General features: G+C 38.2%; 1 long non-coding RNA gene across 1 annotated transcript; it reads right to left on the bottom strand.

The window, feature by feature from the left end:
* Nucleotides 1–25,061: 25,061 nt before the first annotated feature.
* LOC121142343 lies at nucleotides 25,062–51,234 on the bottom strand. Its single transcript, XR_005879335.1, has 4 exons — nucleotides 51,015–51,234; nucleotides 31,252–31,304; nucleotides 30,261–30,370; nucleotides 25,062–29,112 (listed from the first exon to the last, which is right to left on the bottom strand). It is a non-coding gene; the product is annotated as an uncharacterized LOC121142343 (long non-coding RNA).
* Between the last annotated feature and the right edge of the window lie 20,855 nt (nucleotides 51,235–72,089).

The raw sequence follows: 72,089 nt of genomic DNA, 5'->3' as shown, positions 1-72,089 counted from the left end.
GAACCATTGTCCTAAAACTACTAACCTTTTCCAGGAGGATGGAACAGGAATGGTCTCAATTCTTTCCAAAGTTTTTATCTGCTAATGTCATTGTCATAGTGTCTAGGATTCAATTAATATATACATTTGTGGAAAACATAGCAAGTCACTCTGACCATGATAGGTAGACTTTCTGCAATAATATTCATATATTCAGAAGAATTCATGGGATTTATTTAAGAAACACAGACACTATACTGTAATATATCAGTATTTAAAATATTTAACTATTCAAGGGTAATTAGGAGAGTCTTCAGGATTTTGAAAGACAAGAAGTAGGTTACTTAATTTAAATACTTCATTTTCCTATTCTACTCCTTCTTAATTAGTCTAAAATTATGATATCACAAGAAGAGAGAAAATATTTGGTTAAAAGCTTAAGAGTGACAAGTCTGTATTAAAAGAAGGAATATTAGAGATTACTATTTCCTAAGACAAAGACTTCACAGCCATGGCAGAAATTATGATGGCAATAAACAATTCACCACACTGTCCTTCAATATCTGAAGAATCTTTTCCTTAAGTATTTGAAGGTAAAAAAAAATGGGAAATGAACACCAGGATTCCCTTCAGGGAACCTTCATAGTCTTCCTGCTTTATTTAATTCCTTGGGTTTCTTACATGTCATAGTACAATTATATTTCTATCATTCTTTATGTTTATGAATAGCAAACACCCAACTGCTTTATCCATAAGGTCACCACCTTACACTGGATCTCATTCTTATTGTGTTACAGTGATTTTAAGATACTGAGTGAATAAAGACCAAGCAACAGCACAAGTTTTCATTCCTGTCTCTCCTTTCACAGAAAATCCCCTGGCTCTGGCTTAGGACTGCTCAAAGAGAATGAAGATAGTCTTGGGGTCACATCTGCCTCCAAATCTGTCCTGTTGCTAAATAAAGGGCTAAAGAGCATGTTCTTGAAGTCACCAATAGATCTGTCCTTTCTTTGCTCGTAGGAGGAGATTACAGTGCAATCTGTCTTCACAGAACATTCTTGGAGGAAGGGCCCCCTCGAAGCACTTGCTCTCCACCCTCCCCCCAGCTTCTACAACCCTGCAATCTCCTTTACAATCTGGTCAAGGATTGTAAGGTCAAGCTCTGAATCTTACCATTCTCACTTTTCCATCTGAAAGTGTATGCCTCTGAGAGTCGGCCTTTTAGCCCATGCACCATTTTCTATAAATCGGATTCCCAAATTATATTTTCTTAGAATAATTCTGAATTTGTTTTTAAAATTCTATCTCTAGTTTGTGCATAGGCTTTAGAAAGTACTTCACAATGGCTCTGTATTCAAGTATCAGGGTTTAAAGCCAGAAGTTCATCCTTTCTTAAATGAGTTTAATCTAAGGAAATATTGGAGACAGGGGTGTGCTTTTAGTTAAAAATGAAAGACTAGTCAGAGGGAGTGGGGAAATAAGGTAAAGTCAGGAGCCCAGAATAGAGGAGGGAGAGGAGAAGGAAAATGAAGAGGAAGAGGGGAAAGAAGGAGGAGTATAAGGCAAAAGACAGTTATATTCAGATTGCAGCTCAAGAGAATCTAAGAGAAATACTCCCTGAGGGGCTCCTCTCCACTCCCTTGGTTTTACTACTTGTTTGCCTTGACTAAGGAACTTTTAAAACCCCAATTTTGGAGTTTTCTCCTTTCAGGTTTTTCATTTTATGCCAGTGAAAACTGTAGACCATTTCCTTCAGATAGACCACTCGAATGATTCTGCTTAAATTAAGAACATTCTCAACCAGCCCTCTTATTCTAGATTATCACTTTTGAAATTATGTCACTTGTGAGGATAACAATATGAGCTGAAGTTAAAGAGACAGGATAGAAGCAAATACTTCACAATCTTCTGAGGCCCGAGGGCTCAAATGTGAAATGGCATTCTGCCTTTAGTTCCTATAAATATGTCAGTTTGTGGTCCCTCTAATTGTGATGAGGAGTGGACTTGAACTGAAGCTCCCATATGAAAACAATGCTATCCCAAGTCATTTCTTGTGCTCATTGTGATTTAGGATAGATGGCTAGGGTAAATATAGTGGTAAGAGGCTAGATAGGTAGATTAGATGATAAGATAGATAGATGATGGCGATGGTAGACAGGTAGGTAGATAGGTATATGATAACAAAAAGTAAAAGATTGATAAGGGTGATGATAAAGTTGAGAAATCCAATACTTTATGATATGCAAAGCAGAAGCCCAAGGAAATGGGTAGTATAGTTCAAATTAATATTCAAAGTCCTGGAAAACAGAGGAGCTGATGGTATAAGAGCAATCTTGAGTCTGAAGTCCTGAGACCAATAGTATTATGTTTGAGAACAGAAGATGGATGTCCAAACTCATCAAGGGAAAGGCAATTTGTCCTTCTGCTACATTTGTTCTGTTAAGTCTCTCAATGAATTGGATGAGGCTCATTCATTATCGGGTTGTCTCTTCTGTACTCAGTTTACCAATCCAAATGCCAATTCCTTCCATAAATACTCTATAAAGACACATCCAGATACAGTTCTTATCAGTTATCCTTTGCCTAGTTGGGTTAACATAAAAAAACAAACTAAAATTACCATCTCAGATTTCAGGTAAAATATTTGGAGCAGATCTTGTCTTGACTCTGGCTATACTGAATTAAACAGTAGTAACAGAGGGTAAAGTTTGTCTATTAAGAAGATGTCAATAAGTTTTTCTGAACTCATCAAGAATCTTACCAAACTTATCTCTCTGGTGATCTTAATTAAATTCATCATCAAGTATAGAGCACAGGGGCAATGTCTTTAGTCACATAACAGCTTTACTTGACTAGATCATCATATTTCTATACAAGTGTTTCTTATTCCTAGGAGACATTCAGTAGTTGAATAAAATAAATTATAACTCTAACTCTTGGAAGTGTTTTTTTCAATCCATCACAGCCAGAAAGTCTGTAGATAGGAAGCCCCAAGGATCTGTATCTGCAGCATATTCTGAGAATCTAGACAGGAAATACTAGGGTCAGCATCAGTACCAGTTCCTGAGACTCTAGACAAGAAGCACCCAAGAGAGCATCAGCACCAGCTCCTGAGTTTCTATGGGATTTTCCACTTGTTATACCCTCAAAATATCACCACCATAAATACTGACCCAGGAAAGCTAAGTTTCTTAGAACCTTGTGAAGACAAGCATTACCTCAGTAGAGACTTGGTTGTGTCTCAGCATAGATGATGAGGGGCGAATATTTATTAGGTTCACAGGAGGGCTTAAAGCAGTCTTGCAAGGGAGAGCGCAGTTAAGATTGTGTGGATCTGATGAGACACTAAACTTCAACTGGTGGCACAGTGAGATGGAGCCTTGAAAGAGGTCTTGATGCCCGGACTATCAATGTGGATAAATAATTTCTGCCAGATTCAAGTCTTATCTCCCAGGAGCAGGTATTTCCTGAAGCAAGGTGCTAACTTACTGTGTCACGTAAGTATTGTTTAACACTGAAGTTGAAAAGCAAGAATTGTTTGGCACAGAAGACTGAAGTTTTGTCTCAAAATTCATTTGCATGGAAAAGAGTTTTAAAGAACTCACATTTCAAGATTAGTAATAAATGTCTTTGGCTACGTAGAACCCAAACTGAAATCTGTTCTTTTTGCATTCTTATTATAAAGGGTTAGGAATCTGGGATGTGACAAAAACAATTGCTGAAGCTCTTTAATAATATTAGCAAATGTAGAGGGGAGGGGAACTATGCTCAAAAACCACATTTGTATTGGTGGCTCAAAGATAAGGAAGAAAAAGTTTACATTCAACTGACAAAAGAAGTATGGGTGTGATTTTAAGAAGTCATGTTGCTCAAACATAGTTTTTGGAATGTGGGCTCGAAAAACTCTGCTTATGTGGGATCATGCATGTACACCTGGGTGTGTGCTATGCCCATCATGTCGGAACAGATTCAGTACAGAATCCCAAACACATCTCTGAAGGTGGGCATGGGGTGAGTGATCATTAGACAGGTCCTAGGACAAACCTTAGTAATGTTGATATGAATGGAAATTACTTAGTCTCAGAAATTCATGGTAGAAGAGAAGACATATCCCCATGTCAATGAGTAATCATAAGGGAAAAAGCATATTGGTATCCCAGAGGAAAAGGTGAGCATATTTATATCCAAGGTAATGGGAACACTGGTATTTAGAGGAATCCTTAAAGAACACATAACAATCAAATATCCTCACACAATACAGTCTGTAGGAATATTAATTTTATACTTAACACACTGAGAAAAGACAGTGTAAAAATATTGAGTGTCTTCATATCCTTTAATGAAACATTCAGTTTCTGTAAGAGAAGAATACTTTGCACGTATAAGAAAAAACCTACAACTGATGATGTCCACAGTCTAAATTCTGAACTGAGGGATTTCAGGCAATGTTTGTCATGCCATACACAGTTCAAAGCCTTCAGATCCATCATTAGTTTGATTTTTAATTAATTTTTCTTTGTTGTACATTCAGCAATCATTCCTTGTTGTCAAACTTTTCATGAGCCCTATATGTAGCATGGAGTGGTACCTTATAAGTTGAGAAGCTATGATCAATAGAGTGTTGATGTCTCATTTAGTGTCTGCTTGGTGTTTCTCTTCTCTATAGCACAGGAAACTTTGTGCTTTGCTCAGTTACACCTAAAGCTTTTGGTGCCAAGATAATGATGTTGTGGGGTGGCTTAGACAAGGTTTCTATTGCTGCACTAAAAGATCATGACTTTTTCCTCATGGCTTGCTCAGCCTGCTTTTTTATGAAAATCCAGAACCACCGTCTCAGGGATGACACCACTCAAAATGGGCTGGACTCTCTCTCATTGATCACTAATTAAGAAAATGCCCCACAGGCTGCCTACAACCTGATCATTTTGTTAATTGATGGTCTCTCCTCTCAGATGACTTTTGATTATTTCAGGTTGACATAAATCTATCCAGCATATTGGGTATCCACTAGAAAAGATGTCTGGGACATACGTTTAAGACTATTGAAAATCTTTAGTAGCAGGCCAGCAACTATACTGGGTATTGAGGATTCTAGGGTACTCAGAGTCTTTCTCCAGGTGAGCTTCTAAGCACAAAATCCATATCCTGGGTTAACACACTTCGGTTAACAAGAACAGTTAGTAAGAAGCAGAACTACAGAAGTCAAAAAGCAAGGTTGGTACTTTTAGAGACTTCTCCAGAAATATAGACTTTGATAGAATAGGTCTTTGTTTTCATTTTGGCAGGTGGTACTTATCTACAAGCTGAGTTTTAGGGCCTCAGTGGTTCTTTCATCATAGCATCAGCTGTGCTAAGATTTGAGGGATCTATAGAGGTCTTGGAGTCTGTTACAATAAGAGGTACTGAAATGTGTGCTAACTGGCTACCTCACTAGGTTTGCTGACTCTATCCACACTTTGCAGTGTTCGTACTGCTGCACTTGAGAGTACTCCCAAAGCTCTGAGGGAATAGCCAAGACCACTGTATAATTGGATCCCTCAAGGCTTCATATCTAGGATCCTGAGCTTAATATACTTCCCTTCTGTTTCCATAGAGCCTTCTGCCTTCCCCACAGTAGCTACTTTGGTTTGTTCGTGCATCTTTTTAAGTGGAAGCACCCTACTTTATTTATCTTTCCTCTCTGCAAGTTGATCGCAGTGACTAGCCTATTGAATGTGTTCAGTAAATAAATTGACCAAAGGATTTCTCTGCTTCTAACCAGATGCCAGTATAAAAGTATGTCTCTATAAAAGGCCACGGCCAGCTGTTTAGGATGGACTCGCCACGGTACCCCCTTACTCACTAAATTATCTTGTGAAAGTCATTTGAACTTGTCAAGCCTCAACTTCTTGTACATAAAATGGGGGTGAACACATCAAGGATCTTACAAGTTGTTGTGAAGATTGAATCATTGAGTATAAATCCAGTGTTTAAGGGTGTTAAATGCCTGGACACTATCCAATAAGTGGTTGTTCTACCTACGTGAAATGTTTCCTGAAATTCTCTTCCTTATTTGGGAGAAACTAGAACAAATGTAAACAGTTCTATTCAATATTTCTTGTCATGAAACAGTAATGAACTTTAGTTTATGGCAAATTTGTGATTAACTTGGCACTAGACTCGTTTCTAATTGAGCACACATACATAAATCGTGATGTTAGCTGCTTGTCTGTTGTGTAACTAGGGAGTATGTATATATTGCCAGTCTGTGCCACTTGGCAGCTAAAAATTTTAATTTAATTTATTTAAAATGGGAGAGAGGCAGTACATGTGAGAGGAGTACTATGTAAATATGCTTAAATCGCTTCCCATATGTTTTGTTCAAAATGTTTTACACTGCTAAGCAGAAAGAGAAAACGTAGTTGATTATCTATCACTCCTCGGCTCAAAATATTTCTAGTTAGGTCCCCAAAGAGAGGAAAAGGTTTAAAGTAACAGAATATGCCCTCATGAAAAAGCAAATGAGCAAAGGGCAATAAACAATATTTTTGAGATTCATCAAAAGAACAAATAATCATAAAATGTATCTTATTAAGAGTCTTTGAAAAGCAAAGCAAATTCATGGAACTTCTACTAAAATTGAACTTTTGAAAAGTGAATATTCCGTGCTGGCAGGAATGCTAAGGAATACAAACTCCTACAGAGTACCTCTGTGAATGCAATTTTATTTAAGCTCTGAGAAATGGAAATAGGTACTAAGAGCCTTTGAAACTATGCAATTGAAATTTATTTCTCAGAAATAATATGAAGAAATAACTAAAAGTTACAATATGCTTTTGTACATATTTTTGTTTGTTTCTCACAGGAAAATACTAGAAAGAGACTAATGTTTAGCTACATCAACTCACGCTAAAAGTGTACAATGATATATTTGCAACTAAAGCATATATAATAAAATATTGTGTCTGTGTTCATCCTGTTATGTAAAAGGTGGTGTGAGAGTCAGTATCCATCAGTATTCTTAAAATATAGATATTAGTGCCACACTGGATATACAAATCAATGTAAGGGTGAAATAATTTTGTTGTTGTTTTGATGTTTCTTCAACATTTATAGATATCCTGCCATGGGCATATTGGAGTTCCTAATCAGAAAAATTACCAAATTAAATTTAACAAGAACATATTAAAGACAGCACGTAATAAAATTCCCAGACTCAATACAAGGTAGCCCACTAGAACACGAGTCATTAGTCAGCATGGAAATTGTGAGAACCACAATACAGAGTTTAATAAAAGTTACTGCTTTCCAAGAGGGCAAAAGCTTTAGTGATATTAAAGAACAAATGATCGTGATTTTGGACTAGGACTCTGTTCTGTTCATCTCGTGTAATGATTTGGAATGAGTGAAGTTCTAGCTCTAGTACCCAACCAACCCAGTTAGACACAACAAATACTTATTAAACGAGTAACAGATTTAATAAGGGAAGTTCTAGTTAATTAAATTAGGACCCCGTTTTCCTTGGAATGTCATCTACAATTAAACAGTGTGACTGTTGGTTCCATGGCCAGGCAAATCACTCAAGTGAAGTTGTTAAGAGAAGGAAGGCAATCCCATTTCAAACACTAGAGAAGATATAAGATACTTGCCATAAACTCCATTTTGCTCAGATTCTAAGGATGAATTATGTAAATCATTGATGATGTTGGACATTTATGTAGGAAGAATAAAATGAAAAATATTAAGTACTTACAGGAGTAGAGGTCCAATCTGGGCATTCCATTTTGTCTATGTGTTGACAGAACAGAATATCAAAAGTTGGCTTCAGTTTGATTCACAATTATTTTCTGAAGAATCTACGCCAAGAATTTGTTTCTTAGTGTACTTGATTATTACTCTCAACAAGAATGTATTCCATTTATTTAGCACAACCTCGTGTGTCAAAACACTTTACTTACAATATCTTAGCTGATTCTAACAACCACCCAGGGAGATGCCACAAGCATCCAAGGCAATGGTGTCCCACACAGTATGTTAGAACTAGCTCATACCAACCAGCGAAAGGAAACTGTAAATTTTCCTCAATTTTTAAGCTGGCTGTTGACTGGAGACAATATTTAATATTAACTTATGAAAACTGTGCATAACCACACACCAATGGAACTCCTATTGACCAGGCAGCTCCTGCTCTGCTGACCATCTTTTAACACCTCATGACGACCACCAGGTCTCTACCTACACCTGAAGGGGAGAGTGAAAACCATAGCCATGGGCCTCAAGGACCAACTGAGAGAGCTACAGGCCCCACCTGTACTGACTGGAGGAAGAGATGGGTAGACATCAGTGTAAGAATACATTCAACAGCACAAAGAGCAATATGCCACCACCAGAAACCAGTGGTCCTACATCACCAAGACATGAACAGCCAAACACAGATGAACCAGAAGGAAACTATCTTAAAAATAATTTTATAAAGATGATAGAGACCCTTAAAGAATAAATGAAAATTTCACTAAAAGAAATAGAGGAAAAGACAAAAAAGTTGGAAGAAATCAATAAATCTCTAAAAGAAATTCAAGAAAAACTGCACATAATAAGCTAGGCATTTCTTAATGAACTTACATTAAAATGGTCACCACAACACTCAAAATTTATCACTTCCTCATTATTTTATTACATACATGTTCTTGACTTTATATCCATTGAGTCTTCACAGTGGAAAAAATTAAAATACCTTACTAACAACTGCATATGTGATGACATTGCCCTGGTAGCTTGAAATCAGCCATGATGGAAGTATTCATAGTGCTAAAATTAGCAAACATCAGAAATCAAGATTTGATTTATTTTTCTGTTGGTTGTATGAAGTTAAGAAAATGCTAAAACAATGTTACCAATGATGATTAAACTTCAATTTGTGACATGCCTTTGCCATTACAGTACGAATGACCAAAAAAGAAAGAAAGAAAGAGAAAGGAAGGTAGGAAGGAAGAAAGGAAGGAAAGAAGGAAGACAAAGAAAGAAAATATTCTTCTGTTATTACATTTGTGAAAGTGTTCATGTCGTTGATGAAGTGAAACAATTTTATTGTTTTATTTTGTCATAAGCATTGGAATAAACAAAACTCATGGGTTTTTTAAATTTTTCTTTCATTAAAAGTAGATTATTCTCTCACACAATGCATCCTAACCACAGTCTCCCCTCCCTCCACTCCTCCCAGCCATCCCCTCCCACTTCACCTCTCCCTGCGATATACTCTCCCTTCATTGCCTCTGAAGAAAAGAGCAGGCTACCAAGAGATGATAACCAAACAGGAAAAAAAAGATATGGTAAAACAAGGCATAATGCCCTCAAAATTGAAAATAGGCAACAGGAAGAAAAAAGTTCCAAGAACAGATAAAAGAATCAGAGACATCCCTGCTCTCACTGTGAGGAGTTTCACAAAAACACCAAGCTTACAACCATAATGTAAATGTAAGAATCGGGTGTCAACCCATAAAGTCCCTGTTTGTTCCAGTCTCTGTGAGTCCATGTGAGTTCTGCCTAGCTGATTTAGTGTTCTATTTGGTCTCTGTACTATTCATTCTCTTGTTCCTAGACATCCAGACAATATAGGGCATGGGCTTTCTCTCATGGCATGAGCCTCAAGTTAAACAAAAACATTGGTAGCTTACAAGTCTGTGCTCATTCCCCAAACAACTCTTACAAGCTAGACAAATCGTATGTTGAGGGTTTTGTGGCTGGATTGATGTCCATGTTTCTCTTTCCATCACCTGCAGAGTACCTTCCTGCAACAAAGACACTAGGTGAAGGCCACATACAACCACCAGCTTGACCTCTCTATGTTCAATAAACAATGTGAAGTTTGTCTTAGCAGTAAGGCCCTTCATTAGTTTTCAGAGGGCAACATTATGTCCTAACATCGGCCTGGGTTGTTTAGGGATCTCCCTTCAGCCAACAACTCAACCAAATGCAACTTATCACTGGAAGCCTTGCCTAGCTACAAAAGATGGGGTGTTCATATTTCATTAATAGGAGTCCTCACTAGGGTCACCCCCATAGAATCCAGGAAGATTCCACTGCGCTAGATTTTCGCACTGCCCCCTTTATATCGCCCAACCCCTAGTGTCACTTCCTGTGCTGTCTCCCTCCATTCCTTCCCCCAACATGACCCATCCTGCCCCTATCCTCCCCCATGTCCACCCACAAAATCTATTTTATTTCTCCTTCCTAAGGAGGTCATGCATTCCCCTAGAACCCTCCTCTTTACCTAATCTCTCTGGGTCTATGAATTGCAACTTAATTATCAATTATTTAGCAGCTAACAACCACTTATAAGTGAATACATACCATATTTGTCATTCTTTGTCTGGGTTAACTCACTTATGGTTATTTTTTGTAGTTTTATCTATCTACCTGCAAACTTCATGTTGTCATTTTTAATAGCTGAATAATACTCCATTTCCATATGTAAATGCACTACATTTTCTTTATCCATTATTCAGTTGAGGGACATCTAATTTGTTTCTAGTTTCTGGCTATTACTAATAAAACTGCAGTGAACATAGTTGAGCTAATTCCCTTCTGCTTCCTTTTACTGGCAGACTAGAGAAATATTTTTATATGATATCTAAAAGATGTTCAAAGTATTTAACCAAGATGTGGAGTAATTCAAGAAATTTTGTAGAAGCAAAATGGAAACACTACTAATAAAGAAAGTTTAGTAACATCTAAAATGATATCAGAAGGAAATGCTTCAGCTAATAATATAACTGAAATGAGAAATTTGATGAAAGAACTCAAAGACATATTTGAGTAGACTGAAGAAAAAAATCACTGAACTTGGAAACAGGATAATGGAAATTTTCATGTCCAAGAAACACAGACAAAATATTTTAAAGAAAGTGAACAGACTAAGGAACCTTGGGCAAACCAACAAGGACTAACATTGGGAATGTGGAATTTTAAGAAGAGTAAGAAACTGGATCATAGAGAACATCTTAAAAATTATGGCTGGGCAGGAATAAGAGAGGGGGATAAGAAGAGTGGAGAAGAAGATATGTGGGAACAGGATGGTTGAGTCGAGGTAAGAATAGAGGAGAGCAGGATGAGAAATACCATAATAGATCGAGTCATTATAGGCTTGAGGAGAGAGCTGACACTAGTGAGATATCCAGAGATCTACAAGGATAACACCAACTGGCAAACTAAACAATAGTGGAGAGACTACATTAAATGTCCCTCCTTGATGGTAAGGTTGATGACTACCTTATATGCCATCCTAGAACCTTCATCCAGTGACTTATGGAAGCACAGACAGATACCCACAGCTAAACACTGAACTTAACTCCTGAAACCTAGTGACAGAGATGGAGGAGTGATGAGCAAAGGGGTCAAGACCATGATGGTGAAACCCACAAAGATAGCTGACTGGACAAGGGGGAGCTCTTGAATCCCAGACTGATGCCAGAGAGGCCAAGAGGGGACTGATCTAGACTCCATGAATGTAGTCTCAGTGGGGAGGCCACAGAAATCACTGGGGTCTTGGGTAGTAGATCAGTGTTTACCATGGTTTATGAATAATCTTTGGGAGCCCATTCCAAATAGAGTGATGCTCTCTCAGCCTGGATACATTGGGAAGGGCCTAGATCCTGCCTTGGATGAAATGACAGACTTTAGAGATTCCCCCAAGGAGGGCCTCACCCTCCCTTGGGAATGATGTGGGGATTGGGTAGGGGGCTGGTGGGGCTGGTGGAGGGACAAGGGAGGAGGTGTGGGAGAGGGAGCTGGGATTGACATGTGAAGCATTCATGTTTCTAATTTAAATAAAAACATTACAAAAATTATGTCTGGGAACTTTCAAAACCTGGTGGATGAATGAATATATATATATATATATATATTCAACAAACTCAACAAATTCTACTTAATAAAGGTAAATACATACACACACACTAAGCCACACAAATATCTTACAAATTCATAAAGATGTAAATTGCTAGAAGTATATTCTCTACTTGTGGACTAAGATTTAATATGGTGTAAATGAGAATTCCTGGACAGTCCGGTAGGTCTATGAAGATTTATTGACTGATTCAAATTTCAGTGATATGTAGAGGTTGAAATGTTGCATGTTCAAAGTCTAATAACCATATTCCAGTTGGCTTTAGACCTCTGAATGACCACTCCTTGGTCTGCCCTATGTCAAAACTAAAGTTTCCTACCTATTACATAAAAATGTTGTGGAATGTGCAAACTTAGGAAACCACCACCTTTCATCAGCCCAAAGGCTATGAATGACATCAGATAGAATCTTTAGCCTATTGAAAATGCTTCCTCTGTTGTTGTAACTACCCTTCTATTATACCCACCACTATGTTTTATTTTAAACTTCACTTGATTTGTGACTTCTTTTGTTATGTAGAACTACAGTGTCATGAATCTGCTTCTACAGTAGAACATGAAATTTGGGGTAACCTATATTTATGTTCCTTGGCTGCTATCATTCCAATTTGGCTCTAGAATAAGATATCTTTCATTCCCTTTAAGGAGAGAGCTGTGCTTTCTGCATCGACAATGAGATGCCTAAGTTCCCAATGTGATGTGCAAATTCAGTGCCATCAACTACAATCCTTGTATGACTGTAGAAACAGAAAAAGGACGCTTAAAATTCATCTGGAATCTCAGGGGATCCTAAGTAGCTGAAATGACAATGAAAATGAACATAGCTGGGGTAGACACGTGATGTTCCTTAACTCTTCATGAAGATACAGTAATCAAGACAGACTAGAGCTGGTAAGGGTGGAGGGAAGTCACATACAGACCAATGGAATATAATAAGCACCTCAGAAATAAATATTTGCAAATAATCAAGACAGACTAGAGCTGGTGGGGGTGGAGGGAAGTCACATACAGACCAATGGAATATAATAAGCACCTCAGAAATAAATATTTGCAAATAATCAAGACAGACTAGTGCTGGTGGGGTGGAGGGAAGTCACGTACAGACCAATGGAATATAATAAGCACCTTGAAATAAATATTTGCAAATGTGATTTGGAAAAAATCGCACCAAGTCCATTTGTTATCATTTATCTTCATTGTCAACTTGAGTGGATTACTTCCTATAGGAAACTGATAATTTACATAGTTTGTGAGGGTCTTTTCAGAAAGGTTTGGCTGAGGAAGAAGACATGTTCTGTACACTGTAGATGAATTCAACGTCTTGGACCTGTATTGGTAAGAAGTTATGTTTTATGTCATACCTGTGGTAATGCCATCTCATAGGCTTGGAGATAGGCAGAGTAAAGGCAGTGAAGGGAAATGCCAGTGGATTTCCATTGTTCCATTTGTTTTTCTGTGACGTGGGAAACTGCTGCACTGTGTGCGCCCCACCATTATAGACAGATACCACTGCAAACAGGAACCGACATAAAGTCTTCTTCTCTCACATCAGAATTTTGTTCACAGTGAAGAAAAGTAACTAATACACAGCTTCTTCAAACAATGATACTGGCAAAATCACACTCATGTGCCAGAGAATGAATTAGTCCAAAGACAAAAAGTAACTCAAATGAACCAAAGACCTAAATTTAAAGCCTGAAGGTAACCAAAACAGAAAACTCTCTTAAAAGAAGACAGAGAAAATCTTCACAAAATAAATGCAATGATAATTTATTGACTATAATACAAAAGTACAAGAAACAAGTGGCAAAGCAAATTGCACTTCACAAAGATCTAAACTGCTTTCATCAAAAGACCATACCAAGTGTAACAGGCAAGCCACACACTGGGAGAAAGTAGCTGAAAACCAAGGGATTAACATCAATAACATAAAGAGAATGCATAAAACTCAACAACATAATTGGCATTTGAAAAGATACTTTGCCAAAGATGCAAAAATCACTATTAAGAACCTGAAAAGATGCTCGACTTGAATGATCATCAGAGGAAACCAGATCTACTCTACAGTGAGACACAAGCTCCCCTGTTACAGTGCTTCCTACAAAAAATAATAACAAGTTTGGGTGTGTAAAGAAAGCAGACCCCTCTAGCTAAAGTCAAGAACAAGAAAGAATGCAATCATTCTGGAAAAACAATTTGACAGTAACTCAAAAATGTATCATTACATGACCCAGTACTTCCATTCCTGCATATACACCCAATGAAGCTGAAAAACAGTATTTCAAAGAGGTATTTGCTCATTTGTGTCTAGAGAAACATTAGCACATACAAAGTGAAAATGTTTTGGATGAATAGATAACCACATACACACAATGGAATATTATTTTACATTGAAAGGAGCAAAGCTGCTATGTGCTGTCACCTGAGATACCCATGGAAAAGTTACTATAGATGGCATCATTTCACTGTAAAAAGACAAATTCTAAGATTCCACCTGTATAAAGTATTGAAAGAGTTAAATTACAGAGTCAGAAAGAGAAACAAGGATGACTGCTTGCCAGGTAAAGGACAAGGGTACAGAGAGGAGTCATTGTGTAATAGAACTGACTCCGGTTTATATGTTGAGATGTTATTCATCTCTCACAGACTACCCTTACCCATACCAGCTTCTCACTCCAAGCTTGTTCCTTTCTTTCCCCCGTTAGTCACAAGTTCTGTTTTCATATTGTTTGTTTTCCCTTCTCTATACCCCACCTCCTGTAAGAATTCTTCCTCTCCTCTCATGAGCCACTTTCTAGTTTCATGGCCACCCCCCCTACAATAATGACAATATTATAATATGAAAACACTAAGGGGGCTAGATAGTAACAAACTAAATAATGCAATTTAAAAATGGGGTACAGAACTAAACTGAGAATTCACAACAAAAGAATATCAAATGGCTGAAAACACCTAATGAGATGTTCAACATTCTTAACCAACAGGAAATTGCAAATCAAAATGAGTCTGAAATTCCATCTTATGCCAGTCAGAATAGCTAAGACAAAAAACACAAGTGACAGGTCATGCTGAAGAGGATATGGAGCAAGAGGAATGCTCCTCCATTGCTGGTGAGAGGGCAAAGTTGTACAGCCACACTGGAAGTCCATGTGGTTGTTTCTCAGAAAACTTGGTATCAATCTACCATAAGACTCAGATAGCCCCCTGTTGCAGGATTCCTGCCTGGGTCCCATTATCGCTTCAGAGTCCCCAAATAAATACATAAGACATATATTAGTTATAATGCTGTGGGCCAATGTCCAGGGTTTCTCATTGGCTAGTTCTGTCTTAAATACTAACCCATAACTACTAATATGTATATTTTTTCAAGGACTTATCCTAACAAAATGTCAGTGTCATACATCCTTTCCTCCTGGGATCACATGGCGACTCTAGTACATTTCCTAGAATCCTCCTTCTCTCCTTGTCCCACCTATCTTGCTTCCCTATTGGCCAACAGTGTTATATTCATCAATCAATAAGAAAGACATATTTACAGAATGACATCTCCCATCAACACACTCTTGGGAATATACCCAAAGATGCTCCATCATACCACAATGGCACTTAATCAATTATGTTCATAGAAGTTTTATTTGTAATAGCCAGAACATGAAAACAAACTAGTTGTCCCCCAACCTAGCAATGAATAAAGAAAATGTGGTACAATCACACACTGGAATATTACTCAGTTATTAAAAACAAGGACACCAGGAAACTTGAAGGCAAATAGATGGAACTAGTAAAATTTATTCTGAATGAGATAAACCAAACTGAGAAAAACAAACATGGTATGTACTCACACATAAATGGATATTAGCTGTAAAATAAAGGATAACTATGCTACAATCCACAGACCCAGAGAGACTAGATAATAAGAAAGTTTCATGGGATACCCAGATCTCCCTGGGAAGAAGAAGTATTTTGTGAGTGAACTGAGGGCATGTGGGGATGAGAACATTAGCGATCAGGTTTCAGGGAGGAACAGAACGGGACAGTGCTGAGGGGGGACTGCTGGGGGAGGCATTTGGGGGTCAGGTAGAAGCCTGGCATAGAGGAATCTCCCAGAAGTCTACAAGGAGAACACCAGCTTAGACTCCCAGCAATAGCATGTAAGTAGCCTGAACTGGCTATCTCCTGTGACCAGTTTGGTGCTTGGCCCAATTGTCATCAGACAGGCTCCATGCAGCAATTGATGGAGGCAGATGCAGAGACATAACAGCCAAACATTAGATGGTTGGGGGAATCCTGCAGAGGAGGAGAAAGGAGTGTGAGAGTCAGAGTGGTGAAGGACACCACTGGAAGGCTCACATAATCAACTAACCTGGCCTCATAGAGGCTCACAGAGACTGAACAGGCAACCAGGGAGTCTACATGAAACTGATCTAGGCCCTCTGCATATATGTTACTCTTGTGTAATATGATTCTCTTGTGGGACTCCTAACAGCAGGAACAGAGGCTGTCTGCTGACTCTTTTAGTGGTTTTGGAAACCCTACTCCTCATACTGAGTTGTCTCACCAAACCTTAATACATGGGGAGGTGCTTAGATTTCCTGCAACTTGATATGCCATGTTTTTTTTTCCAGTTTTAAGAGTTATTTATTTATTAAAATGGATCATTCCATAAGTAAGCATAACACATTTCTATTTGTGGGGTAGTAAGACATCATTGGATGAGCAGCTTTCCCTACATCATCAAGTTGTTACTGCTTCTGTCATATATATATATATATATATATAATCTTATTTTACATATCAATCCCAGTTCCCTCTCCCTCCCATACTCCCATGCCCTCCACCATGCCCATCTACTCTCCAGGGAGGGTGAGGCCTTACCCGAGGGATCATCTAAATCTGTCAAGTCATTTGGGGCAGGACGTAGGCCCTCCCCTGTGTATCTAGGCTAAGAGAGTATCCCTCCATTGGAAATGAGCTCCCAAAATCTATTGAGCACTAGGGATACATCCTGGTCCTACCGCCAGATGCCCCATAGACTGCCCAGTGCTCATAGCTGACACCCATGTTTGGGGGGCCTGGTTTGCTCCTATGTTGGCTCCCCAGCTGTCAGACTGGGGTCCGTGAGTTGCCACTTTCTCAGGTCAGCTGTTTCTGTGGGTTTTCCCATCGTGATCTTGAACCTTTGGTTGTCACTCCTTCCTCTCTGAAGATGGATTTCAGGAGTTTAGCTCAGTGCTTAGCTGTGGATCTCTGCTTCTGCTTCCATCAGCTACTGGATGAAAGCTCTAGGATGGCATTTAAGGTAGTCATCATTCTCATTATAGGGGAAACACATTTAAGGCAGCCTCCACTATTGCTTAGGTTCCTAGTTGGGGTCATCCTTGTAGAACTCTGTACAATTCCCTAGTGCCAGATTTCTCTTTAAACCTATAGTGACTCCCTCTATTGATGTATCTCTTTTCTTGTTCTCTATTCCTCTCCCACTCAATCTTCTGCTATCATATGGTCTCCTCCTCCCTCCTCTTCTCCCCTCCTCTTTCTCCTACCTCTCTCTCCCTCCCCCCATGCTCCCAATTTGTTCAGGGTCTCTTGTCTTTTCAGCTTCACTGGTGAACTGTGTATGTCTCTCTTAGGGTCTTCCTTGTTTCCTTCCTTCTCTGGAGGTGTGGATTGTAGGCTGGTCTACATCTATATCTAACATCTGTACATAAGGGAGTACATACTATGTCTGTCTGTGACTGGGTTACCTCACTTAGGATGGTTTCTTCTAGTTCCATCCATTTGCCTGCAAATTTTAATATTCCATTGTTATTTCTGCTGAGTAGTCCTCCATTGTGTAAGTGTACCACATTTTCTTTATCCATTCCTTGGTTGAGGGGCATCCAGGTTACTTCCATCTTCTGGCTATTACAAATAATGCTGTTATGAACGTAGTTGAACGGACATCCTTATTTTATCAGTGTACATCCTTTAGGTATGTGCCCGAGAGAGGAATTGCTGGAACCTGAGGTAGACTTGTTCCCATTTTCCAGATAAACCACCATACTCTTCCAAAGTGGCTGTCAAGTTTGCACCCCTGCCAGCAATGGACAAGCTTCCTCTTGCTCCACATATTCTCGAGCATTGGTATTTTTTATTTTAGCCTTTCTAATGCGTGTGAGATGGTATCTCAGAGTTGTTTTGATTTGCATTTCTCTGATGGATAAGGATGTTGAGCAATTTCTTAAGTGTCTTTCAGTCATTTTAGATTCTCCTATTGTGAATACTCTGTTTAGTTCTGTACCCCACTTTTAATTGAATTATTTGGTGTTGTGGTGGCTAGCTTCTCATGTTTTACAAATACTCATGGGAGACTTGCTCTTTCCTGGATGGAGACAGAAGAGGAATGAATTTGGGGTGGGCATGAGCATGGGTATAGTGTGTCTTGGAGGGAAGGTCAGGGCATAGGCTGCAGCTGGGATGTAAATAGATGAATGAAAATAAAATATAAACAAGAAAATACTAAGGTGAACACAGCAAATCATCATGTTATTGTTCCCTATAAAGTAATGACAAGTATTTAAAGCTTAATGGTGTTGGAAAGCATTTGAAAACACATTCAGATTTTGGCATGCAATTGTGTCACAGTGTCTCTTTCACATCCCAAGATACTCAGTAAGCCCAATAATTGGTTCAAGACTTCAGAGAAAGACAACAACCTCAGGTTGCTTTTCTGTTTCCTACACAGCCACAACTATTGTCCTTCCAAATTAAAGCTTTGCCTTAAGTCTAAATGAATGGACTTTCTGCCTCTCAAGTCTACATATGCTTTTTGCCCTTCACTTCACATGTGTGTGCTTTACCCATGTGACAGTATAAAGACATGGCTTCCCAGGCCATCACTGCGGGAAGAATTGCTCAACACAGACTGTGCTGCTGCCAGTAGGCTTGACCATGGGAAACAAAAGAGGGAATCTGGACAGGAAAATCAACTTTTATTGCTTCTATTGTTTTTATACCATTTTATAACAGTTAATTTTTAAAAATGTTTTGTTAACTCTCTGAGAACTAAATACAATGAATTTTGATCACATTCACCTTCTATAACTCTTCCCAAACCCATTCCCATCTACCTACCTACAAAGCTTTGCATCTTCCCCACCCCTCTGAATTACTAACATTTGTGGGATTCCACAGTTCATGTTTTGAACTAAAACATTCTCTACTCAGACCTCTACTCAAACTGTTGGAAGTCATAACCATCTTGACTCTTGTGAACAATAGTACACATTTGAGATACATTTGGTGTCCAGTGTGAAAGGTAAGAAGAGTTTATATTCAACCTTCCCTGCTGACAACTGGACCCTAAATAGTAAGTATCCTTACCATAGTGTTCCAAATTCCTCTACAGTTCGCTTGCAACTTTTCTTGGCTTGTACTTCCTACAAAGTAATTCACTATCTTCAAACTATCTATTTTCCAGATAATGTGAAATCTATCTGTTGGGACTGGAGAGATGTTTTGACAACGAACCAGAGTGTGACTCTTGACACCAACATCAGGTAGCTAACATCTGCCTGTAACTCCAGCTCCAGAGGATCTGACGGCCTCTTCAGACTTTTGTAGTCACAAGGGAGTACATGCACACATACACACATATAATGACTCACATACACACACACAATAAAAGATGTAGTAAGGGGACTGTAGAGATTGCTCAGTGGTTAAGAGCATTTATTGCTCTTAAAGACCCAGATTCAGGTCCCAGCAGCCATGTAGTAGGTCACAACCTTCCCCCATCCCCTACTACAGTTTCTGGATAACTGACCCCCTTCTTCTGAATTCCTCATGCATGAGGTATGCACATGGTACACACATATATGTGCAGAGTGTTCAATCATACACATAAAGTAACATGAATAAATATTTAAAACTAAATAAATAAATGTAAAACAATAAGTGAGGGATAGAAAAAAGAATCTATTTTCATTTCTTTGCAATAAATCATATGTATTATCCTCTTGTGGCTGCTGTAACAATGTCCACAGGTCATGACAATACACAACAGAAATTTGTTCTTTCCTAACTGTGGAGGACAGAACTGAATCAGCATGGCCACACTGACTGATACAGATGTAGAAAAGGAACTTTCCCTTGCTTCTTCTGACCTCAGAAATGTCTTAGCTTGTAGCCCCAAATTGCCAATATCTACATCCATGGCCACTTTGCCTCATCTTCCAAAATCCCTCTGCGTCTTTCCTACTATGACACATATGAAGGCATTTAAGTTTCACCCAAACAATCCAATAGAATGTCCTCTTCCCCGGGAGGTTAACTGAATCGCATCATGAACCCGAAAAGACAGCATTCAGAGATCCTAGGCAAAAGATGAAGATATACCATTTGGAGGGTACTACACAGGCCATGGGGCCAGAAAAATTAAATTCATCCCATAATACCAAATCAATCACCTGAGAGGAATAGGGAGTTTTCTAGTTACTTCTGGATAGCTTATGCAGCCTGCTGCTCTTAGTGGCAGCATAATTAGGTAGACACTTATTCATACAAAATGCAAAAATCAAGCACAAGAGAAAAAGATTAAACAATGCAAAAAATTATCCTGTTATTCATCCCCCAAAACATTAGGGTCGCATCAGTGCTCCAGTATGCAGCAAACACAGTAAGGGTCTTTGAGATGTAGAGTAAGTGTTTTGAAGTGCTCCTGGTTAGGAGGGAGTTTCTAATTTTAAAGCAAAATCTTTTTCAGAAAATAACTGCTTAGGATTCGCTTTTCTCTTTATAGTGATTTTTTTTCTTTACACAAAAGGTTTTGGCTTCATTTCTGCCTTTTTGAAAAAAAAATAATGAAGGAAGCTGGTGTGAAGGGTTAGGAGAGGGAAGGAGGAGGTAGGCTCTGTGAAGTGAGCAGCTGGGGTGTGCCTGATCTGAGGGTGGCTGCTGGTGTTACATTGTCTAAGATCCCAGTGTGAATTCCAGCTGTGATCATGTACTCGCCGCTCTTCATCTGCAGTGTGTACAAAAGAAATAGTTATCATTTGCATATTGGAATTCCACATGCATTTTTATTCATTTGGGTGTATCTTCCATTTTTCTTTTCCAATTTGCTTTATGAGAACCAACCCCCTTCTCTGAGCTGGGGGTGGGGAAAAATCCCAGCACAAAATAATCTGATGTGTTTATATTTGAGTTTCTAAATATAATTCATATCATGCTCATCTATCATGGGCTCATTTATCATTTATTCTTTGTACTGTAGTTAACAATTACAACATCTAGAAGAAAGGCAGCTTTTCTGATTCCTAAATGCCCCTGGGTCTTTCATGGCTCACTGAGCAGTTATAAATGAAATACATTTAACTCAATGGGTTGGAGATTCCTGCAATGCAATTTCAGTGTACAGGTAAAGCTGGTTATCACTACAAGCTGATAAACTGTGCTGGCAGAGTCATTTACAAGGAACTGCTTCTATTTTTTTGGCGCTCTTTATATTAACACATAATTCCATAATGCAGTTTGTAATTTATGTTTCTCATATTACCACTATGACTGTGACTTTACCTTTTCCTAACTCCTGGGACTCAAGTGACAACAAGTTTTGTTTTGAAACATAGAGGTAGTGAAGTCTCTTCTGTTGTTGCCAAGTAGCAAGCCCATTGCATAGTCTCTGAGAGTGAACCGAAGAGTCCTGGACCAGGCAGAGACAGCCATTATGAACATCAGCCTGCATTTCTTCATAAGTAACTGGAGTCAGTGGTCCCAAGAGACCTGGAAAGTGTTTCATAGCCAACCAGGAGGCACTTACTTCTTTGGGGAAGGACTATCGTTTTTTTCAATGGTTAACACACTTCTCCTTTTTTAAGACATTTTGATAAATTGGCAAATAAAATTAGGGTGTTTATTGTGTATTGTATGATGTTAAATATATAGTATAGACTTTTTAAGGCTAGATAAGTAAAAACACATTACCTCACATGCTCCATAAGAATGTAAACCACATAATCATTGTTCTTTATTCTGGTTTAATTTTCCCACCATATACACAGTATTGTAGATACTTAGAGAGCTAATAATACTCAGTTTAGACTCATTAAAAATAAAAATTAGAATAATTAATTAGTGCACTGTAACAATATGGATTAATGTGATCCAGGTTCACTCATCATCTCCAGAATACAATTTCTAACACCTTAATTCTTAAAATAATTTTCTTCTTTGCTCTAAAATTGTAAGTTAATTCTACAAAAAATAATGAACATGACAAAATACACTTAATATGTTCAGTTCAGGGTCAATGATTTTAATAAAACATAACTAAAATTAAGAAACTGAGCATAGTGACAAATGTCTATAATGAAGCACTTATGAGACTCTCCCAGGATAGTCAAGGTTTCAGTGCCAGGCTAGGGTAAATAGAGAGACATAATTTCAAAATTCAAGACCAAAACAAATACTCACATTAAAATATCAACTACAAGAGACTATCTGTAAGTAAATCATAGTATGTATCATCATCAGAAGACAAGCAAGAAATTAATAGTTTTCACATGGGAAGCAATTTAAAATTTAAGTATGAAAGAGAGTTGACAACAAATCAAGGATTAATTTCCATACATTTTAGAAAAGTCAATTAGTAAAATCCCTCACATTAACAGCTAGAAAAGAAAAATTGCATGATCGTATCAGAGAGGAAAAAAGTGTTTGAAAAATATAACAGCTATTCAAGCTTAAGAAAAAATCAGCTGAAAATAGAGAGGTTTCCTCAACTTAATAAGGAGTGTTTATCAGAAATTCACAATTAACCTGTACCTGGTGACAGGGCAGTGGATTCTTCTGTTGTCATACTTAGAATTTCACAGGATATTCCCTCTTTTCACTCTTTTCAATATCTTAGCTAATACAGCAATACAAGAATACAAGACAAGAAAAGAAATTAAAGAAAAGGAAAGGAAAGATCTTTAAATTTGGGAAGGAACTAAAGCAGTCTTTGTTCACAGATAATGTAATTTTCTATGTAGAAAATCACAAAAAATCATTTAAAAAGAATAATTTCCTTAAATAATGATCCATCAAAAATGGTTGCATGAAAAGGGGTAAACATGAGCCAGAAATATTTTCTCAGGTTGCTGTAATGGACAGTTGGAGTTTGAAATAATAATGCAATTTTTCACATTTTTACCATATATAAATATGTAAGTGAAATACTTAGGTCTGCTGTTACTAAAATAAGTGGCTCAAAATCCAGATAAGGATGATGACAAAGCTAAATAAGTGTCACATAAGTATATTAAGAGAAAGTCTGTGTTCATTAACAGGAAAACTTGTTGTTGTCAATTCTTCCCATCTTTGATTTATCGTCTCAACTCATCAAAAGCCTGACAAATTAGGTTAGGGATATTAAGATTTGTATTAGATGTCATTTAGGTTAGTATATGAAGTAATGGGTTTCAATGTGGCATTGTCATCCACACATGTCATTATGCTTTGTTCTCATTCTTCATTTCTCTTCCCCTCTTCCTTCCTCTGCAGTTTCTCACCTTGTACAGCTGATCCCATTTTCTGTCAGTCTGCTCACCCCGTCCTTCTACTTTACTGTTACATGTACTCCATTACGTATTTAGTTACCATGTCTCTTGACAAAATGATTCTACAATGTACGTGGAAGACAAAAGATCCAGAATAGGCAACACAATATTGAAGGAGTAGAATAAATTTGGAGAGTATTATTCTGTAGATCTTTTGAAAAATAGGATGCCAACCAATTGAAAAGGGAGAATCTCTCCAACAAATGCTGCTAAAACTATATGCATTGTCATGTAAAATATGAACACATACACCAACAGTTCAGAAAACCTCGCAGTCCTACAGGAAAACACAAATTTTTTCTGTAAAGCTACAATTTCTCTCCCAAATTAATCCAAAAAATTAATCTGTGCTAAAATATTAGGAAGAAATGATGTCTTAATAGTGAGACTTATATCAGTTTCAATGGTAAATTTTTAATTTAAGCACCAACCATTTATTTTTAATGGTATTGTTGGTTGCCCGTGCTTTCTTGCTGCAAACCAAAAACCCATAGAAACAACTAACCTGGATCATAGGAACTCACAGAATCTGAACCAACAACCAGAGAACCTGCCTGTGATCGACGTAGAACATCTATGTATATGTGGCAGTTGTGTAGCTTGGGCTACTTTTGGGATTCCTAACAATGGGATCAGGGGCTGTCCCTGTTACTTTGGCTGGGAACAAATTCATCACATTAGGTTACTTTGCCCAGCATAAATACAAGGGGTGGTACTTAGTCTTATCATAACTTGGTATTCCATGCTTTGTTGATACCCATGGGAGGCCTGCCCTTTTCTGGACATAAATAGAAGTAGATTGGAGTGGAATGGCAGAGGGGAGGTTGGGGGAGGGAATGTAAGTAAAGGAGAGAGGGGGAAATGTAGTCAGGTACAAAATGAATGAATGAATGAATGAATGAATGAATGAATGAATGAATAAATAAATAAATAAATAAATAAATAAATAAGAAACCCAGAAAAATATATGAAGCAATGTCTGTATTGAACAATATGCAGGGCCAGGCTATGGTTCAGGGAGAAGGAACACAAAAAATCCAGCACTCAGGAGGTAAAGTCAGGTGGATCTCTTTGAGAATGAAGTCAGCCTGACAAATCAAGTCACAGGACACCTAGGACTGCTACACAAAGAAATCCTGTCTCAGCCCCCCATCCCTCAAAAAAACACAAGCAGCACATACAGATGTGGAGGAAAACACATTTGCTTATACAGAAATCCCATAAAACACAAAATTGGAAACTATAATATATAAGCAAAAGATCTGTAAGGTAGCAAAATGTCCAGATAAAACATGCAAGCAAAAGAAAAAAAAAATACCCTCCAAAAGCACCACGAGGTTTGATTGGTGTTGGCCTGTTCTTTATCTAATGAGAGTGAAAGGTGTGGTGTACTGGAGTATTGTGGGTGGATAAGTAGGAAGGGTCTAGGAGGACTTGGAGAGAAGAAATCATGATCAGAATATATTGTATTAAAAACAATATGTTTTCAATAAACAAAGGCCAAATATTTCTTACTATCAAAAGAAAAGGAAGAAGAAGGAGGAGGGAGAGCAAGAGGAGGAGGAGGAGGAGGGGAAGAAGAAGAAGAAGAAGAAGAAGAAGAAGAAGAAGAAGAAGAAGAAGAAGAAGAAGAAGAAGAAGAAGAAGAAGAAGAAGAAGGCAACTACCTTCTATCATAGGTAGTTTTAGTTCCAAAAGGAAGGAGTCAGAAAAAAGATGTAGAAAAAGAGACGAAAAGTCATTTCAAATTTGATAATAAGTATAAAACTACAGAACTGAAAATCTCCAAGAACACTGAACAGGATAAATATCCAGTCTCAAGCACAAATGCAGTGGTAAAGCAAGTATTTGTTTATAGCAGATAAAAAAGAAGACACACTGTGGGAGAGAACAACAAACAAAATGACCACAGGCTTCCAAAAAATGATACAAACTGTGATGATTAATGGTGCCTGTCAACTCTGAAGGACCTAGGATCACCTAGGAGACAAGCATTGGTATGTCTGTCAGTGATTGTCTAACTTAGGTTAGCCACTGGATATGCCTGTGAGGTAATAGATAAACTAGGTTAACTCAGGGGAAATACTCACCCTAAATGCTGGTGATACAAATGCATGGTCTGGGGATGTAGGAATAAATAAAACAGAGAAAGGAAGCTGAGCTCAAGGATTCACCCTTTCTGCTTCTTAACTGCAGAAGCACTGTGACCATCTGCTTAAGGTTCAACCATGATGACTTCCCTGCCATGATGGTTTGTTCCCTCCAACTGTGAGTCACAAAGTAAGTGTTACACTTTTGAAGATCTTGTCAAAGCAATGAGAAAAGAAATTAGTATACAAACCCAAACAGAATATGATGGAATCTAGAAAATACTAGAGAAAAATAGCCTAGCAAAAGTATCCTTCAGCAGCAATTAGATACTGAAGGGAAAAATTATCAGAGAAACAAAAGCTGAGATGAACACATCACCAACAGGCGAACATGGCAAGGTATATTCAGAAAAACTGATTGGGCTGAAAGAAAAGTGATACTGGGTGGAAATTCAAATACACATAAAGAAACATACCCTTCTGGGTTTGCTCTTCTTGGGTGTCTGAATGATTTCCTCCCTCCTATCCTTTCATGAGTTCTGCCCAGTCATTCCAGGTCCCAGGCAACCCCAGCCCTCAAGCATCATTTCAGCACTTTCTGAAGTACCTCTCACATTCTGCTAGGCTGCCTGCTGATTGCCATTTGGTGTTATTTGCCATGCAGCTGTAGAATGTGAAGTCCCTTACTTAAGGGTTTTCTTTGCTTGTACTGTACTACTTGCTACTGTTTCCTTAGCACCTTAATGAATATCTCGTGTACACAGTCAAAAATACTTTTAAATGGATGTGTGCATGAAAGAATAAAACTATTGCCAAAAAAGATACTGTGTTTCAGTAATGAATCATGAATTTACCTATAAGGACTGTTTCTTGTGCCACTAAAAAGATAACTTTAAAAGGCATGAGATTTTTAAGGTTGCAGGATGTCCATTTGTGTGATTATTATCTTTTGAACAAAGGGGTATAAAGTTCCATTGCTGAGTTCAATGCATAGTTAAGACTGTTTCCTAGGAAGGGCCATTAGTCTCCAACCCAAGAGGCCATGAGTGGCTTTTGACAGAATAAAACAAAACAGCTGTTTCTTGTCTGTTCAGTTACCTATCTTTTTGTTCCCTTTATTTTAAACCAACATATAAAGTAAAATGTGGCTCAGAAGATGTGTTTTTCCATGAGAATGTAGCAGGTGTGCGTCTACTAAGGCAAAAAGTAGAAGACAGATGACAATCAAGGGAGGTGTCTCTGTATTGCTGACTTCTTTTTTTAAAGCTAGAATTTTTATTTATAGGGGTACTTTCCAGTCTATAAAAATAAAGCTTTTGCAAACAAAAGTATATGTCAATACTCCAAATCCCTTTTACATTGGTTAACCCATCACCATCTTCCTTTATATTTATTGTGCTCATTGGGATTAATTAATTGGAAGGAGATTGTCCTGTCTTCATACATTAAGCCCACCTATCAAACTCAGTGATGGCTCTAGTGCTTCCTGGGGTGACAAAGACAAGATAAAATCCAAAACTTCTTCTCTTCCAGGCCACATTTGGTCAATATTATGATATAAACAGGCTGGCTAAATAGTACCCTCTTTGTGCCTGAGTATTTCCAGCTCAAAGAGATCTCAAACTCTTACCCATTTGGCTTTTTATAAAGTTTATATCCTCCTTTACCTCAATGTATATAGCAATAATCATTCCAAATTTTTAATCAAAATCACTTGCCTGAAATTATCTATTCCAATAGATATATGCAACAGACTACATTTTAATTACATTTTTCACCGGAGCTAGAGATTGCTTTTGATTTATAAATATAAACCAGGATCTCTAAGGATAATAAAGAAAATTACACATAAAAAGTAATATGCAAAATCTTTTCTCTTCATAAATCCAATAATTTAACCTTCTTAACTTATTTCTATGCTTGTATTCCTTTGAAACTAAAGGGGTGTGACAGTCATGCTTCAGCAAACCTGATATTACTATCAGTGTCTTTATTTGGTGTATTGTGTTGAAGCATTTTCTTAAATCTTGTTAATGGAGACTACATGAAGTAACTGTTCATAGCCATATACTTAACTCTCCTTTTCCTTTCTGGTTTGGTTATTAAAACTAGAATCAAAACTAGAATCAGCTGATCGGTCAGCTGGGACTCTTTTTTCCAAAACTGAGTTCTTTCAGGAACTCTGGTTCATTGACTGAGTCTTTCAGGATTCCGGGTAATTTTTCAGGTTCCCCAGAAGTACACATCATTGCTGTCCTTGGTTTGCTTCTGGGATTCTGCTGCTTGTGAACAATTGTTCTTATTTTAACATGTATTATATTTTCTTCTTAATTTTGATATTATAATAGAATTGCATCATTTCCACCTTCCCTTTTGTGCTCTAAATCCTCCCATAGACCCTTCCTGCTCTCTTTTAAATTTATGACCTTTTTACTAGTTGTTATTAAGTACACACACACACACACTTGTATGTATGTTTTCAGGATCAATCATTGATAATGGTTAACCAATAAGTGTGGCTTTCCCTAGGAAAAAACACTTCTCCCACTCAGCATTCTTTTAGCTGCCTGTAGTTATGTGTATAAAATTGAGATTCCATGGCTGTTTCTTCTGTCCTTTGGCATGTCTGCTGCTGTTGTCCTTGTTCAGCTCATGTTTAAGTACTCATGTTGAATAAGATTTTATGGTTATATGGTTATAGCTTCTGATATTAATAGAAAATTCTGTTTCACAGAAAATTCTCTGATCTTCTAGTTCTTATAATCTTCCTGCAATGTTTCTGAAGGCATAAGTGCTGGACTTGTGTTTTAGATGTATCCACTGGTTCTGGGCTCCACAGCTTTACATTGTCATTGGTTGTGGGTTTCTGAGATAGTCTCCATCTGTGACACTGAGAAATTTTCTTGATGCAGGGTGGGGACTACAATTATCTGTGTGTTCAAGAACAAATTATTTAGATTATACTTTGGGGTTACATTAGTTTAGTAAAATGATGAATGTTAGTTCTCCTCCAAGATCTATGTGTAGGCAGAATTTTCTATCCACCAGCCATCTTCAAAATACCCACACAGAGACTTATTAATTACAAATGCTTGGCTGATAGCTTCGGCTTGTTACTTACTAGCTTTTACAACTTAAACTAATCCATATTTCTTATCTATGCTCTACCACAAGCCTCTGTACCTTTTTGCAGTACAGCATGCACATCTTGTTTCTCCTTGTATCTCCAGGTGGCTCTGTATGATCATGGGACTGAGGAATGAATGGTAGCAACAGGAGACAGTTGTTGTAATTCCCAAAGTTCAGTCCAGGAGCTCTGATGTTTATGTACAGGAACAGATATATGTCATGGTATTAAAAGAGGGAGAATTCATCATTCTTGCTTCTTTTTATACATGTCTTCAATGGAGTAGATGTAAGCCTACACTGATGAGGGTGTATATTCTTTATTGTCCACTGATGCAAATACTCTTCCAGAAACATCTGCCCAGAAAAACCCAGATATAATCTTCCATCAGCTTTCTTTATATCTTTAGTCCAGTCAAGTTGGCCCACAAAATTAATCATCACAGTATGTAGTCCTTCAAAAGAAGAACCAATTATTTTAAATTAACATCACAAAACACTACAGGCAAAATATCAACACAGAAAAAGTTTCTTGCAATGCTTTCTAAAGTATGAAAACATTCAATCATATTCTTTGTGATATTTTGGACAGCAGTGGAATTGGTTTGGCCAGCCAGCACAAATTTATCAAAATTATATTTTCATATTCAGTTCTAGTAGCAAGAACATTGCTTTCTTAGCTGGTAAGACACAGCAAAATGTTCTGTTTCCATAGAAAACTGGAATCCAGTAATAACCATAGCCTGAAGTTAATGACACAGTAGAGGAGAAAAAGGCATAGATTTAGGTTTGAAGTCTTCTTGGAGGGAAAGAAATAGTAGCCAGTGCTATGGTTCTACTAATTGTACTTGTTTGTGATTTCCTTGTAATGTCTAAGGTCAACGAATATGCATATTGAATACAAACATGCATGAAATGACTATCTAATCTTAGCTGGCAGAGAGGTGTGTTAGAATAAGTCCACCTAGGAATTAGAAACTCCAGAAGCAACTAAATATGCACCTATATGAGTCACATAATTTCTTTTGATCACTTACCTCCAATTTTTCTAGCTGTTAAAATAAACATACTGGAATTGCAGGGATGGTTCAGTGGTTGACATGCTTTCTGTGCAAGCATGTGGGACTAGATTTGGATGGCCAATCCCAGTAGTGCACATCTACAATATTAGATTTCAACAGCCAGATAGGGGACAGAAAGGAGAATCCATGAAGGCTCATGGCAAGCTATTCAGGCACACACAACAGTGAATAACATGAGACCCTGTCTCAAGTCATGTAGAAGCCAAGGACCGACTACTTAGGCTGTCATCGCATCACCACTGTGAAGTGCACATACCCATAAGTACACATGCATGTGAACACACATATGCACATCATATATACACATAGAAAGGTTTTAAAAGATAAATAAGACTAGAATGTTAGGTCACTTCCACTCTTAATACACTTAGACTCAGTAGATTGAGTAAAGGGTCTAATCATCCACTAGTGTGGATAAGCATCATCCTCACTGAGGGCACAGATGAGCAGTGCACATCATTGTCACAGTTATGTCTGGATTCCAGGTTTCATTGTTGATTGAATGGTGTGTTTTGTCTCACCAGGCAGTAACAGCATGGAACCAAGGCATTAAGCAGGAAAGTGGAAAAGGCAAAGGTGGTCTCTACTTGTATCTCCCATTGTTTCTTAAGATTACAGTGGCGTCATGGCCCTGAAAGGAAAGAGAATGTCAGAAAAGCTCCCTTCAATGGTCTTTTAATGGAGCTACAAGCCTAAATCCCACTTAATTGAACACATTGCACAGAAAGTCATTATCATGGTTATACAGGTCATGGAGATAATTAGGCTCCAGTCACCCTGTCCCTTCCCCCCACCAGAGAGACTGTATGCAGCCAAGATACAGTCAATCACATAAGTTGATCATTAAGTTGCAGTTTCTGGACTTGACGTTCACTCTTCCAAACTGTGTTTTAAGAAACTATCAATTGTAACTTTTAAAATTAACTTGTTCATGTGACAATACTAACTTGCATGTGTGTGGTTCAGTAGGGTAAACGGTGTACACACACCAAACTGCTCTCATTGCCTTTATATCACAACTATTCCTGATGTTGACACTTTTGGAGTTTCAACCATGTTTTACAAGTGAGGAAGCAGAGATTACAAATATTACAATGACTCATGCAAGACAACCCATCTGAGACCACTGGATCTAATGCCTTATATGAAGCACTTAGGTAACTAACTCTGTCTGCTCTGAGTATCACAATCTCACCACAATATTAAATCACTTGGGAAATACTATATATGTGCTAATAATTTTAATAGTATTAATTTAATATATTCATTTCATTTTCTTTATTAAAAACCGACACAACATGAGTCATCAGAGGAGCATACTTTTCACTTAATTGTTCTGTAACAACAACTAATAATATCTTACTTAATATAACCAACAATAACTCACCAAAAATGGAAAAAGCACCAGCTGAGTTTAAATTACCATAATGGACAATAAGGAACAAAGTTTATTCAGTGACTCTAAGAAACCATTATTAAGCAGATAAATAATGAAAGCAAACCAATTCTTACCAATTCCTTTTAGAGAATAACCTTGCCTAGCCCGGACAGTATGTTATTAGCATCTGAAAGAAAAAATCGGGATTTTACTCTAAGCAGCAGATTCAAAGTTAATGTGCAAAGGAGACTGCCGCTTTGTGACTCATTCAATAACACAATACTTTATTCAATAAAAAGAGTCGTTTAGACTTTACGTATTGAACAATTGTTCCTCTTGGAGATGTCAGAATGCCAAAAAGCACAGGGGCAAGGTACAAAGAGTTTTTAGTTTCTTAGACAAGACTTAAAGTGATACAATGTCATTTTATGATAAGTTATACATTAATAGCAGTGGTGAAGTCTTACTGTTCCAGGTTCAATAGCAAAAGTTAAATCTGGAAGCATCTCAGTCTCCACTTTCAGGAATTCAGTATGACTGTTCAAAAGTAGATTCGGGTCAAGAACCAGCTGTGCTGTTTTATTTCAAACCATTGTCTATGATAAGAATCAATATCAAAAGGAATTTTTTAAAATTTTAAACCACAGTTATAGTTTAAGTAAATGAAAAGTTAACCGTGGACATCTCTGGAAGCTCCCAATGCATTTGAGAGTGTGAATGGTTTGTATTTCATTCTGCTGGTCTTGTGATGCAAAGATAATGTGATGTGCATTGGATCTCTGGTCCGAAATGAATTCAGGGTCCTGCCTTGCCCTAGGTCCTGACTGAGTCTCTGTCCAGGAATGTCAGGCCCCCTCCACACTGTATTCCTCATTCTTGTGGCACTAGTCTGTTGTGATTTGCTGGTGTTCAGTCCTATATGGAAAGGGTTTTTTTGTTGTTTTGGTTTGGTTATTTGTTTTTTGGGGGGTTTTTTGTTTGTATGTTTTTCATTTTTTTATTTTATTTAAATTAGAAAGGAGCTTGCTTGACATGTCAATCCCAGCTCTCTCACCCTCCCCTCCTCTCCCACCCCCCAACAACTTCCCCAACCTCCCACCCCATTCCCCCTCCACTCCTTAGGGAGGGCTGACCTGAACAAGGGGGAGCCCTTGAAGCCCAGACTGGTGACTGAAAGGCCACCATGGGACTGATCCAGACCCCCTGAATGTGGGTGTCAGTGAAGAGGCCTTGGCAATCCATGGAAAAGTTTTATACCAAAACACAACTTGGAATGAGACTGGGAAAGTCGCCTTTACCTTCTCTACATAATACTCATTTAAAAACATCCCCAACCTCCCCTGCTCCAAATCCTGTGGTGGGGACTCCAGGATAGCTTCCATTAGATTCAGATAAATCCATGAGTGCCTCAATTGAGTCCTAGGTTTCTACCCACAAGATCAAGGCAGCAGAACACAGGTGTGAGTTCAGGAAACCCACAGCTCAGTAATCCCTGCCTCCATTTCTCTGTGCAACCATGGAACTCTAGATGGTTGGTAGTTTTGCTGGTGCACCATGCTGGAAACTCAGTTTGCATCAGGAGGAGGGCATTTCAGAACTCAGAAAATGACTCCTAATAACTAATGCTTTGGCCTACTGAGGCACCTTGAATGACAAGAGACCACTGGGGACATAGCTAAATTAATAAAATGCTCATTGTTCAAACATGAGGACCTGAGCTCTGTCCCAGCACCACCCTGGCAAAAAACTGAGTGCTGAGGAGAAACCCTGGAGCAGTCTGATCACATGCACAGAGACACTGACACACACAGACACACACACACACACACAAACTTACACACCTATACACACAGACATGCCCCCACACACGATTTCTTTAAAATCTACCTAAAAATCAAGGTACCTTTGAATTTCCTGTTTCATCTCCTCCTAACACAGGAAAAACAATTTCTGTATAGTTCCCAGATATGACAAAAAGAAACAGGATTTCCTTTTTCCTTCCTCAAAGTGTCACTAACCAGATAACTACACAAGAACAAACTCCAGTGAGGAAGAGAGGATGCCTGTCAACACACCTGAACGAACCTTGTCACATGCCACTGGCCTTTATTTTGATCCTGTTCGATATCCCGCAAAGAACAACTTAGAAACTGTTTCTTGTTCTAAAGTCAAACAGTCTTTTGTTCCACATCCTTGTATTCTTTCCCAGTCAATGACGACACCTCCCTAAAATTAATTTGCTATTTTCTTAAAATATGCCTTCATCTCCACTACCTCCCTTATAAAGAGGTATTCAACCTGAGCCATTTGACTTCTTTAACATCTCAGTTGATGCACGACTCCTGTGATTTTGCACATTATGACACATTTGTGTCTTTTCTCCTGTTTAATCTATTGTCATCCCTGTGAACTTTCAGAAGATGAAAAGGAAGATTTCCTGTTGGCCCTACATTTAAAACTTAATCTATTTGGGGGTCCCCCTCTGTGTACATGTCTGCCACCTGTGCAGCCTTTTGAAAATTTCAGCAACAAACTCACCTGAGTAGAGTTAATGAGAAAAGATGTTAGAAGTTGCAACTAGGAGATTCACTAGAAATTTTGTAAATCAAATCTATCATGGTTCTTACTCACCTACCTCACCCAGGACAGGCTTTGTCTAGTCCTGGCCCTACGCACACACCTCTAACATTAAGCCTATCTTCTCTGTGGCCCAACTCTGAGAAAATGTCTGGTGCCAGTTGCTTGGGGAGAGTGTATGGATGTTTGGGGAAGTGAATAGAGATTTATAGTAGAAGTATACTCTTGGGTCACAAGAGAAGCACTTAAACACATGGAGTCAGCCATCACTCCAGAATGACGACCAGATCCAGGGACCAAGAATTTGCTTCTTAACTCAGTAACTTTGTGTTTCTCTCCCTGGTAGTTTTCTTCAGAATGGAAGATTTTTACCAAATGAATAACACAAATGTGAACTATTTTCCAGTTGCCAGGTCCCGAGATCCTATGATCAGGTCCAACTTATAAGACTGGGGTAGGGGTTAAAGAATAAACAAAGAGGGTGCTGGGAACAAGGCAGATAGTGTGAAGGCTGTGGAACAAAGTGAGTAATGCAGGGGATCAGCGACCTGCATCTTAGCTCTCCTCTCTCAAATTCTGGTTCTTTCCCAGGCATGGGGCCAAGAATTCTACATGCATTTTTTTATATCATTTAATCCTCAAAACCCTGAAAGGAGCGTCCTTTTTTAAATCTCCATTTCACAGATGAGCAAACAGCTGCACCAACTCTCCAAAGCCATGTGAACAACATCTCAGTCCTGGGGATTGTGTTCTCGCATCTACACCCCACACCCTCCCCAGGACCCTCTAATTCAGGACTTGCCACCTTCCGTGGGAGAATCAAGAAAAAGCACTGGGAGAAATGCTGCTAAAAAGAAAGCTGAAGTCCTATATAGGGGTGACCAGAGGAGTGTTGAGAGGCGAATAGCAAGGCCAATGGCTGAGGAGTGAAAAGGGGAAAGCAGACCTGAGTATGAAAAATGCATGGAGAGAAGAGCGAATCCCTTAACATCTGGACTTCATGGAAGAGTCTGATCAGTGTTAAGCAGAGTCGAGTTTGTATACCCAGAATGAACCTTCTGAATCTGCCCATTAAAATAGATATCATGAAGAAACTTTAACAATTACCCAAAATTGCTAACAAAATGTCCTCTCCAGAGAGACTCAAATCCGAAAGCAACATTTCAAAGCCCTTCAGAAACCAATTTGCAAACAATTGTCCCATGATGATTTCATGAAATATTATAATTTTCCCCATTTGTGCTTTCTGCATACACAGGTTGTTAAAGTTCTCATGAATTTGTTGTTGTTGTTCAAGGCCTTTGACTCATACCTTCAAACAAAATCAAGTCAGTCTAGCCCCGTATTTGGACCAGGCATTTTTTTGTCATTAATGATAGCAGTTTCTCATGTTTAATAAGTCTTGTGATTTGCATACAACTAAACTATAGTCCTCAGGCCATTTGTTGACAATTTTGAGATTTTATGAAAGTGTAAATATGTGAGTGTGTGTGCACAACTATGAATATATATTTAGTTTAGTCTCATTTATATCTTTGAGATTTATTCCTGTAACTTTATCTTTTGAAATGAACTATCAAGTTATTTAATTCAGTCATCCATCCAAGCCAGCTACATTTTGAGGATAGTCTTAGCAAAAGCAGCAAATACTAAGACTTGGAATCTTCAAACATTAAAAAATATCTGTGTCAGAAGCTTTAGTTATTTCAGGATTAATTTCATCCATCCTTTTCTGTTGACCTGTTAGACTCAGGCCCTGGGCTCTGCTCTGTGATAAAGAGCAGAGGACAGGAAGCTACAGGTGCCATATTCAGATGTGATTCGCTCAGGGTGTAACGTAATATTTACTCCAGGTATTAATGGTCACAATCCACAGAAGAAAAAAAACATTAAAAAATTGCCCTACTTTATCTCCTCTTACATATCACATACACACAAAAATGACTGGTACAAGAAACCACTCTCTAATAACAGCTTCTAGAGGTCATGGAGAAATGAAATTGTCACCATGATCTGCCCACTGTGGTGGCAAGGCCACCCTCAAAGAGACTTGTACTTTAGTCTTTGTATCATGATGGAAAAACTATGGTCCATCCAAATCCCAATTGAAAGCTTCCCCAGACAGAAACAGTAATAATAATCCAATTCTCTATGACTCAGAGTAAAACAAAAAAGAAACAATGCTTGTATTGTGACACATCCTACAATTTGCCCTGGGACTAAGGTCTTTAGTCAGAAGATTATAGCTACCATTCAACTTATATTTTCTCTGGTATTATAATTATCTGTATCGTTAACTGGGCTATAATTTAGATAATGACTTCTATACATTTTTTTCTAGAATTGTTTAAGAAAATACAAGGAGGAAATTAGGTTAGCAATAAATCCCAACAAGTTTTAGACCTGTTTTCCTGAATACATTTGTCTGTAGGAACCTTGAGTCCTTAGCCCATGATCACTCTGGTTGCACCAGTTTTACACCGACATCGTGTATCCAACTGCCAAAAAAAATGATATGATATTTTGAAAAACTTCATTATTCATAATATATATAAGAATAACACTCAAGTTTTCATTAGCCTGTGATGCTTAAGCTGAGAAGTAAAAATCGTGAGGGCAGTGATAACTCCCCAGAATTGGTTTACATATGAACAAGAAGGCATTGTAATGGCTGATGTGCTTAAGGCAACATCCAGAGCATTCTCGAATATGCATCTCAGGTAGATATGAAATTTTAAAGATGAGGAAAATCTTCTGTTCCCTTAGTTGTTCAAGAGAAAATCCTAGGGATGAATAGAAAAGGGGAATATACAAACAGATGATTCAGTGTCAAGGCCAAATTCTAGAGTAGAGTTCTACATACGCCTTTGCTAGTTAGATCCCCCCAACAAATGTCCCTCCTCTATTTCTAATTTAAGCTCATTTGAGAAAAGTCAGATTTGCTTAATTTTAAAAGTAATGTTACCTAGGAGTCTTTCTCCCTCATTAACTTAAATCTATGAAAAACTATAAGCTAAAACAGTAAAAGTCTATGGTAGAAGCTCATAAATGATGGTTTTATGATAAGAGTAAGAGAATCCACTATTAAAAAATGAGAAAATCACTGCATGTGTAAGGACAGGATAGACAGTAGGAAAATAGGATGGGAGCCACTGAATCAACTTACGTTACTCCTGTCTTTCAAAAATCACTTGAAAAAAACTCAATACTTTAGTTTTTGAGTCTCCTTCCTTTACTAAGAAAGTATCTAGCTCACTTTACTTTCCTTCACCTTTGTCAATTCTGTGAGGACATTGATTGGATGTGTCACTGTATCCTTGACAATTAAGACAATGTCAGACCCAGGATAGACCATAATATAAACTGGTTTATTAAGTGAATAAATCAGGCTGGTGAGATGGCTCAGCTATTAAAGACTAGGCTCACCAAAAATATAAGTGAACAAATTAATTTTTCAATCAAAAAGTTATCATCAGAAACAATAAGAAAAATTATCCCCTAACTCAGTAGACTTTAAACAGTACCACAATTCTGTGATTATTTGTTTTGTTTTCATGGTGTCTTAGGACCTAATGTCTGACCATTACCCATCATGTAGATTGACCATAGTGGAAGACAATTAAAGAATTGATAAAATATTCATGACAGAACTAAGACAAGACAAAAACCTAAAAGAAGTTCACTTGTTTGATTGATATATGGACTGATCATCTCTGGTCTCTCTTCTGTTGCTGGAGTTTCTTTTTCCAGTCTGGTCCCAGAGCCATTTCAGCCTCAAATAAGCACACAAAGACTTGTATTAATTATTAAACTGCTTGCCAATGACGAGGACTTCTTATTAGCTAGCTCTGTCTAAATTATTAATCTATTTATATAAATCTATGTATTTCTGCATGGCCTTATCTTACTAGAGAGCACCTGGTGCATCCTATACTCCAGGTCTCTACATGGCATCTCTTCACAGCCTTTCTTTCTGCCTCCCTTTCCCAGAAAACTCTTCATCTCCTAATCCTGCCTATCTTCCTGTCTCCATTGGCCAAACAGTGTTTTATTCATCAACCAATAAGAGAAACATATACATAGAAGGACATTCCCCATCACTTTTCACTGGAAAAATATAAAAACTAAAATTCTACATGAGGAGGCTTGGGTTGTAGTTCAATTGGCAGAGTGCTTAATTAGCACATACAAAGCCCTGGATTTTGTTCCCAGGACCAAATACAAGTAGGTGTGTACATACAGACATATGCCTGTAATGTAGGAAGTGGTGGCAGGCAAGACAGTCAGAAGTTCAAGGCCATCCTTGCCTACATGACACTTTTAAGGTCATCCTGATCTATGTAAGACTCTATGTTAAAATCAAAGAGTTTCAAATAAACATCCTATGTACATATGTATGTAGAGATCCAAAAACCTACTCACAGCAATACTCCTTGTCTCTGTGATGAGATGCCCACATAAATAAATTTCTTAAAAAACAAAACTATGACATTGAATAAGATAAGCTATGAGAACAAAAGAAAGAAAATTTAAAAGCTATTAAGAAAATAATAATATTGAGTCACATTTGAAGAAATTGTTTTGTCTGATTAAAATTGAATACAGCACTAAAAATCAGGAATATGAGCCCGATTGCTTCCAGAGTCTCAACTACCTGGCCTCTCTGTCTCAGTTCTCACTTTCCCTTCCATAAGATAAGCAACAAGTGACTTCCATTGCCACCAATGGTACTCCTAGTAGTTCAAAGCACTTCAAAATGTGTGGGACTTTGAATCCTCTGTCTCAAAGTTAACATTCACCTTAACAGCGCCCATCATATTGCTACTTTGTACTGAGTAACATTGAAATGAAGTCATGGATTGTACATTGTGGTCATAAATATCACTCTTATGAGGCAGCTACACTGATGCAAAAAAATGTTTCTTCATGGGAAGATGAACCTTTGCTTTGAAGGTGAGCTTGACTATTTTTTAGTACTTCTTCTGTAATGGAAGAAGTGAGAGGATCCCATTTTCTCTTTGGGAGTAGAAATGAGCTCCCCTGCCCATCCCTCACACACACACACACACACACACACACACACACACACACACACACACACACAGCTGTTGCTAAAGCCGACTTCATCTTTCTACAAACCTCAGACACACGTGTCCAAGCATCTGTCTCAGGAAAGGGACTTTATCGCTGGAGATCCTTGACTATGTTTGGTCCAGAAGCTACAATAGAGTCAAAAGAGTCTCTCTGCTCATCACTGTGTTGGCAGAAAATGCATAGTAAATACACATTGCACATGGAATAAAGGAAGACAAGGCAGAACTTTTCAGGTAGTGTTAGGCTCTGTCTGTTATGGGTTTAATATCAGTGCATGAGTCTTGTCAACATATTGTTTCCTTGCTCAAATCCATACTGCTATATTTTTCTTTTTCTTTATATCTTAGCTAGATACCCCATTGGTTTAAAACAATACTCTCCTGCAAAGAGTACACATAAGGTTTTTGTGGACCACCAAACTTCATTTCAGTTCTTACATACTGATGGGGTGAACATGCAGAATTGTCAAGAGGAGATTGTCCTGGAGATTCCTGATGATTGTCTTAAGTTGACCCTGAGATAGGAAGCCTGAATCATTTAAGAATAAAATTATGTGGATTATATGTGACTTAAGATACATGTTTTGTTTTTTTTCAACAAAATAGTAATGTTGTGGTGACAATGATAGCTTCGTGTCTCTGCCATGCACTCTGATAACTCTATATACTATATTAATACGTGGACTATTTCAGCCTCTCCAATGAGCTCATGAAAGTGTCTTTTGTCATTCTTCCTGGTAAAGATGAAAATACTGAGATCTCAACATGGTTAAATGACTGGCCCAAGGTCACCCATCAGGCAGATGGTAGGTCTAACTTGGAAGAAGAAATTATTTTAGAGATTATCAAGTTAAAGGAACAACAAAATGTTTTCTATAAATTGGAATTTTGTAACAACTTCAGGCATTGTGTTGGGTACAGTGATGTGGTCTGTAATCCAGTTTCTAAGTTGGTTGAGGAGAAATGATCACCTAATGCATGTGTTCTGGTAATGTAGCCAGCCATGCAACATTTCAAAAACAGCTTAATTAATTAATCATACCTTGTATTGAAACATTTTAACTCGACTCTTGTAAGTAAGAGGAGCCATAGGCAATATATAAGAAGTGAAAACAGCACAGGATGGTGATAATGCAATACTAGACCGATTGGGTTTAATACAAAAATTCTAGTTTGCTGGGCTCTCATAGAGTCCACATAATTCATTTTCACATGAGAACAACAATGTCCAGAGAGGAAGGAACTTACACAGATGTATTATGTCAGAGAGAAGCAGAGTTCTCACAGGTCTCTTTCCTGGATGTTTTAGTTATTCCAAATTCAAGAGACTTCATTAATTAAATGTGGCCAAAACTTCAATATCTTCAAAAAACAAGTATAAAATCCACCTAAAGCCCTAATATTATGTTATATGCCTTTATAGACATTGCAGACTAAATTTGAATTGGAACTTTTCCACGTTATGTGGTTTGTATTGATGTGGTATACACAGCTCTAATAGTAAGCAGAAAGATTCAGAACATACCTCATTAAGTTAAATCAGGAATTAGGGGAGGCTGGTGCTCAAATTGTCACAGACAAGATGATGAAGCTACCTGAATATTCTATTACCACTCATGAAAAATTCAATTGTGGGGAAACAAGACTCAAGCCCTTGCTCAGTTGCCTCCACCTAAAGCTACTGTCCAGATTCTTTCTAAGGCTTCCTGTAAGACTTGTTGATACATTCCTTAATTGGAAAAGACTCGCTTTTCCCTCTCCATCTCTGTGACCAAACTTCAAGGCCTCTGAAATCTCACGTAAAATGTGATTGACCACAAAATTGAGTAATGATGCTTGCTGGTTCTCAGCCCTTGGAGCATTTTTCATCAAATTTCACTTAAAATTTTATCAAATAACAAAATTACTAAGAAAGTTATTTTGATGTATTAAAGAAGCAGCAAAGATTTGATGGTGGAAGAAATCAGAGTATTTAACAGTAGCAATGATTCAAAGCAGAAAATTAGCAGTACTTGCTGTGCATTTAATATATGCTAGGGTGTGTACTTAAGAGTTTGGAACTGATCCTCAAAACCACAGATAGAGACATAGATGTTCTGAGAGGTGAAGCAACCTATCAGAAATTTCACAAAGTGGAATTATCATGACTTTTGGAATCTTGGCAGCTGAACTAAGATTCTGAGCTGTTGAACCATCTCTATCAAGTCCAAGTCCTTAACGTAAGAATCAGTGTTAGCCCCTAAAGACCCTTTAGTACATGATTTTGAATCAGATTCTGTGAGCCTGTTTCATCATCTGTGAGATGTGCCTCATTAAAGCATGCCTTCTATAGCACTGGCATTTACATTGATGAGTCAATCCACACAAAGTGCTTATAGAATAAATATTACTAAAATTTTACACAAAAAATTCTCCAAAAGATACCTTTAAGGCCAAACAGACTAGAATTTACATTTGTCTTCCTCAGTTGACCAGATAGATAATATTTTTATTTGTTTTTGTTTTTAAGAGTCTCATTTAATAGCCTATACTGACCTAAAGCTATGACAATCCCCCTACCTCAACCTCTTAACAGATGGTATTATAGGCATAAGCCACCATAGCTGGATGCAATTAAGTAAACATTCCAATCCCCAACCAGTTGAAATACTAATCTGACAGAGGTCATAGGGTGATACAAAGAGGCACTGCCTCCGGTTATTCATTCAAAGACAGTGTACTTGTCAACCTTTTGAAATGGTAATGAAACATGCAAGGCACAGTATATGTGAAGAAATGGTATTTGTTTACTTCATAGATTTTGAGGTTCAAAGCTAAAGATCAAGTAAACCCATTTGTCCTTTGGAAAAGCTCAGGATAGGCAGTCATCATGATGGCCACACATATTGAACCCAGCAACAGTATCTTCAGTCAAGAAATGAGAGAGAGTGAAGGTAGGCTTGCTCTTTCTTGATAAATACCAAGGGGTCAAACAAGAATGACATCATGTTTTCAGGGACCTAAGGATCCCCCATAATGACTCATATAGAGGTCTGCCAACTCTATTACCACTGGCAACCAAGACTTCAGTCACATGGACTCCTGGGGAACACTCAAATCATATTCCAACCATAGCAGCTGGATAAGGAGGTAGATAAATACAAGAACATTCTAGTTCTGCTCCCATTCCTTCAGCTTGAAGAATCTCACCATGTTTCATTGGACCTTGGGCACTCTTCTGAACAGCCTGTGAAATGCCTAAAGGGATCCTCACCCTTGATGGAGACTTAAGCCTTCTGGGGGGGAAATCACTAGAAAAAGAGAGCAGTTGCAATAAAGTAAGTGCAGAAAGCCCCTGGAAAGCACTAAAACTGGGTATTAGGTTCAAGGGATGTCTCAGAAAAATCTCTGAGTATTGGTGGAAACAAAAAAAGCAAAACAAAAAGCCAAAAAAAACCTCAAATTGCCAGAAAGGACAATCATAAGACAAGACTCTGAAGGACAAGAAGTAGAACTTTAAGACAGACAATGTGACTAGAATATAATCATCAAGAGGAATTAAGTGACAAGGCTGAAGAAGGGTCAAGAAAAGCAGTAATTGTAGAATTGGGTCATCAGAGTGTCATTTAAAAAGACTTCTCTCGGACTGGGATGCAGCTCAGTGATAGACATCTGACTAACACGTGTTATAATCTAACTTCAATCCCTAGTATGGAGGAGATGGAGAAAAAGATAGCAAGAGAGAAGAGGAAGAGAATCAAAGGGAAAGGGGCAAGATGCTCTGGGTATAACTTCTTAGGTCCTATTCTATCCTATAATATTTTCTCTTCTCTCTACTAAACATGCTTCCAATGCTCATGCCAATCATTTAACAGGAGATCATGAAACAAATAACTATTTTAATTATAACAAACCTGAACGTATTTAAAGTGTTTGACTACTCTTTCTGAATGTTCTAAATAGTAATTGCTCAGCCGGGCGGTGGTGGCACACGCCTTTACTCCCAGCACTAAAAATACAAGAGAACAAGAATATCCAAGTAAACAGAAACAAGCTGTTGGCACACATGGGATTATCACTATTAGCCAAATGGTCATTGTCATGATGATTCAGGACAATTGTGAAATCACAGAACATGTAAGATCAGAAAGTCAAAAATAAGAAGAAGTGAGCCAGCTGGAAATCAACAAGAGGTAGGTAGGCTCCTTAACGTATGGTTGGACAATTACTATTGTTCTGATGATGGGACATGGCAATAAAACGGTTCATAAAGAGATTCTGCTGTACCATTAGGTCATTGTCTTACTCAGTCAACATCAGAAAAATCACCCTGCAGCAGATGGGAATTAACACGGAGACCCACAAATGGGCAAGGTGCCAAGAGTGAGAGACCTTGGAACACTCAGTCCTCAGGGCTGAGAGAGCTATGAAGAAGAAGAGGAAGAAAGGTTGTAAAATGCAGAGTGGATAATACTGAGAAAACAACATCTTTAATATACAATAGGACTGACACACAAATGAACTCACAGACTGTGTCATCATTCATAGGATCGGCATAGATAAAAACCAGACAGAGTCCCAGTGATATGCTGGAAGTAGACACAAGCTCCCATCCCTTAAGCAAGAAGCAACCTCCAATTAACAACTTCTCACGAATGAAAAATTAGTTGCTGCAATGGAGTCTCACTGGATACACTTAAGGGCAGGCCCTATTCCTAGCAGTAGATGGCCAACCCAAAACAAACTCAGAAGTATTTGAGGGATATTTTTATCCCATATTGCCTTGTTTGTGCACTTTTTAAGCCTTACTGGTCCTTTGCTTGTATATTACAATGTCTTTATTTGAGGTTTTATGGGGTTGTGTGTGTGTGTGTGTAAATGTATGTGTTTCTGTGTTTCTCATACTATTTCATCATTTCCCTTTTATTTCTGTTTGATTGGTTTTTTTATTCTTGTTTGCTTGACCCTTTAATTTCCCTGTCTATTTTCTTAAGAGAGACAGAGACAGACAGACAGACAGACAGATAGACAGAGAAACAATGCCTGCAGTTGGAAAGGATATGGGAAAAGATGAGCGAGGGGAAACCATGATCAGAATATATATATGAAAACAACCCCATTTTCACTTTTAAAAATTAAAAGAAATAGAAATGTGAATTGGGAAGATTCCAAGCCACATCTGAAAGGAGCCAGGCCTATAAAGCACACACTCTGCCCTGACTACTCAATGAGCAAAATGGCTGATTCCATTATGGATTAGAGAAACACTTACAGGAGGGTGGGTGAAAGGCTGGTCATTTACCAGTGAAGGGGTTAATTCAAGCAACCCAAGGAGATGGTGGCAGCTGTTGACATTTGATCACTTATTTGAAATAGTATAAAAACAATGACTCCAGAAGGCGTTGCATCTCGTGTGAACATGTGAATTGCCCAAATCTAATGCCCTCATGACATTTTCTAAAACAGTTCAATAGAGTAAGCCAAAAGGAGTGTTAGTGTAACTCAGTTCCTCGATGAGGTATAAAATTCCTATTTTCCCCCAAGTAGTTCTCTGATTTAATAGGTAACTTGAATTTCTCTTCCGTGACTCATAACAGTGCAAACACTAAGTCATTCTGAATGTAAGATGGAATGGTAGAAGCTGTAGATCCGGGTTTGAAGGTAAGACAGACTAGCTATAGATGGTGAGAAAAGACAAATAGTCAGACAAGAAAGTCATGCTAGGCTTGTGTTAAAGTGGGGGGAAAATAACTAAAGTCGCTCATACTGGCATTAATGTGGCTACAATGGAATTAATGTTCCTTAGGAAGAAGAGTGTCCATAAAATACCCATGCATGTGACTGGAGAGACGACCCAGTAGTAAAAAACCAGTAAAGCTCTTTCAGACAACTCAGAGTGGTTTCTAACACCCACATAGTGCCTCACAACAATCTCTAACTCAAGTTCAAGGGATCTGATGCCCTGCTTTGGTCTCCGAGGGCAACAAGCTTATATGTGATATACTTACATATATGCAGGCAAAGCTCTCAGATGCATAAAATAAAATTTTTAAATGCAAAACAAACAAAACATCTACTTATATTCCATGCAAACCTTTAGCACCATGCTCCTACAAGCAACAGACACTTATACCCTTAACACCATGTGTTCAAAACTATTACTAGTACATTTTTTTCTGCAGGCAAATGACCTTAGTTATTGTTAACCCTTTGCAAAGGTACCCCATGAAATCCAGAAACTACTTCTAGAAGAGAAAGAAGAGTTTCATGTGCTTAGAGTAATGAGGATATTTATTCAGTTTTCAGTAACAATAAATAAGAGTGGAGGGTGAAACAAAACTTGACTATTCCAGGAGAGTCGGTGGCCCTTGAATAAATATTTCACTCTGCCAGTTAATGGAGATGTACACTGAGGACAGTAATATGATGATATCAATAATATTGACATTGATAAAGCTATCATAGTCTTAGCAACAGTTACCTGCTGGTCTTCTTAAGTGTCAAGCTGTTTGCTCCTGTAATATTTGACCTCGTTTTAAGAATGGCACCAATTTAAATGGGTTCATCTTCATCAATAGAGCTGGGGTCCTACCAAAGCCTTTTCCTAAAAAATTTCTTTTTCAAACTATGTACTTTAAAATTTGCAAGAGAATTGCACAGATCTGATAGGAACCTGTGGAATCCCAAGAAATCCCAAGCAGACTTCAATAACATCCTTTGAGTAGTGAAGGGCTTGTTTTGTCCAGAGCAACGTTGGCTTTCCATTTGCATATTAAAGGGTGACGGCATACATATATTACATCTACCTCTCATATGCTAAAAAATTGGGTTCCATTTCTTTCTTTTTCTCTGTCTAACCCCAGTTCAACATAGAAACAAAATAAGGACATGTTCTACCCAGTGTTGGTTAAGACATAAATCTTTTCTACTTCCTTTCAACATTTCAAAGTCTAGATATCAATAAACTTGTCAATGTGTGAAATTATTCAACTTAAAATTCTCCCTCCACTACAGAAAATATTACCTTACTTCAAGGTCTCTTGTATAGACTTAGATTTTTCCTTTTTCATCCTCAATTCCATGGAGCACATCTATAGTCAGTTCTATCCACTCCCAAAGAGGCAGTTTCAGATGGCTGAACTGGAATGATCTATGGCTGTGGACTACACACTCTGGACTGGAGACATGCCACAGCAGTTAAGAACACATACATACTGCTTTTTCAGAGGGCCCAGGTTCAGTTCCCAGAACCCAAATTGTGGCTCACAACTGCCTGTAATTCCAGTTTCATAGGATCCAAAGCCCTCTTTTAGCCTCAGAGGGTACCAGACATTTGTTTTTTTCTTTTATTAAAATTCATTTAACTTTTCTAGTGAAGATGGGAAGTCTACACACCACTGTTTATGTATGGAGACCAAGGAAAACTTAGGACTCAGTTCTCTCATCCCACCCTGTGGATCCCAGGGATGAAATTCACATCATCAGCTTGGTAGTAAGTACCTTTACCCAATGAGCCATGTTTTAACACTGTAGTCTGTTTATAAATAGAAAAATCACTCCAGAAATAGACATTATTAATTATAAACATGATTTTCTTTAGTTGTGCATTTTTCATAAAAAAGATGAATTATCGAAGAGGATAAAGTAGAGAGAGGGTTGGACATAGTCAATGTAATTTGCTACAAGGTTCATATTTGTTATTGGTCTATAAAGAAATACTCTAAGTTCAATGACAGTCGAGGAACATGAAGATGCGAACAACACTTGAAAGAGTAAAGTGTTATACATCTGTAGTATCCCCAGTGAGAAGAGATGACATAATAACAACCTGAAGAGATTGAGCGACAATTAGTTACCAGGTAAAGATTCTCCTGTGGTCAGTGAGCTTAAGGATGGTAAGGTACTGTCCTGGTTGACTTCTGTTACTATGATAAAACGTGGACCAAAATCATCTTGGGGGAGGAAAGGATGTCTTTTATCCTGTAGGTAAAGGGAAGTCAGGACAGGCACCATGGAAGAGAGCTGTTTAATGATTTGCTTTCAGATTCACATTCAGCTAGCTTTTTTATGTAGCCTAGGTCCACCTGCCTAGAGATAATACTACCCACAGTGGACTGTGTCATTCCATATCAATTAGCAAGCAAGCAAATGCTCAACTGACCTGTCCACAAGCCAATCTGTGTGTCCACATGATAGCCAAGATGAGTCATCCCAGTCCCTGACCATTTGCTTGAAAGGGTGATTCAAAGTGACTCCATCAATTGCAATAACCGTGAGCATCTTATTTATTTGAAATTTTCCATTACAATGTCTCCTAAGTTGTTTTTCAAAACTACCACAGGTTAAGTTTTGTAATTAGTTTCCTTGTCAACTTTCTTCTGAAGTGAACTATTAGAGCTAACCTCAAAAGTAGTTTTGATTTAGGCTGGAGAGATGGTTCACCAACTAAGACCACTTGGAACTCTTGCATAGCAACTAGGTTCAATTCCTAGTACTCACATCACAGCTCACAACAGTCACTATGTAATTCTAGAGTACCTAACACCCTATTCTGGCCTTTGAAGCACCAGGCAAACATGCAATGCACATATATTCATGTAAGTAAAGTTCTCATAAACACAAAACAAAATTAAATGTCTTTAAAAATAGTTTTGATATGGTTCTTATTTGATCTAAAACTTCCATTATCTTGCAGTAATGGCAGTAACTCCTACACTATTATGTCCTCTCTGTAATAACCAGGTAATGTACTGAATACATCCTACATTCCTTACTTTGTAAAAAAAATTCTTCCTAAGATTGCCACCATTCCCACTGAAAGCATGAGATTAGCACTGGAGTTCAGTTTACCCAAGGAAACTGATCCCAAGGGGTCACAAGCCCTTTCTAATATGGCACTTCCTCATTTTCCTTAAGAAAAAGAATGTGAAACCTGGTGCTATGTACAATTTCATAATTCTCTTTTACAAGGGTCTTATACATTCTTTAGGGTACTACTGGTGCCATAGTATTTCACTATAAACATATCCAAATGGATACATACCTTTTCACCTCTTGGATGTTAAGAATAGCATTTTATGGCTATGTATTGATACTCATAACAGATGGCTATAAAGAAGAATAAGATGAGCCAGAGAGATAACCATCAAACAGATGAAAGTCAAAGAACAGTACCCTCGGTGAAAAAGCACTGAAAAACAATGAAAAAAAAAACAGAGCTGTCTTTGTTTTAGACTGGTAAGTAAAGGATATTAGAGTTGGGATCTGCCACAGAGCTCCACGTGCAGTGGCAGAATTCAGAGCTACCAGTGCCACCCAAGATCTAAGGTAATGCTCCGGAAAGTCACACCAATTTCACTTTCACACACACCTTGGGACATCTAACAAAATAAAGAATGTAAATAGTAGGAAAGCATTGTGAGAGAGACATGAACTTAGGAAAACTGAGTTAGATGTGTTCTAGACAGAAGAAGATGGAAGACTGCCACATTGAAGTCAGCTTAGTAGATTAAAAAAAGCATGGATAAGTCTGTCAGAAGCCAGGGATATAGTAGATGGGAAGGGATGAATTGACAAGATGGATTATTCTAGAATATTCTTGCATTGCTCCTTCAAGGTTCTTAGCATATTGGAGCCAACAATAAACACCAATTGGCATTTTGGTTGTAGCGGAGGCAGGCACAGAGTTGTAGGCCAGCATTATCTGTTTTAATGTTGACTGTAATTGTGGTCTTTGGTAATTATTGCTTTAAAAATGGTTTGTTTTTAGTGGCACTGTGAATAATGTATTGCCTGCGGTATATCAATTGGAAGAAAGCTAAAACTTTAAATACTGGCTAACAAAATGAAAGCTGTTTTATTACACAAAGGAAATTAAGAAAAATAAACAAATACCCACAATTTACAAAACTAGCCTTTTCTTTTGTTCCAGACATTTGTAAACTACTTTCAGCAACTCAGGAAACTCCCCTGGGTTTAGAAGACCATTACTCCTTCACAATTCCCATTTCTTGCCTTGGTAATAATAAATAATCCACAAGCTTTAGTTTTTTACCCTGGTAACACCTCCCAAAAATATATACACCTATAAAATCCCAGCCCAGCGTGCATATTGCTTTCCCTACTTTTGATCTATCGAAGCCAATTAAGTAGTTAAAGATCATTTGCACAGCCAAAATCTTTGCTAAATAAACAGCATTTCCACGGCCCATTTCAACCAGATTGTGTAAAAAGAAAATGTCCCAAGGATATTGTCTTACATTTGTAATATGAACATAGACAAAATAGTAAATAAAATAGCCAATTTTTTGGATGATAGCCTCGTAACTGCATAGCTACTGCCGGCCTTTTTACTGCAGTGCTACAGGACACTCACTAGAAAAGCCATTTGCTGATCAGAACCTGTTCCCTGAGCTTTCTCTTCCCATTCTCCCTCTAGCTACGATCCTGCTCTTTGGGGGTTCTTATAGCTGCCCTCTCAAGTGCCATCTTTGTTTACTTGCCCACAGTTCTCCTCCTTTCCCTCCCCCTTCTCATCCTCCTCCCCCTCCTCCCCCTGGCCTCCTCTTCTTCCTCCTCCCCCTCCTCCCCCTACTACTACTACTACTACTTCTCTCTCTCTCTCTCTCTCTCTCACACACACACACATACACACACACACCCCTATGTGATCTTCATGCATTCCCTTGTTGCTTGCTTTAAAATAATTCTATTAGTGTTTCCAGAAAACCAAAATGTATCTGGGGGCTAGAGTGATGGCTCAGCAGTTGAGAGAATTGACTGCTCTTCCGGACTTCAGTTTGGATCTCCAGCCCTGAGAAGGCAGCTAACTTGTGTTTATAACTCCAGTTCCAGGGGGATTTCATCGCCCTCTTCTGGCCTCTGTGGGCACTGCATGCATGTGGTGCACATACATACATGCAAGCAAAACATCCATACACCTACAATTTTAAACATGAATAAATCTAAACATCTTTTATAATTTTTCATCTTATATCTCATGAGACATTAGTGTCATGCCTTTTTTTATTACAGCTGTCATCCCATGACTTTCTCCCAAGTCCCTGGACAACTTGTTTCCCCTTGTTTCCAAGCCTTGTCATTCATAGATCACACCCACCCTGTTACTTATCCTGCATGTCTTTTGGGTTCTTAAGCAAATTATCTTTCAAATTCATTGATCTCTTAGTGTTTTGGAGTTTCAATAATTGTCCTTCATACTAACCTAGAAATCTCTCTGTGGTCCCATCCCTATAAAATTCCTCTCTGATCCGAGGTCCACACTTCCCTCATCTGGCTGCTTCTGGTCCCTCTAGTTCACTCCTATTAGTACTTCAACCACAAAAGGACTTCTAGTCCTGATTATTCAGCAACATTGCATTGACCATCACCTCTAATATTCTCTTTGCCCACTTTAAATCCCCTCCTGGTACTTCTGAAACCATGCAGTCTCTTTGCTATGATCCCCTAACAATCCTGGTGAAAGTCAGCTCTCTCTCTACTATACCCAAGTACTCATGTGGCTAGGCCAAAATGCACAACCTTAAAGGGTCTCACTACTGATTCATGAATTACCAGTGGTGGGTTAATAGTGCCAGGCAAGCTTATTCTATACATTACATTGCATTATATATTTACCGCATATCACATCACATGCTATAAGACTATATATGCTATTACATATATTATGATTGTACTCCCCTAGTTCATTCACTCTTCCATTTGTGCAGAAGACTACTACATATGTTCTCTTTCTGTCTGGAAACTCCAGGCCTCCTTTACTCTTCTCACTCTGATGACACTAAGTCTATCATCACAAAAGAGTAAAAGCAGTCACACTTGCAAACCCACATTTCAACACACCTTTGCTCCTAGCTGATTTCCATTTGTATATGAGTCTGCACATGCTCTTTCCTGCTCTGGCAGTGCTGGCTGATTCTGTCTATCATCTTCGGCAGCCACTTGCTTTCTCTTCTACTAGGCAATTCCTAAAATATATATCTGCTAATATTTCTCCCATCTTAAAAACAATTCTTAGCCTAAAACACTTTCTCTGTTTCACTTTTTCTAACAGCTACTTCTGTGTGAGAAAAATTTACTGAAACAACTGTGTGTGTCTCTAGTTTCCCTCTGTCTTTCTTGAGGTCACTATACTCGGCACTCCCCTCTGAACTTCTGTCGTTGTTACCAGGGACATTCACATTCTCCCACCAGATGGAAAAGTCTGCTATTCATTGGTTTCTACCTACCTTTAAATCAGCGTTTGAAGACCTTCTCAAAACATTCTTTTCTCCTGAACTGTAGAGGATCTGGGTTTCCCAAGTGTTGATTTTATATACTAGTCACTCCTGTGTATCTCCGACATGTCTCCACTTTTTATCCTTGACCCCTTAACGCTGAATTGTTCCAAACTCAGTTGATAGATCACCTTTTTACAAAACCACACCTGTGGTGATGCCATGTGGCTTCTTAGCTGTAAGAAAAAACAATTTGATTAGGTTTAAAAAAACATCTGTAGCCCAAACCAAACTTTTCTAGTGTCCAGTCTTGTAACTACAAACCTCCTTAACTTGTGTGTCATCGGGCATGTCATGTTAATAGATTGGAAAAAATGACCTCTCAATGACTGAAGTAAATATATATAAAGAAAAGCAACTGGTAGTGTGGTTTAACAATACATTTAAATATGTTGTTAATCCAGGTTCTTGATGCAAGAGTTCAAAAAAATACATATAACATCCTGAGTGATAGAAGTGTCTCTGTGTTATTGAACTGATTTCCTGCATAGGTTTAACCACCTGACCCTTCTGGGGAAAGAAGGACTAAGATCATCCACCAGTAACCAACAGAGATTAAGACAGGAAGATCAGAAGTTCGAGGTCATTCTTAGCTTCAGATGCCAGCCAGGAACACATGATACCCTGTTCCTAACAACCTAACTAATTAAATAAACAAAGGAGCTCCATAAGAGCGCTTGAACCACAACCACGGAAGCTCTGCATTCTCTTTTTGCCTCATATCTTGCAAAACACATCTCTTCTACATGGAGTTCCTGCTTTAGCTTTAATTATAAATTCATAATTATAAGTATAGCACTTTGTGAGCTGTGGAAGTTCTATGAGTGAATGATCACACATGAAAAGTGATCATGGGTCCAGAAAACCTTTAGTCATCTGGGAAGAAGTATAGGTGGTTTCCAGACTCCTGAACAGCTATCATCTGAAGTGGGAAAAGTCCTGTGAGGTCAACCCCTTCACCTGCACAGCATACTCTAACTTCAGATAGTATCAGAAGTGAATTAAACAATAGGGCATACATTTGGCTTCAGAGGGGTAATAAGTAATATTGGGAAAAGCTCAATTAACTTCTAGGCATCACCTCATGGAGAATTTGAGAATTAAAACCCTGGAGTAGAGAGGCAACATATTTCATCAAAATATGTAGATGTTTTCCAATAGGAGAAAAAGAATAACTACATATATGAGTCAGAGCAAATATTGCTTACTTGTTTTATCACAGAAAATATAGTTTCTCACTATTTCCAAGAAGAAAGAACTGAAGGTTTAAAAAGAACTCCACCACAAGTGTTTAAAATTTGTTATATAATTTCTTAAATTTTACTTAGTATTATTGTGGGATTAGTGGGGATGGGCCACAGGGCATGTGTAGAGGTCAATTGACAGGGGATAGTTCTTTTTACTATGTAAGTCCCTGGGACTGAAGCCTGGCCATCAAGCACTTTTATCTGCTAAACCATATTATTTATGCATATCCTGTCATACATAAATACTATCTAATATACCTTAGTAGCAAAATTACAAGACATTCCTGTATCAGAAAATGAGTTTTGTTGTTCTCATGTCATTTTGTAATTTTCATAGAGACTTATGTTTCAGAATCCACTCTACATCTGATGGATGAAGAACAGAGTGAAAGAAGAAAGAGTGTGAGCATGACAGAGGCAAAGGTGTGGTCCATGAGCCAAATGAAGGATCTGAAGGAAGTCTTGATCAATAGCAGAAACACTGTGGAAGCAAACATAAATGAGAGGTACTTAGTCACTGCACAGCTTTTCATGAGACACCATCTTTCTCTTGTCAATTCTCTTGCTCAAATATAGTGCGGCACAGCACATTAATACAGAAACTATAGGCTCAGTGTAGAGTAAAGTAACCAATATGTACTGCGTGTGCTTTGTTGACCCTGGGGAGTTACTTTAATATTTAGTCCCGGAACAAGTTTCCAGGTGCCAGGCCACCAGAAGCCCTTCACTATTCTGAAGAAATCACCAGGCTACCTAAGAAAACAAAGCTTTGGCAAAAAGTACTGCATATCCTAGAATGGTGGGGGTCTGAATTTTATAGTCAGTCACAGCACTAGTTTTTAATAGAGTGTCCAGTTTCAGATTTCTGTTTCCCGGGATGGGGACAGCTGCTGAGGCTGAAGTCATCAAGTGGCTCCCAGGTGAGGTGACAAAAGAGCAGAGGCAATGATGCCTCATGACATAAAACTGATATCTTGACCTTCCTAGTTGGATTCTATGACCTTAAGTCCACTAGATTAGAAAACAGAAGTTAATAATTTCAGGCTCCACTCCATTCTGTGTCACTTTGAACAAGACATCTGACCTTTCCGCAGTTCACTTTTTCTCCTCACTAAAATGATAATGATATTTGCCACCTGTCTCTGGACACTTTGTGGTTCTGGCTCTTTGCCTTTCTAGTCTGCACTCATGCCATGTCTATGCTGCTGAATACATAGTACCGTTCGCAGAGGTTAGCCTCACAGATGTGTGGGGAGGGTGAGCGTCATAGTTTCATGTGAAGCTATTCTTATCTGCAGAGTTTGTGCTCCAAGAGCCAAGTCCTGATAGCCTAGTGCTTAGCACAACAGCATAAAATGCCTCATACAGAGACAGAAGTGATTATTGATGGGTACCTGCTACATTCTGCTTTTACTCCAGTTCTTTATATTAAATTGATTACTATAAAGAAAGAATATGTCTAGAAAGTGGTTGACAGAGAAACCTTTTTCCATCGTGTGGTTCAGTTTTACTGCCTTAATTTTAGTCAGCTTAGGATGCGATAACAAAATAAGACAGACAAGAGAAATATATTATGTCACATACTTGCAGATGAAAAGCCCAAGATCAAGGTTTTGGTCAATTCTTTTTCTAGTAATACTTCACTTTCTGACTTGTGGGTGGCTATCTTCTCGCTACGCCCTCAGTGGCAGGCCTTGATCATACCCTCACCCCACCCCTACCCACTCTCACAGAGAGGAAAATCATCCCACTATTGACTCTTCTTATAGATACTAATCTTTTTAAAACTATAAATCCATGGTGAAACAAACATCTGATCACACACATAAGTGAAAAGGTATAAAAGCTATAATTTGCCTTGAATTGGAGGAATGTGTGTTGGTTTGGTTTTTTATTGTTGTTGTTGTTTTTTTTGTGTGTTTTTGTTTTTACGAGACAGAGTTTCTCTGTATTGTTTTGAAGGCTGTCAGTCCAGCCTGGCCTCGAACTCACAGAGATCCGCCTACCTCTGCCTCCCGAGTGCTGGGATTAAAGGCGTGCACCACCAACTCCCGGCGGAATGTGTGTTGTTAGCAGTTCCATTTTGCTCAAATAAATCAGCATTGTATGTAATCTCTTAAAATCCCAAAGTCACTTTATATGAGAATAAAAGAAGAAATCAAAAATTAGGTTTATCATACATTACACGCTGGGTGTATATTTGAAAGAAGTTCAGTGTGTCAAAGACATACCTACATTTCCAAGTTTGTTATAACATAATTTATTGTAGTCATGAGTAGTAAATAACCTGGATGCCTACAGTTAGATAAGTAGATGAAGAAAACATGATAGATATAAGTCAGGAAGGTTATATCTTTACTTACATATGGAAATTAGTAAAGTCAAACATAAAAGTAGAGACTGAAACAGGTGCTCATCAGAGACTGAGAAAGGAGAATGAAGACATGAGAAAAAATAATGAAAGGGTACAAAATTTTAGTTGTAAAAGAAGGATTAAGCTTTAATTATATATTACAGAGAACAAGAACTATACTAAATATTGGTGCATTTCAGAATGAGTAGATTTTAAATATTTTTTACCATAAAGGGAATGATTAATATGAGAGGCTATATGTAAATACATATCAAGTCATCACACTGTACATCATAAAGATAATATATTAGAACTGGGAATATGGCTCAATAGGTAGATCATGTAGGACTCAAACATGAATACCTGATTTTGAATACTCAGCATCCATACAAAATGCACACATATACATTTTAATAGATCTATAAATATACAGATATAGGTAGATAGATAAATAGATAGATGATGGGTAGATTGACTCATGATAGATGATAGATAGATAGATAGATAGATAGATAGATAGATAGATAGATAGATAGGCCTGTAGATAGCCAGATAGATAGTGGTCTTAAGATCCTAGTCTATTCTGAGATTCTGTACTAATATATGTACACAATAAGGTCTGTTACTGACCATAAACCTCTGATTTCAGCTTTTAGCTATAAGAGTTTGAATTAACTCTTGTCTCAGCTATCTTACCAGAATCAGAACAGTGCATAGAACTCAGTCTCTGTATCCCCAGCCCAGATATCTTTTCCCTAAGTCATATGTAGTCCAAGAATTCATTTCTTGTAACCTCCAGTTTTGAACAGAGACTCCTATTTGGAAATTTATATGTGTGTGTTAAATTTTACTTGAAGACGAGACCCTCGGCAAATTTAAAGTAAACCTGGGATGCTCATCCGGTGGTTTTCATTAAACATCTGACATTTATCTGACAGAGGTGAGTTTATTTTACCACATTCTTCATTGCAGCCATGGGAAAATAGCAGTACTTACCCTGTGAAGGTAAATATTATGGCAAGATAAATATTAACTTTTAAAGGAACCACTCTAGCTGGTTAAAAAATCACAAATGCCATCAATTGTGTAAGGTTACACTTTCGTAGTGTCTTGGATGACAGAGTTTTGTGAACTAAATCTGTTTTTTCCTGAGATCTACTATCAGGGGAAAGGTGTTATGTACTGTGCTCAGTACAAAGAATGTCTTAGTAGCTATAGATGGTACGCGGCAAAGGGCTTCTTCTAGACCCCCCCGACCTATCTACATGGCTGTGTTTCTCTTTTCACTAGGCTTAGCCCTTCTCTCTCTCTCTCTCTCTCTCTCTCTCTCTCTCTCTCTCTCTCTCTCTCTCTCTCTCTCTCTCTCTCTCTTTGAGAATTAAATTGGAGGTACACAGAAATTCCTCCAGACTTGATTCCTGGTTTAGCTGTTAGAACAAGCCAGAAATTTCCAGGGTTTTTGTCAGAATATGACATGGAGGTGCCTCCAAATTGTGTGTCTGCTGTTTGTTCCTCCTTGTAACAGGGGGAACAGACTAGAATAAATAATTAATCTGTCTTTCCCTGCTCACCAGGCTCTGGAGGAAAGGATAGACGGAGGTCATGCTGTAGTATACTGTGTTCCCTAGAACAGCCTATTAACTGTTTGGAGAGGACTTTGCAAGCTGCTGTCTCACGAAATGTCCTTTCGTCTTGCTATCTATCCACAAAATCAGGGTTTTTCTGTCTTCTAGTTAATCACCTTTTCAGGTACTCATAGAATAGAATGCCTTAAAGGTTTTGTCATGATAGCATCTGTAGCAATATTCCAAAGGCAAAAAGCAACCCTCTACCGGTAAACACCCCCTGTGTGGCTGCAGCTTGTTTCTCCCATTCTTAGAAATGCCCTCCCAGCACAGGGAAATGACTGGCTAAATAGAGGAAACCAAGGGTTAGCTACATGAATATGCAGAAATTTGCTAATAATGCATGAGTTTGTTAATGAACAGAAACATTGTGGTGGGGGGTGTGCACACGCCTGACTGTGTATGCTCATCTGGGACTGTTTATGGAACAAATGGTTCATAGAAAACACTTCCAATGAAATGAGAAAGTTAAACAACCTGTAATGTCCTGACAGCTTACTCGAAGTTAAACAAACCAAAATGATCAGTCAAGGAAATATTCTTTTATATAAATTGCAGCTAATAGTTTTGAATGAGATACAAAATTCAACTAGTTTATATAAATTCATGCCCCCCAAAACCATTAGAGGTAATGTTTCTAGTCTGATAATAATACCAAAGATTAAAAATGATTTCTAGGGGCCGGAGAAAGGGTTCAAGGGTAAAGAGCACTTGCTGCACTTGACGAAGACCCAAGTTCAGTTCTCAACACACACACTAGGTGGCACAGAACCATGTTATTCAAGTTCCGGGAATAATATACCCTCTTCTGGCCTCCAGAGACAACACACACACACACACACACACACACACACACACACACACACACGACATATACACACAGACACTCAGGCATACACACACACGCACACACACACACACAAATAGAAGTAAAATGTTGTAAAAAGAAAATGGCTTTCAGTCACACAACCAAACTGAATATGGAGTCAGGAACTTTTCCATTTAGCTATCCTCCAGGGTGTATGGCTATTTGTCCTTTTTTAGCAGGTTTTATTTACTGTTTAGAATGGAAAGATTGCTGCAATCAAGTCTTATAACTAGACCATTGATAGAAAAAGATAATAGCTATGACACTTAATAATACTGTGGGCAAATAATGGTGATTGATTATAAATTAGTGAGCTAGTAGATAAACAATGACATGCTTTCTTTGCAATTACATTCTGGATCCAAAGAAAATTTGAACAGAGAAGTTTCTAGAAAAGTTGGTGCAATCGTTAATTCTTGGAATTGGTACATAGATTTCCAAAGAGAAAATGCATTTCTTAAAGGCAAGACTTACTTGTGGGGGAAATGGCTGCCTACTTAGAAGAAAAATGCCTTAATTTTAGAGTTTTCCCTTATGTAAGTAAAATAAACCTAGAAAAAAAAGCAATGATGCTTTCATGGAATGCTACATTAAATGTGTGAAAGACCTTATGACAATTGTGTTGTAAAACCTACTGTTTATGTAGAGTGTTGCAAGGAAATATAAGTATGAAGTGGAAAAAAGTTAGTAATACACTCATCCCAGAGGTCAGGCTGCAAGAAAACAAGAACAGTATGAGACACGAGTCTCCTGAGATAAATGAGTTCATGAGGGGTTCACCTGTGTTACAAACTGCAAATCAGGTCTGCAGTAGGGTAGTTTCAGGTTTGAAATTTAGGGCTCCCCAAGGGTTCTGTTTCAAAGAAGGCACCATCTATAATGGCGAGAAGTTGACAGTCACACATCAAATAATATCTTTAGGTGCTTGATTGGGTTTTAAATCACTCTTTCTTGAGGAGACACCTAAGATGACATACTTTAATTCAAACACCACAGCAAGTATTTAAATAGTAATAAAAATAAAACAGCTCAAGAAAAGACGAAGAGAATCACTGACTCCAGAGTTGCACAGATGGATGCAAAGGATTTTTGGCATTAGGAATTTTGCCTGGGAAAAACCCTTATCCAGTTTAGGATTGTGAAAATATTGAGAATTTCTACTTTGATGATAAGGCATTTGTTCTGTTGCTAAATAAAATACACATAAAGTAGTAAAAGATGATTTTTAAAAATCCATGACTTTGAACAATCAAATGTTAGTGCTAACAATAGATTGACCCAGTGACTATTCACTTGGGATGTCTGAGCTGAAGGAAGGAAGTATGTACTTGTTAATCAAGTAAAATTTGGGTACCTAACCCAAACACTGACATAACATCCTCTGAGATTCAACACAGTTTCCCATTTAATTTGGTGCATCAGCCCATCTGAATAATTTTCCAAGTCATCATCTTTTCATTTCTAATAGTTTTTCATCTGCTGCATCGACATAGTTCTACCATACATGTTTCTCGCCTATAAAAGTGAAATGCTGAGGCTTACTGGTATTTCTGTTCAAATTTAAGAATTACCAGTGAGTCACATTTATTTGGGATATTCTAAGGAATGTTGGCTAGGGGAAAATAAAATGAAAAGAAAAGGCTATATACATGCTTTTTAAATCATTTTTTCTTCCAAAGAAAATTTGACTTCCTTTCTGAAGTCTTCCCAGTAGGAACCATAGGAAAATGACAGGGAGCTTCTGGTTGGTTTTTCTAGCTGCTAAAACATATGTTGTTATGTCATGTCCTAAACAGAAAACTGAAGCATCCCTTTCAAATTCTCAGCACCACTGACACTTCCAACAAGTGCTCTCGTATTGGCTTTGGTCTTATCTGTTCCTAACAGACAGCCTCATGCCTTGGAAATTTGACCTGAAATAAAAATTCAGCCCCAAGTATCTGCTGTCAATTGTGCAGAAAATAGGAGATGACAGCAAAGTCACTTCTGCATGCTGAATTAGATCTCTCTCCAACATCTTCTAATGTCATTATTAGCACTCAAATACACTGTGTCAAAATGTGTCTGTGTAGGGAGATGGACCGGGCAACACTGAACTTCCCTCTTAGTCAATTTGACAAGCTATTGTAATACACACATCTGCATATGGAATTATTTGGGAAAGGCTCCTAACCCATCACAGAGATTTATAGATGAAGATATTCAAAAGGAACATGAACCATCAACAGGAAGTCAGCTCTTACAATACAGTTTCAATTAGCTACTTCCAAATTTGGGCAAGGCAACTTTAGATTTGGTCTTACAGAATCCATAACCTAAAGAAAGGAACTCAGCTGGAAATTTCTGTGACTTTCGGGTGACTCTAAAAGCATAGTTGATTTGATTCGGGATATTTCAAAACTCTTCAATCAAATATGAATTTTCCATCATCTGTGTATTCTGAGCTTCATGTATAGAAGTACATATAATCAATGAAACAAATACATAATTGACCAGTGACCTTTCTTTACTTATTATAGACATATGGGAGAATGGGTTATGAAGTCTGAGTGTTAACTTAGTTTTCATAACCCGTCCTAAAGTAACCACTTTAAAGACACTGATGTGTATAGTAAATTTAAAGATAAAAAGATAGAAATGTCAGTCAACATAAATATAACACTAAAGAGAACATTTTTCATAGGCCTGATAATCTTAAGAAACAAAATAGTGTATTTCAAGAGGGAATCGATTCCTTGTCACCCAGGCTACCTAGATCTTTGAAGTTTTCAATACTGGATTGAAAATTATCAGTACTTGTATTAATTCAATTTGAACGTTTCATCCTCGGGCCCTTAAGACTATTTCAATTTAAGAAAAATACATATCCTTTGAAAAAAATTCCAGAGGAAATACTCTGAAACTTTAGTCAAACATCACATGACCCTACATTTGGCATCTATGAAAAGGATATGAACTCTGTATATCAATATGACATCTGCACGCTGTCCAGCTCCCATTCATTGCAGCATTATTTACAATAACCAAGAAGTAAAATAAATAAACCTTAATGACCTTCAATCAACTAATGGTAAAAGAAAATATAGTGTATCTTCAGGGACTATGGTTAAAAAGAAGGAACTCCATGGGCTGAGAAGATGATTCCTTTGGTAAACTGTCCACTGTTCATGAGGTCCTGAGTGTGAATACCACAGCACCCATATAAAAGCTGGGTATGGTGATATATATGTCAGCAGCCTCAGGTGTTTTGCTAGTAGAGATGGATGGATTCTGGAGCTCACTGACCTGCCAGTCCAGCCAGTCAGTCAGCCCCAGTTTCAATGAGAAGCCCTGTCTCAAAATATAAGGTAGATATAGATGTTGTCCTCTGGTCTCTGTATATACACATGCACACATGTATGTACATATGTTCATAACAAATTCATAAAGATATAACACACACACACACACACACACACACACACAGGAAATCCTATTGTTTACAAACTGAAGCTAGAATACATTGAGTTCATTATCCAGGAAAAGGAAAACACATACTACGTGAGCTCAATCATATGTAAACTACCTAAAAATACAGGGCTTTTAGAAGCAGATGATGAAATGGTACTTACCAAAGTGTGGTAGGTGGATTGGAGACATGTTAATCAAAAGACATCAAGTTTGAGCATGAAGAGTAAGTACAAGAGATCTATCATAAATAATTACCATATTTATTTATAATAATTATTTTCTGTTGTATCCATTTCCCTGCACATATCATGATTTTAAACTTCTTTATAACTGTGTAAACTCCCTCATATCTGTCTTTTGTATTTTCTTTATTAAGTCATCTATGGATGGGCATCTAGGCTAGTTCTGATTTCTGGATGCTGTGACTCCTCTAGCAGTAAAAATGGCTGTGTAAATATTCTATGGTGTGTTGACTTACAGTCGTTTGGACATATGTTCAGGAGTAGTGTAGCTGAGTCATATAGTTGTACTACTTTTCACTTTTTGAAGAGGCTCCATACTGATTTCCACAGTGGCTACACAAGTGGAAATCCTACACAAATTACATCTGTCATTGATATGTAAGGAAGGGTTCCTCTTCCCCAACAACATCACCAATAATTTGTTGTTAAGACTCTGAAGCAGCTTCTTTGTAGGTCCTTGAAAATTGGACACTGACAATTATATGCATGTTGGAGAGGGTAAATGGGGGTGTGGATGGGCCAGATGGACTTGTGGATCCTTATCTTTCCCATCACACTGAAGAATGAACACAGTAATAACAATGAATGAGGAAGTGAAAGTTATACCATGGACTCCATCATCACCCTCAGAGACCTCTGTGGTACAACCTTCCAAAGCAGCACACTGCAATGCTTCTATCTGTAAGTCCAAGGGCCACAGTCTTCACCAATCATCAGTGTACACCCATCTTACATCATTTGTATATTGGTTCCCCTAATTTAAGATAGATTCCTCAACAAAGATAAAGAGGTTCCTGTCTCTGGATTCCACCATCTTCCTCTAAGTTACCTCTAGCAATCATTGTGTATATTTCTGTGAGAGCTTTTGTTTCTTCCCTGAACCCTGCTGTTGCGACTGATCCAACAGCCTTTACTTATTTACTTTTACCAGACATGCCTTTGCATGTGATATTGGCCTTCACTAGTTAGCTATATTTAACAAGTTCATTTACAATCTCACCTTTCCCATTGACCCATCGAAGCTTCCCATACCCGAATGTAATTTCTCATTTGTTTTGCACCTTTTACTCTATCAGTATGCAGTTACATCACATCTTATGTCAACGGAAGTCGCCTCACTTGCAGCTGTATCTTAACAATGGTGGTGGATACTTTAGTTTATATTACATTAGTTTTATGCCCCAAAACAATACCAAGAAGAAAGAGAAAGGGGTTCACACACACACACACACACACACACGCGCGCGCATGCACGCATGCACGCACTCACGCATGAATGCATTTTTCAGTAGGCATTCCTCCATATTCCTTTCTTTGAATAAAATGATCTTAGTAAACTATTACAGCATAAACAACCAAAAAGGCTTTTAGGAGCTCCAGATTACTTGAATATTACCTCTTGACACTCAAATACTTATTGAAGCAGGACTCAGCCCAGAAGTTATTAAATTTATTATCAGTTCATAGAAACTGGCAGTGAATAGAGTGAATATTTTAAGAAATTTACCCATTCCTCTAACAAACATTATAAAATTAGCACCCGTCCCTGACAAATGTCACTTCTTAGTCATTGTACCTTCTGGAGACCTAGAAACCAGTTGTGCCCATTACTTCCATTGAAAGGGTGCATTGGATATTGGGGCCAAAGTGACAAGAAGATAGATGGTATCAAAGCCTTGCATATCATCAGCATTTTAAAGTCACCTACTTTCAGTTCTCAGGGAAATACAAAGAGAAAGTACAGTCTCTGATTGGCCATGAATTTGTTATAGAAGAGACTGGACCATGCCATCCAATACTTTCAGTGCATGTGCCAGCTCTGCAACCTACTTTGAGTCAGATGAATGTCTTCATAGGTGATGACACACCCTGGACCTGGAACCTGAATTTCCAAAGCCATATTTCAGATACATTGAGATAGCTGAATCTTTGCTATCAGTCAGACCCAATTTGTTTACACAAACCTGAAGAGGTTTAACAAAGGGTAGTGACCCAATGCAAAGTATGGACTTTCACAGCTACGGTCCAATGCCATCACGAAGTAACTATTCTGCTCATCTAGTGTCATGTCCTTTCATGTCTTAGCTTAAGTACTCTTTGAAGAAGTTTTGTCCCCTCTAACATGTTAAATCATTTCTTCCATACTTACATATTTCTTTACTATTGCTATAAAGTATATAGTACTCATGTCTTGTTTTTTATTTTTGAAATGTAAACACATAATTATATATAACATTTGATTATAAATATAAGGATCATAGCTTTTTTTTCTTCACCAGGTGAACTGATAGAACATTCCAGAGTCATGGATGTTATCTATATCTATGGAATGTTTATCTGTTAGAGGAGCACTGACCACAGTGACTACTGAACACTGAAAATGAGATGATATGACTTAGCAGAATCTTTTTTTGTTTTAATTAATCTCAATTTAAGCATCTGTATTTAGTAGCAGCCATCAAATTGGTTCTCAGAACTTTAATGTGTACCCTAAAGTCAAGCACATGATAAGTATGGTATCATAAGTATTATAAGTCAGATAGAGTTTGAATAGATGAACAAATAAAATACAGAGTGACTAGCTTGTGTAGCTATGGCAGGTTTTGTTTTATTAATGGGTTTTGTTTTGTGTTTTTGTTTTGTTTCTTTTTTATTCTTTTTTCTTATTTCTTATCTTTCACAATATTGAAGCCAGATCTCAGGCATGTCATCCAAAAGTAGATATTTGTAACATTTCGTACTAGCATCTTGGCCTTTTTGTTGTTGTTATAAATAGAGATCTATTAAGGTCAAGTCAGTTTGACTCCATCCTTGCCCTTATCAAAAGACAGTCCTTGGTGGCTTCCTCTTATTTTTATATGCTTAATGCTTCTGCCATTTTTGATGGCATTTGTGTATATCAATCATGGGTCTTTTACCCATATCTAGGGTAAATGGTTAAACATTTAGAATTACCTAGTTGATATGCAGAGAAATGTACAAATAAAAAAAGGAGTCTATTTCTGAACAAACAATACTATTAGTTAAACAAACCAGGAGCATACCAAATACTTGGCAAAGGACCACAGCTATGGATCTCTATGTACCTCAAGTGCCCATAAGCCATCATGGCTGGCAGAGAGGGAACAGGAGAGATAAATAAAGGCAGAGTGGGAAGCAGAGGCCACCTATAAATAGTGTCATTTTCTCTATGCATCTTGCTTTGAAAATCTGAGATGTACTTGGATGGACAAAAAACAAAGTAAACAGTGTCTTTGAGACATGCACATATCCACACCAGGTATCTCTGAAGCTCTCTAGCCTCATGCCTTCTCTGGGCATCTCTAAATAAGTCACCTGTTTTATACCTGGCCTAATGTGAACCGTACTTCAGACTCACTGAAAGCTGAGCCAAATCACTGCCTCAACTCCCAGCAAAAAACACTGTGATGGAAAAACATCTCAGGCAGATGAACAGGAGGACCTGACTCCAATTTCAAATGTGGTTTAATTGACATTTCCCTTACCCACACATGTGAATTCACAATAGCTTCCTTAATCTTCTACAAAGGGTCTTTGAACTTAATTTCCTTTTTTCTTCTATATAAATATCTATCAAACTGACTCACCCTAAAAGTAAAGCAAGCTATGTTGATATCAGAAAAAGACACACTTTATGGGTGTGGGACTCCACTTTGGAAACAGTAATACAAGAGAGACTTAAAATCATAACTACCTGCTAGTTGGAACATTCAGAATCATTCTGAATATAGAACCAGCTGACAGGCACTGTGAGCCATGGAGGGATCATCAGGCTTCTCTGGGACTTACTTTATGTGGGACATGAGGAAAAGTTATCTAGGAGGCCTGTTAAAAGGATAACATGAAGTAATGTTGCTAGATCTCCTTGGAGTCCAGCAAGATGGTTCAGTGAATATAGGGTCTTCCACCAAGTCTAAAGACCTGAGTTTGGTTCCTAGGAATCAGATGGTGGGAGAAGAGAAAAGACACCTGCAAATTATCCTCTGATCTTCACACATGTAACATGGCGTGCATGCAGCTGCTCACACACCCAAGCACACAAAGTACATAAACAAAAAGTGATGTAAATTTTTATATAAACTTCTTAAAGCTAATGAGGTGGCTCAGTGGGTTAAAAAAAACATGAGTGCAAGCACTGGACCTGAGTTCAAATCCCCAGAACGCCCACAAAAAACCTGAGCATGACTATGTGCTTGTAACCTTGGAGATAGGGGAAGTAGAAATAGGAATATTGTTGGGGCTTGCTGGGCACCAGCATAGCTCTAGGTTCAGCAAGAGACCCTGTCTCCAAGGAATCAAAAAGGGAGTGACAGAAGGGGACTTCCCACCTACTCCTCTTGATTCTGAACCCTCAAAAGAACATATCCACACACATGTACATACAACGCACACATACAACATTAATCCATAAATACATACAGTAGTAATGAAGCAACACTCAAACTAAGATTGGCAGCAAATAAGAAGTACTCAAAAACAGTAACCTTAAAAACAATTCTAATCATACCATATTTATATTTAAATAAATAAGAAGGCTAAATCTTAATTTCAAAATTCCTTTAATTTTTAATTTTACAATACAAATAAATGTGAAAACCTCACTGTCTCTGAGCACGATAAATGTCATAAGTGTTTGTCACAATGAACTTGTCAGTAACCCTGAAGCATCCACACATGTCAGAACAAAATGCATTTCCCTTGTGAAGTAAACTTCATTGGAAATACTTTTCATGCCTCATTTGTTTGTTTGAGTTTATCTAGGTTTCTATCTACCGCAGCAGGTGTGAGTCTGCTGCAAAAGAAGTCGAAATGAAGCATCACGAAGAACCATAATGGAAAGCACAAGTGTCGACAACACCATGGGATCTATATCTCAAAAACCAATTAACACGGCATGCTGCCAGGACATACAGACAGAGATCAATGAAAAGATGTTCTCACAAATAGAATATTGAAAGGCAAGCAATTCTACACTGGTACCCTAAGAACCTTTCCAGGGCAAACAGGTTTCAGTACAGCAAAGGCTGTGGGCCTTCCTTCCTTCATTCTGTCCTCCTTCCTTCATCCCCTCTGTCTTTCCTTTCTTCCTCTTCCTTTCCTCCCTGACTTCTTTGTCTCAGTCTCCTTCCTTCTCTCAGCTCTCTTCTCCCTCCCCTTTTCTTTCTGTCCCTTAACACAGGACATCTTTCACAAGAACCTTTCAAAAACCCACTGATTGGTTCCTCTATAGTAAAGAAACTGCCTATAGCATATCTGTTCCAATAATAGAGTGAAACACTCTCTCTTATATAGTGTGTGTGTGCCTGTGCATGTGCATGTGAGTGTGTGTGTGTGTGTGTGTGTGTGTGTGTGCACATGTGCATTGAATTCTCAAGCTTATGGGATAGGAAGTGTTAGAAGATTTAAGTGCTATGGTATATGTAATATGTAATATATATATATACATATATATAATCATAGATACCACATAGATGCACAGGCAGAGAGATGAGTAGGTTCCAGTAGCTACTGCTGTTCAAATTGCATACACATGCCGCGTGTTACAGATCCAGGATACACTGGTGGGCCTCAGGGACATGAAAGGATGCAAGATCATGCTTCATGTACTGTTTATTTTTCTTTAAATCCTCATTATGCTACAAAGGGGATTAATTTCTGTCTCAGATCTGTTCATTATATGCATTCATATCCTTTTCCTGTCATTTGAAGAAATATGATGCAATTTAGAAATTTCATTGGGATACTATTTTTTTCAGCACAGCACATCTCTGCACCCCACTCACACTTTGTTACTGAAGGAAGGGCTCCCTCGCAGCAATTTCTGGGTATGCTGCAGATGCAGGCACTGAGCACAAGAAAATCTGGAAACCCAGAAGAGTCACAGGGAATGAATAGGTGTAGTGGCAGGGCCAATTACTCTGACAGTGAAAGACATGTCTCTGGTCTGGCTTATTGGTCTGTTTCAGTAGTTTAAAAAAATCGGTGTTCTTGTGAAATGATTTTTAAACCACATCCAATTAGCTAGAAATGGGGGAAAAAAGAAAAAACTCCATTGGATAAATTGATAAGTCACACTTTTCTAAAAATCCAAATTGCCTTTTGATTGGTTTCCTGGTAATTGCTTCTGGATAATCAGCAGCTTTCAGCACATTTTTTTTCTCTTGTCAAACACAAAACAAAACTGCAGAATGAAAGCAACCATTACAAGCAGTTTCAGATTTTTTTTTCAAAGCCAGTTATAATTAAAGGGTTTGCAGTTGCTATTATTTTGCTCGGGTTATTACCAACATGATCAATTTTGTAGGTCTTCACACATGCCCCCACCCTTGTCATCGGAATAAATAATCACATGTGGTACTTACAAGTGACATGTCCTCAGGGGGGAAAAGTTCAGGAATCAAATGAAACTAAGTCTACATTGTACCCAGCATGAACACTGTTTCTGTTCTCATCAAAAATTTCCTTGAACACATCTGTCCTTGGGGCATTGTCCTATTTTTTTATCTACCTTATAATCAGCCAACATCAAATTTTGCCTTAATTACAGAAGATAATTATAGAAACCATTTTTTCTCGTTTTACACAGCCTTCACATTTTCTAACCTATGAGCTTTCACATTTTAAAAATCCCTCAATGGCACTTTAGTCACTGACTGTAGTGAGTTGGATATAATCTCCCAGCACAGAAAGATGAGTCATCTTTTGTATGGTATTAAGGTGTGCACTTTGATGCATTGCTCTCATCCTAGAGGAGACGTATAAATGTTAAATACTAGTTTTGTTTTTCCGAAGAATATAATAACTGTGAGCAAGGAAGAGAGAAATTAGCTAATGGCTGAAACCCCTGGCAGAATGTCAGATATGAAGGGATGGTGTCCCCAACTCCTGAGTTAAGTTCTACACTTTATGATGATGATGATGAGTTTGAAGTGATAATGGGAGATGAGAGAAGGATTTGTGATTACCAGGATAAAGTGCTAATCTGCACCTCAGAACCCACTGCATCCACCCCCTAACGTTTACTCTAAAATGCTTTCAGCTTTTAAGGCCTCCCTCCAAAATTAGTAGGGGGTTAAAGTAGAACCCATTGGGAGGTTACATTTATTTAATATTCAGCCCTTTCTTGGATGAAATATTGCAGGCTATCCTCATAGGTATTTGTCAAACCATTAGAGTAATGGTTCATAGCTATTAAATGAAATTGCAGTTCTGTTTGTAAGTTCCATTTACACAGGATAAGCAAAGTGCCTTCATTTAGATTTAAAAGACCTGAAATCTTAGAGCAGCACATGAAGATTATGTAGACTGTTAACTAATTCATGACCACAGTGTGAATGGATCACACACAAACCTGCATCAAGTGTCTGCGCCCAACAAAACCAGTTAGTACCAGGTCACACTGTGTTATCTGTTTCTTGAAGCTTGAACAACCTGAAATAACTGTTCCTTTGTGTGTACATGTGTGTGCTTGTATGAGTGCATTGTGTATTTGTGTGTATTTGTGTGTGTGTGTCTGCGTACCTGTGTGTGTGCATGCATGCATGTATGTGTATATGTGTATGTGCATGTATGAGTGTGTGTGTGTGTGTGTGTGTGAGAACAGCTTTTATCCTTTCCTTATTTCAGAATCAAATGAAAGGGTGCTGTTAAGCCATTGTTTCCAATATGGGAATTTTGATAACGTTCTTTCTGTTAATAAATGGAAAACCACACCCAGGGCTTTACTCTGGAACTTTCCATGTGCGTTTCCTCACTGCATTTCACTTCATGGGCAATTTGTAAAGACACTGCTGAGTACAAAGCAGCAGAGATAAATTAAGTCTTTAGAACTTCACCCTTCCTGCTAGGTGATGAGTTTGGCTGCTTTTAATAAAAGAGACACTCTTGTATTCAAATGACTAATTACAAAAGCTCACATTTTTAGTCATAAGGGAGCCTCCAGTTACAGTCTTTTCCTCCAGAGACTGAGTTAATGCATACAAATTGTCACCATTTTTTACTCATTATTCCAAGTGGAGTCTTACTGGGCAGCCTTTACTATTGACTCTTTGAGGCATACATGTGTACATGCAGGTGTATACACAGGATTTGTGCTTAAAGATAGCGTGCTTTCATGAGGCATAAGATGCCTGGGTTGGAGACCCTTGCCCATGCAGACCTTCATGTGGATTAGACAGGTATCCTCTCCAATTAGGCATGCACCACAGGTACATAGCTTAGCAACCAGGCAGGAACTAGGTTCCAGGCATCTCTATTCCTTGGTTATTTCTCTTGGGTTGAGATTAATCCACAGTAATTCAAAACATCTCTAATCCATCCTGGCAGACATACAAATCTACTGTTCAGATCTTCTTCTGTGGGAAGTAAAATTGAGTGACAGCCTCAGCAAGGGTCCCTTTGAATCCACATTAAAATCACATCTCCTGCTGGCCTGGAATGCAGGGGAACTGACCCTGGCCTATGAGAGAGGTAGTCCAGTGGAGGCTGGGACTAACCAACTCAGCTACAACCCAGGCACATTCAGGCTTTGAGTTGGCCCACTTCAACATGTACAACCACCCCATCTGTGACTGCTAGAGTATGTATATGATGCCACAGGGTCTCCATGACTCATGGCAACCACATGATTTCTGAGAGAAGTTTCAGTGAGGGTACAGAATTGATGGAGTACCAGAAGCTAAAGGCCTTGAACCAGATCAACAATGCATTGCAATAAACATTTGCAAGCCAAGCTGTTTGGGCAAAATGTTATACAGCATGACACATTGCAACTCCCTAGGCTACTACAACAAATGAGTGTGAGATGGAGAGTCAGGAAAGATGGAGAAGGAAAGTGGTTTTATTCCTTGGGAGTGAGTTTACAAGGATGGAGGGTGGACACAGAAGGACTAAGTAATGAGTGGGATTGGGGTGCCTGATGTGAAATTTCCAAAGAATCGATTTAAAAACATGAAAAACAATGCACATCTCCCCTAGATGCTAATAAATATGTCAGGCCGTACTCCAAGCCCACTGCAGTGGAATGGAACTAGGTTCCAAAGTACAACTATGTCTTGAAGATGTCTGTAGCTTAGACAAAAACCGTGGGAGCAGTATGTAGAGGCTGGGAGTCATCTTGCCAAAACCTTCCTTCCCGCCTTGGGTAGCAGAACACTCTTGGGGGTAGACTGCTCGCTCTAATGTGCGCACTTGCTGTCTTCTTTTGTCCTTCACAAACATTTCCCTACCTAATCTTGTGCTCATCTAGTTCTGCATTAAGGTTTCCTTCTTGAAAGATTAAACACGTCAAAATTTCAGCCTTTTGTTTTACTGGATGTCAAACTAAATGTTACATGTTGGTTTCTTGGGCTCCCACCCATAATGGCTCTGTGAATAAGGTGTTTTCTCTCTGCTCTTGATTTCACAGGTAAGGCAAATGAAGGCTTAATAAGAACGAATAACACCCGCACCATGAAAGGAATGTGATAAAACAGGGGTGGGGCTTCACTGGGTTTCTTTTCCAGCTGTTTTTCCAAATTCCTCTGCTATCCTGGCCTTGTTCTGTTTCCAACCTTGATGGGATCCATTGAAAACTATCAGCTGAGAGAAAATTTGTTCTTGGACGAGAAGTTCAAACACTCCCTTTTACTTTGGGAAAATCATCTAAATGTTCTACTTAATAGCATCAACATAATGCACTATTTATTAGTAGTAGCATTTTAACTACTAACTCAGATTCAGATGTACAATGACAGAAACTTTTTGTTTTCTTTGGTGGAAATTATCAGTCTGCCTGCACAGGGTACACTACCCCTCCAAGGCTCTCAGCTGCTGGCAAAGGCCAGAAAGTTGCCCAGTGAAGGCTGGTTTATTCCCCATCATAAAATAGAAAAATGACACAAAGAGCTGTATCAGCTTCTGATGGGGAATCTTGTGAGCTCTTGGGAACACTGAAGCAGCCATGGCCTTGAAGAAGAAGAGCTGCATTCTTGGAGTTCTTGGCTCGTAGCGGGTCTCTAGAAAACTTTTCTCTGGGAGCAGATGAGGATATAAGAGCTGCGGGTGAAGTTGTGTGGAGGACATCCCAGTGACAATTACAGTCCCCATCTACGGAAAGCATGTATGCCCAACAGTGAATTGAATACTTTGCTTACATTAGCATGCAATAATGCTCTTAGAAACCCTGTCAACACTCCCATGAGGGTAGAATTCTTATTGTCCGCTCAATGTCAAAACGAATGAAATGTAGGCTTAGACATTTTAAAGAACTTTTTCAAGGTCATATAACCAGCAGTGCATTAAAGAAAACTCAGAACAAGGACTTCCTGTTGCCAGGGCTCAAGGTTACTCACTGGAAAACATTTCAGCTAGATTCAAATTGCCAAGCACTCACCTCTGCTGCAGCAACGGATTTCTAACAATCTGTTCTCAAGGATACTGTGTGGTATTTTAATAACATCAAGCAAAATGAGTACAGGATCACATAAAATAAGCCTTCCCAAATGATTTCTCTTGTGGCCAACGAAGTCTCCCAGTGCTTAAAGGAGCAACAGCAGCAACACAAATGTGTTTTAATGCCAAGTTTTGATACAGCTTGTTGTGATTTGAATAAGAACGTCCTCATCCCATAGGCTCACATGTTCGAACACTTGGTCTCCATTTGCTGGAGATATTTAGGGACAGTTAGGAGATGTAAGCTTGTTGGGAAAAGTGTGTGGCTGGAGGCAAGCTTTGAGGAACCATTCCCAGTGCTGCCTCTGCCTCCTGCTCACTACTGGAGATGTGTGTTCTCAGTTGTCCGTGCCATCATCCCATTGCTCGTCCATCATGAAGCCCAAACCTCTTAGACCATATGTGCCATTAAATGCTTTCATTTATAAATTGTCTTGGTTGTCGTGTTTTACCACAGCAGTAGAAACCATAACTAATACACAGCATAATAAAATTAGCTTTTCTGGTTCATCTTGGGTTCTTCATGTTTAACATGCTTTGGAATCATTCAGAGGGCTTACTGAAGTACAAGTAGGCTGCTGAGTCTCTGGTCTAGATTTCTATTGGCTAGAATCAGAGACAATAAGATTGTAACAAGTTCCCAGGTCAGGCTGAAGCTGTTGGGCCACAGAACACTTTTTAAAAGCTATTGATAGAGAGGTCTTCATCCTCTCCCTTCACACCTACATTTTCATGTTACAAAAGATGATGAAACAGCTCAAGCTGCTGAACTAATGAGACTGATAAAGCA

Source organism: Mesocricetus auratus, unplaced genomic scaffold (assembly GCF_017639785.1).
Source record: "Mesocricetus auratus isolate SY011 unplaced genomic scaffold, BCM_Maur_2.0 Super-Scaffold_100009, whole genome shotgun sequence".
In the NCBI taxonomy this organism is placed as follows: Eukaryota; Metazoa; Chordata; class Mammalia; order Rodentia; family Cricetidae; genus Mesocricetus; species Mesocricetus auratus.
This window is presented reverse-complemented; position numbering and strand designations above follow the sequence as displayed.